General features: G+C 44.2%; 2 protein-coding genes across 2 annotated transcripts; one reads left to right on the plus strand and one right to left on the minus strand.

Moving 5' to 3' along the window:
• The first annotated feature begins 6,451 nt into the window (after positions 1 to 6,451).
• On the plus strand, positions 6,452 to 31,888 carry LOC147458920 (selT-like protein). The gene is made up of 4 exons (XM_086510337.1): positions 6,452 to 6,740; positions 30,885 to 30,964; positions 31,208 to 31,526; positions 31,612 to 31,888. The coding sequence occupies exons 1-4, from the start codon at positions 6,570 to 6,572 to the stop codon at positions 31,702 to 31,704; spliced, it is 663 nt and encodes a 220-aa protein (XP_086366463.1). The 5' UTR covers positions 6,452 to 6,569; the 3' UTR covers positions 31,705 to 31,888.
• A 13,060-nt stretch (positions 31,889 to 44,948) lies between these two features.
• LOC147458921 (uncharacterized) lies at positions 44,949 to 46,434 on the minus strand. The gene is made up of 2 exons (XM_086511519.1): positions 46,105 to 46,434; positions 44,949 to 45,992 (listed from the first exon to the last, which is right to left on the minus strand). The coding sequence occupies exons 1-2, from the start codon at positions 46,432 to 46,434 to the stop codon at positions 44,949 to 44,951; spliced, it is 1,374 nt and encodes a 457-aa protein (XP_086367645.1).
• Positions 46,435 to 72,089: the final 25,655 nt, after the last annotated feature.

Below are 72,089 nucleotides of genomic sequence, written 5' to 3' on the forward strand. Positions count from 1 at the left end.
GGAAAAATTAAAACTCCTAAAAAACAAACTCAAAACACAATCTAGACCCCTAACCTACCTATCTGTCACCCCTTTTAGAATCAAGGAAAGAGGATATTATATAAACCGGGTGGCCACCCTAAGGCTAGGCCTCTATCCTCATCATCTAGATAAATAAAATCGTTGTCCGTGAGGCCATAGTCTTCGTCGGTCTCTATTAGTTCCTCTTCATCATCCTCTTGTGCAAGCATGCTAATCAAGAACCTCGTGATGCGTGGATACTCATCTTGTGCAAAAGAATAAGCATGTGCCATTGGAGACACATTCGCTACTGGGTAGGGATCACTAGTTAGCCATAGACGTATCAGCCATTCTAACTCCTCAAAATTTCTCTCACATGCAAGGCTCTCTATCAAATCCCATTCGCAAGAAAGTATAGGGTAGCATACGTAGAACACTTGTTGAAAAGACAAGGGGTACCTTTCATCAAAAATAGAAGTGCATGCCTCTGGTGAAGTAGCCATTTCTGACAAGACAGATAGATTTGGTTAGGCCTTTAAAACATAAGAGTTGTTTTTGTGTGTTGCTTGACTTGACACGGTGAATTTGGACTTATATATAAGATCTGATAGGGTGCTCTCTCATTGCTAGGCGCTCTTGCTCTTTACTATTTTTGTTTTTTTGCGAGTATAAGGCTATATATATACATTCCCTAAGATCGGAGATTGAGAGGTCAGGGAAAAAGGTTGAGAGGGAAACAAATGAATGATGACTGTCAGCAAACACTCCCCCCTTCCTTGGGTAGATCATACCGTTTGAAATGAGCTTGTCACCCTTTGAAACCAATTGTTCCAGTTGGTAATAGGTGAGGATTTTTGCCAGTAGTTTTCTATTACCCTAGGTGCCTCGTCAAGTTGTAAGGGTGGTAAGGTACTCTCCCAGGATTTTATTTGCAACGTTGTTGTAGGTGGTGAACTTACCCCGGAAGGTGCAAACTCTTTCGTGCTTGGATGGATATGTACAGTGGTAGGTGGAGGTTGTGTCGAAGCTTCTATTTGCGTATAGGAACTACATGAAGAGCAAGAAGCTTCATTTGATTTCCCTGTTCCTGAGCTAGGTGGGACAAATCGTTCTTTCTTTGGTACTCAAACTAGCTCTAGAACGGGTGTGTAACGTTCCATGATTTTTTCCTTTCCGCGATTTTCAATTTGTTTTGGAGCCACAGGATTGGGTTTACATGGGCCAGGTGACAGGTAAGAGTACACTTTACGTTTGGGCACCCAGATTTGATCATTTCCTTCATAGTATCCTTGGGCTTCCAATAGTCGTTTAGGAATCCAACGCAGCGTTTCTTTACATTTCTTGGAGTGAGTGGTACGGTTCTTACTAGGTTTCCATTTTTTTGCATCAACCATGCTCACTACAGAGGTTTTAGGGACCCACTTGTATGTTTTCTCTGTTATATTAGGATGGTTCTTGTGTGTCTCAAGCTTTCTTTCAACTACATTAGTTGAAGCTCTAGAGAGTCGGGCTATGGGGACGTATGGTTCAACCTCCTGGACATGCAATGTCTTGGGTTTTATTTCCTTGGGCAATATCTCAGGGACTATGGCTTGAGTGGTAGGGCTAAGAGTTGGTTTTTGCGTTGTAACACCCCCAGTCCCCCAATCAATAGTGCATTTGGTGGCTATCATCCACGTGCGGCCTAGGTTTATATTACCCTCCATAGTTCCAGTAGGCATGACCAAAAAGTCTTGAGCTACAACCCCATTGTCATAACTGACAGAAGTGTGCCAGATTCCAAAAACCGTAGTTTTTTTCTTGTTGACACCCTTGACTTGGATAATACTCTCAGATAGAGGTGGCTTCCCTAACTGACACCACACCCCATAGGATAGCAGATTGTATTTAGCACCCGTGTCCAATAAGGCGTTATATAGCACTTTTCCATAGGCACTATTTAACTCAATGGGGTATCGTAGAGGTGTGTCAGAGTCCAACCCATCCTCTTCGTGTGCTTCATTTGCATCAGGTTCCGAGCGAGTAGCTCTACCTAATGTTTCCATGAAACGGCTAAACATACTAGTACTAGGCTGTGGAGCTTCGGGAGGTGCATGGCATTCTCTCTCAGTGTTTTGGGTAGGGTATGCTTCCATGATTTCTGAGTCGGAGGAGGAATCACTAGCGGCTATTTTAGGGTCTTGGGTGGTGCTACCTTGTGTCCCCGCTGAGGGTCTAGATCCTATCGTGGATGGGTAATGGGTATCCGTATGAACAGAGGCACCCTCAATATGATCGTGTTCTAGCACCCGCCCAGAGCGTAAGTGCATGTGCTTTTGATACCCTAAGGTGTCAAAAAGCTGCTCTAGGAGGCCTTGTGACTAGTTTTTAGCGTGTTTTTTGTTTGTTTTTTTGCTAGATTTTTTAGAGCGTGTCGTGGAATGGGCCGTGTGATAGCTCAAAACGAGCGTATCGGTCAGAGGGTCGTGCCGTGCTTTACAGCCCTCCGTTTGGTCACTCTATGCCCTCGGAATCCCTAAAACTGTCAATTTCCAGTAGGGAACTAAGCCCAAACTAGAAAGTCTAAGGGTGCAAGTGGGAAGAGAAAGGAGGAGAGTGGAGGACTTGTCCCACATGCTCTCATTCTCTCTTGAGGGAGTAGGGTATATATATAAGAGTGAGTCTAGTGTATATCATAAGACTGAGGATTGGGGCCTGGGCCTGGGCTTGGGCTTAGGCTTGGGCTTGGGAAAATGATTCCGATCCCGATCTATCTTTTATACAAACCAAACCGTCCGTTTTAAGAGTCACGTTTTTTATTTTTCGTAATTTCCGAATTTTTTTCCTTTAAAATTTTTTATTTTTTTTTTCAAAATTTTTTTTTCTCAAAAAACTTTTTTTTCCCAAATTTTATTATTATTATTATTTTTTTGTTGATGCAGAAAATACAGAAATTGACAAAAATGCAGAAAAACGCAGAAAATGCAGAAAATGCAGAAAAAACGCAGAAATTGCAGAAAATGCAGAAAAAACGCAGAAATTGCAGCAAATTGACAGAAATGCAGAAAATTGCAGAAATTGAAAACGCCGAACTTGAAAATGCAGAAATTGAAAAACGTAGACAATAGCAGAAATTGGAACTTGACAGCAATTGCAGAAAACGCAAAAAACAGAAATCTCCACACACTCCTTCCCTGCCTTTCCTATGATAGAAATTGCACCACAAGGAAGCGTAAAGTGCTAACCGAGCTTACTGTAGGGCATTTCCCCGGCAACGGCACCAAAAATGTGCGCTCCTTGCCGCACTGTCGAAGCAAGGGACTTGCCAATACACCGTATGCGAGCCACAAACGGCTCCAAGCACACAACAAGCCTAAACTAGCAAGCTCAAGAAAACAAAGGGTGTGTCACTCACCGCTCTACGCTCGCCTTCGTGGTGGATTCCTCGCCACGATGAAGAAGAAGCTGCAGTCGTGCCGCGCTCAACCGCTTCGCCGCCGTCGTGCCTTCGTAATGCTCGATCGCACACACACTCTCCCTCTCTCTCTCTCTCTCACACACACACACACAAGGAGGTGAAGAAGAAGAAGATGGAGATGGAGCAAGAGCACTCTTCAATTGCACAAATGAGAGAATGAGTAAAAATTAGGTTTAGTTGGCTTTTATAGGAGCTCACCCCATTCACACTTGGGCGCCCATGCTTAACCAACTAATCCCTTGAATGTCCAAGTTAAAGTGCGCCTCTCATCGACGATCACTCTACCTTTCCCTATTGGACCGACAAGCCCGGTACCTGACTCTACCAAATACATAATACGCGTCCATCGTAGGTGATGGGGTGTCCGTGAGCCGTGAGGGTTAACAGCATCTGATGTTGGTCTGTATTAGTCTTGCATTTCTCTTGACCTTCTTCTATGTGCATCCTCCAATCCTCATAAATTTTGGATAACTATAGATCAAGGTTTATAGCGGCTAGGTTCTTCACTCTATGATTCGTGTGGATATCCATTTTGGGATGCTAAGCATGGTTGGCAAAGAATGGGGTGTGGGGAGTAGAAGCATGGATAGTGTTATTGTAAGAAAACTTTGCCAATGGTAGTAGATCCACCAAGTTATCTTGATGATAATTGATTGCACAATGTTGATATTGCTTGAGGACTTGATTTACTCTCTCTGTTTGTCCATCACTTTGCAGTGATTGGCTAATGAAAAGCTTATCTGTACTCCTAATAACTTGAAAAGGATTTTCCAAAAGCTAAAGACGAATTGTGGGCCTCAATCGCAAACAAAGTCATCGGGTAAGCCATGACAACGATATATATATTATAGGAAGAGTTTGGATGTACCTTCTCCGATGATGGTTTTGGTGGTTGAAATGAAGTGTGCCATCTTTGTAAACCGGTCCACGACCACTAGAATGGAGTCGAATCCATGTGACAAGGGTAGCTCCACAATGGAATCCATGGATATGGATGACCGTGGCTTGCTTGGAATAGGCAAGGGATGAAGTAATCCATGAAGACAATGACGAGGGGCCTTGTATCTATTGCAAATGTCACAAGTGCCCACATATTCCTTGACAAGTTTCCATATTTGAGGCTACCAATAGTCACATGATACAAGCTCGATTGTCTTATTGACCCCAAAATGTCTTGTTGTTGGAAGGTCATGCCTCTTTTGTAGTATTTCCAAGTGTGTTGAGCTTGAAAAAATATAGAGGAGACCTTTATAGTAAATCAACCCATAAATTTCTTGAAAGTACTTGTTAACACTTCCTTGCCCCTGTAGCTGTCTTTATATATTCTGAGAAACCGGATCCTTGGCAGTTTGCTTCTTCACTTGGACGAGAAAAAGTAGACTCTTGTAGAGCCTTGCTTATGGTTGCGTTTAGCTTAAACAGCTCAAACTTCAAGATTATTGACTCTTGTTGATCAAATGCAGCATCTCCTTCTTTAGGTGCAAGATAGGACCTTCTGGATAAGGCATATGGATTACCTTGTTGTTGATGGCCAGGCTATAAGAAGTAATGAATTCAAATCTTGATAAGACACCACTCCACCCGGCTTGGTGACGATTCAAGACACGAGATGACATGAAGTACTCTAAATTCTTGTGATCCCTATAGACTGTGATCTTATGAGGAGCTCCTTCAAGTAGGTGATGCTAGGTTTCAAAAGAGTCAATAATTGCCAAAAGCTCTTATGGATTTTATAATGGATTTCTATATGTAAGAACTTTCGAGAATGGAAAGCCACTGGATGTACTTGACCATCATCACCTACTTGGAATAGAATGGCTCCAAGGGCAAAATCTAAAGCGTCTATCTCTAGGATGAACGGCTCTGTAGAATTTGCATGAATCAGAATGGGTGTAGTTGAAGGCTATCTTGAAAGTTTGAAAAGCTTTCTCAACCTCTAAATCCCAAGCAAACTTGCCCTTCCCTGTTAATCTTGCCAATGGAGTGACAATCTTGGATTAGTCCTTGATAAAGATACGATAGAAATTTGTAAATCCTAAGAAGCATTGACATCTCGTATCAACATGGGTGTCTTCCAATCAAGAATGGTTTGTACATTTTTTGAGTCCATGGAGATCACCTTCTCAAAAACAACATACCCCAAAAACTCCACTTCCAACTGATGAAACAAGCACTTCTCTATCTTTGCATACAAGCCCGTCTCTTATTCATGACTATTCATACATGTTGCTCATGCTTCTCTTGATTCTTAGAAAATATCAAGATATCATCAAAATGGCATGACAACATATTCAAAGTGGACATACCTCGTGCGGAAAGCTGTTTTTCATTCATCCCCTTCCTTTATATTAACAAGATTGTAGGCACCACGAAGGTCTATCTTCGTGAAAATCTTTGCTTTTCCAAGTTGCTCAAGAAGTTCTGGAATCAAAGGGAGGGGATAGAGATTCTTGATGGTGATCTTATTAAGACGCCTATAATCCACACACAAAGGATCCATCTTTCTTCTTAACAAATAGTATTGGAGCGCCTGTTGGAGATTTTGAATGACGTATGAATTCCTTGGCAAGATTATTGTCAGTAAACTTCCATAGTTCTATCAATTCATCTTGAGATAACTTGTATATTGGGCCAAAAGGGGGTATCCTAGCCTTTTAACAGAGTGGTTGGAGCCTGGAGGATAAAGAAGGAAGTCATGAGACATGTGAGGATGCGACACATGCCACCACAATGCGTGACTTGGTGTTGTTGGGGGCCTTGGGGGAACCCGCTTAGGCCCCTATCACACACGGGCCACATACAAGTCCGAAAAGGACTCATTCGGGCGTTCTGCTTGTCACACAAGGTGGACATGAAGTAACTTTTAACTTATCGCATTTGCTTGCATCAAATGGGCTTATCGCAAGCGGAAGAGTTTCCGCTCTTGAAGCTCGACATAAAGCGATCAGAGTCTGTCTTGCCGTCGCACGTTGCTTTTGCGGACGTCTGCCATTTGTCGCGACTAAGTTTTTGCCACCCACACTTTCGGGCGGACGATGTGTGGCAAGGGCGTTAGAGCCAAAATGGTATCGTGTAGAAACTCCTTCGAAAGAAGCTCACTGTGATTTCAGCTATGGCATACGAGCGGGGTTATTTACTCTTGGTCGCGTTCCCTCTGCTAGTTCTTGCCTCCGATCTCTATTCCTTCTTTTTGCAGCCCCGCTCTCCACCTCCACCCCATCACCATGGTCATCATCACCATCACAAAGAAAGCAGTGATCCTCACGTTGCCCCACGGCCCGAGGTATGTCATTTTGTTCTTGCAAACCCGACTCTTGAATCAATTGTCCCTTGAATTCTTCAAAAAAGAAAAGCTGAAACTCAAACTCGGTAGCGCAGAGCTCCATGGTCATGAGCTTACCATCATCCATGATTTTTACAAGAATAGAAAAGAAGGTGGCAAGAATGTCACAGGGTTAGCATTTCATAAAGACTTGTACCATCTCTGCTGCATGAATGATGGCAAGTTTTTTTCAAGAATGTTGAAAGTACTGGTATGCTTCTATCATGGTGAAACACAATGACCGTTTGATTTATGAATTCCAACATGCACGTTCCATAGACACAGCAAGCGAATCAAGCCCATTATAAAATTGTGAACATGGTGTGGCGTGCAGGAATTCTTTGAAAGTATAGGAGCTAAACGAGGATGAAAGTTTGACATTTCTTTTAGTGACTGCCGGCATTATTGTTACAATCTTGTAAAAGCTTGCAATATCTTCAATGCAAACTTTGTAGAGGGGGGCCCTAATAAGGAGAGTCTTCATTGTTTGAGACGCCTTGGGTCCAATCTTGCAACTGCCTAAGGGGCCGCATATGTTTACATTCTGGTTAGTGGAAGTATAATGACTTCCAATATCTAAAGGTTCATAGACGGGTTCAAGATAAGTATGAATGTGTATCATCACCAGATGTTGGTGCTTCAAATCTCTGCTTGATACGCCCCATAGATGTGTGACATCCTTGTGTAGATGCATGTCAATCTCTGCTACCACATGTGCTTGATCCTAGACACTCTGAAGGCTATGTCTTCACCTCCCTAGGGTGGAAAATGTTGTTTGATCATTGAAGTAGTAGATTTCTGTAGGCATCAAAGGGGAGCATTGCACTTGCCACTTATATCCTCAACCCTCCCCCTTATTCTCCCATAGCTCGTAGTGAGAGACTCAGGGTCTTATTTCATCCTAGAACATGAATACGATCTCTCCGACCCATAAGTAAGGGACTCTATGGATATAGGTTAGGACGGCAATGTTTGGCCCTATCTTAGGAAGGTGTATTTTTTAGGCCAAGCACAATTGTTGAGGGTCAAGGCTTAAGAGCCGGAGTATAGTAGGCTTTCACTACGTATCATTGCAGGCATCAGACAAGTACCCCAGCACCAGCGTTTCAGCTTCCCAGCCGATCGCCATCAGAACCCAACAGTGCCAGCGTTTGGGGGAGGGATTTTACCTGCTCCTGCATTTGCACCAGCACCTCAGTCCTGTGTTTTCCCTGGACAGCCTAGGGTAGCGTTTTGGACACAAGTACCATCAAGCTTCATTCAACACCAAGTACCCAACACCGCATCAGTAGAAGTATCAACAGCTAGCATCAGCGTTTTCAGCCTTTAGCCATTGTCTGTTTCGCAGAAGCAAGAAGTCGTACCAGCAGCACCCGTACCCAGTACCCGTAGTATCAAGCACTAAAGAACTCGCTGTACCCATCATCTCCAGCACCACAACAATCAGCGTTTTCAGCGATAGCAGATTTCAGCCCTTATTGCTAACTAGTTGCAGATTCCAGTCAGAGTTCCCTAGCGATTTTAGCATCTAGTCCTTAGCCTAGCAAGTACCCATCAGCATCCTAACAGTACCAAGCGTGTACTTCTAGTTTGCGTCAGCATTTCAACATTAGCATCATTGTATCAGCATTGTGTGCAAGAAATCTAAAGCAAGTACTTGCTCTGGTAACAGAGCAAGGGGGCCCTTGAGGGTGGTTGGGACCCGACATGCCATGTTGTCTCTCTTTTCTCTCTCTGTCTTTCTCATTCATTGTCTCCAATTTAGTTCCTCTTTCAAGTGAAGGAAGTAACCTTGTGTTTGTGCGGAGTACTAGATCCGAGCGAAAACCCTTAAACACTTTCGCTTCACCTGACAAGCAATGTGGCTGTATACGCTCCAAAAGTTGCTTGGACCAAAGTTGCTCCAAGCAACTAGAGTTCATGGCTTGGCCAAGAACACGCATAGCAAAGGGTTGCAACTCAGGCCCATCTGAACCATAGTCCTCCCACCGTAGTATCACCCCAATATTTGTGCGATCCAATTGCGTATCTAGACAACCATAGGTGTCAAAAAGTGATGACGTGGCATGATCAAGTGGAAGAGAAATGGCCAAGTGCTTAGTGGACAAGAGAAATTGAACCGATCAACATGAAGAACTTACAAGCACTTGCCGTGGGGCCAAGAACCCTAAAGACTGAAGCTTGAACTGTGAAAAAGATTGCCGCAAATCGCGTTGACATGTTGACGTGGCAGTTCGTACAATGACGTGGCAAGATAGTATGGATTTTTTTCGTGTTTTGCGTTGCTGGTGCCACGTGGCAGACTGTACGGATTTTCGCAAATTACGTTGGCTTCTTTTGGAGAGCCCAATGCTAGCTTTTGAGAGCAGATGCTTTTGGGTTAAATTGCTTTTGAATCTGATGCTTTTGGGGTTTTGCTTTTGGGCATCCATTGTAATGTTTACAAGGACCCTTGGGGCTTCACTTTGCGGATGCAGAGTCTGAGAGCAGAGGACCCTCGAGAGTTGTACTTTGCAGCAATCAATAATAAAGAAATACCGAAGGGGGACACCAATCTTTGGGGCCAGTGCTTTTGGGCACAGAACTCCGCTGTGCCGTGTTGACCCTCTCTCTCTCTCTCTCTAAGTAAAGTTCGGTGATTTTGACGTTTCTGTTCGTGTGTTGCTATTGATTTCTCACTTGGAGTGTCCAAGCTTGTAACAGTGGTATCAGAGCTCAGAAAGGTTCTTCTTCTACGAAGGATTCGATTTCTTTTGCACCGCACAGGTTCTTGAGGAGAATCGGACAGAGTAATCAAGATTTTGTTTGTGAAAGAATCTTTGTGTCCCTGCCTCGGAATTATTAGCCATTCATTTGATTCCCTTTCTTCTCTGAAATCCTTTAATGAACCTTGTAAGGTGCAGCGGAAGTGAATGTTGAACTTTGCTCAAGATGAGTGCTCCGAACTATGATCAAGAGTTCCTTAAATCTTTTACTTACAGAAGGGAGAGCCTTCCATTCCTTTAGTGAGAGAGTGCAAATGATCACAAAGTGATTGTGAATGAAGGTGCTGAGAGAGAGAGAGAGAGAGAGAGAGAGAGAGAGAAATACAACACGAGACTGTTGTCAAACCCTCTTCCAAGGGCCCTCCTCTCTATGGTGAGAGAGGTCTATGCTATTGATTGCACAAATGGTACAATGGTCTAGATGCAATAAGCTTGCCGATGACGTCGACGACAATGATGATGATGATGACGAGACGGGCCGAATCTGAAAACGCTGGGAGCTGAAATCTGCAAATCTGCAAATCTGCGAACTGCTAAAATTTGACAATGTCGGCGATGGGGACGACACGGTGCCGATGCACTGAAAACGTAGATGCTGAAATCTTCAAACAGCGGACGGAAACTGAAAACACTGGTTGATCTGACCGTGCGGCGAGGATCTGCTGCGGGTAGGTGAGATCTGTGAGGTTTACGGCTATACTTGTAGAGTCTTAGTGCTGAAAATAGGAATCGCTAATGCTAGCGGATGATCTGATGCCGGCAAACTGCAAAACACTGATGTTGATCTGCAAGTTGCAAAAACGCCAGGCTGATTTGGAATCCGCAAAGACGCTAGGCACTCTGCAGCGAAAACACGAAGGTTGATCTGCTGTAGAAAACGTTGGGCTGAAATTGCTGGTGAGAACGCCAGAAGGTCTGTTGACTGAAAACGCTAGGAAATTCCATCGGTCTTGCTGAGAAGTTGCACTGCAAGTGTAGGAACTTCTGGTGCCTCTTCTGCCAGAAAGTGCTAGCGCTAGGTTTCTTTTACAGAGCTTAGCAAATTTGCCCTACCCAGTTTCCCAACAAAGTCACTTATTAATAATAAGTGAAAAATGGATAAAATAGCAAATATGGGTTCTGTGCACTATTAAATGCTCATGATGGATATTGATTGTAATGCTGATGATCATGCTGTGTGCAACCAGAGGATATGCAACTACTCTAAGTGCCTGGACATGCACGGCCTGCCCACAGGCTCACAAAGGTGCCAAAACACTTCCAAAGCTGACCTGAACCCTGGACCTGAAGGAGCTTGTCCACATGCACATAGGGCTAGATGTGCACGTGACATCCCCTCCTTTTTAAAGTGAGGTACTGGTACGGATCTGCATGGCTTCCTTGTAGACTTCCAACAACTGTGGGTAATCTTTGAAAAACTCTTTATCGACCCACCCTTGCCCTGTGGGTTCCTCGATTCTTGAACTTCAAAAAGTACTGTCTGACTTGCTTCTTTGAACCATGGCGAAACCGATGCAACAACACTTACTTCGGCTCCATGACTTTTGCTTCATCGATGATCTCGGGCTCTTCTTCTTCGAAAATGTCCTTCGGAGGTGTTCCCTGAAACACTTTCAACCAAGAAACATGGAAAACGTTGTGCATTGACCATGACTGACTTTCAGCATTGACATTAGGCATTTGATTGACCGAGGGAGTCAATAGTGATTGGAATGGACGGCCAAAAGCTACCTCATACGGAGTTTGATTAATGGCAGAGGAAAAAGAGTCATTCAAAATAGCCTGAACCAATAGGAGATAGAGCTCCCAATGAGACTGCTGATCATGCACATATGACTTTAAAACATCAAAAGCCAACTGATTGTAAATCTTTGTTTGACCATCTGACTGTGGATGAAAAGCCGATGAAAAATTCAACTTAGTGCCAAAAATTTCAAAGAGTGCGCACCAAAAATTGGACGTGAACTTGACATCCCTATCTGAAACAATCGATTTTGGCAAACCATAGAGGGGGTACCAATGCTTTATGAACAACCGTGCTACATCTTGTGCGGTGACTGTGGCCTTACAAGAAATCAACATGCAAAGCTTGCTGAAACGATCTACAATTGTTAAACATTGAGTGTTCCTTGAATACAAACTATGTGGAAGGTTAGTCACAAAATCCATGGAAATATCCTGAAAAGGTCCATTGAGAATAGGCAGCGGAAGCAAGAGGCCTTGCTGCTTACCTCGAGGAGCTTTTACCTTTTGACAAATAGTGCACTGTGTGACAGAGTTACCGGGGAACGCCCCTCTGTGGGCTGGGAACGTCGGAACAGTGTTCCGGAGGGTTTTCATGGCCCGGAACGGCTCGGAACGGCTAGACGTTCCGGACAGGGATTTGGTATCGGAACAACCAGCCTCGTACGGCCCGGAACGTCTCGGAACGGCTGGGACTGACAGATTTTCAGATTTATGAGCTTTATCTTTCGAGGCTCCCTCTATTTAAGTGCCCTTCCCCCCACCCCTTACCTTCACAGTGCACACAAGCTTTCAAGGGTCAAAGCTCAAGCTCTACCCTCTCGAGTCTCGAGTCTTGACTCTCAAGCTCTAGCCTCGTTAGTTTAGACTCTAGACTCTAGAGTCGACAAGGCTCTCTCCCTCTCCCCCTCTCTCTCAAGCTCTCTCTAGTCTCCCCTCTCCCCCTCTCTTAACTTTTAAGCGCTCTCTCTCTCTCTCTCTCTCTCTCTCTCTCTCTCTCTCTCTCCGCCTCCCTCCCCCCTAAAGCTCTCAAGTCTATATGACACACGTTGGCCATAGTAAGGTTGAATGGTCTATCAAGTTTTTTGTGAGTATTGGAGTCAAAGGACTTTGACACTACTATTATTCAATCACACAGAGCTTAAAATTGTATTATTTGGGTGTTTTTATGCCTCCCGTTCCACGTCGTTCCCGTTCCGGACCCCTCACCGTTCCCCCGCTCTGTGGGGGATCCCGTCGCCGTTCTCGTTCTGCGTTCCGGGTAACTATGCTGTGTGACATAACGAAACACATCCTTTCGCATTTTAGGCCAATAAAAGAATCTTTCTATTTTTTCTGGAGTGTTGTTCATTCCCCTATGCCCACCCGTGAGAGAGTCATGCGCATCGTGCACTATGGTTGTCCTAAGAGAGGGCAACACACATAGACGGTGACTAAAATACAACAAACCATCACGAATGAGATAGTTGCTAGGCCCTTGGGAAGCAAGAGCCTACAGCCATTGCTTACCAAACTCAGAATCTGCGTATTGGTTCTTCATGATGTCGAAAGACACCCTGAAGCGAAATTGTCGATCTCGACTCGAGAGCGAGGATCTGTCCTTTGCGACTTAACGCATCTGCAAAACAGGGTTAGCTTTTCTAGGCACATACTCAATCAAACCTCCAAATTGCTCAAAAAATTGTGACCACCGTGCTTGGCGATCACTCCAATGTGCACTAGGTATAGACCGGAGCCACCTGAGGGCTTGGTGATTTGACTGCTCTCTCTCCCCCCTACGTGCATGCCCCACAAGAGGCCTCTTCATTTGACTGATGTACAGCTGTGTGGGTCCATGCTTTTGTGTTGAGGCAAGAACCTCCTTGAGCAGGAACATGGGTAGCTAGCTGCTACTCCAAAGCAGGCACCGGTGAGGTTCATAACCTCACCGTACAGGTGCGAAATGAGCGCTGTGTATGTGCTGTAAATTGATTGTTTTTCAGCCATACGGACGCCAGAACCCTTGGGGATCGTGCCCCACTGGCAAGGACAGCTAGGGGACTGTTTGGGGCTGAAAACATAGCAAAAACCAGTAAATACATCGTGCTGAATTTACTGTTTTTGGGCAGAACTCGGAGGGTATACGTCAGTGGAAGTGAGTTCTGGCAGGGGAATTGGTTTTGCGCAAGTTTTGGGGTTGTTACGTTGCCGAAATTTGGCCAAATCAAGTAGTATCTAGCGGGATACAGGTAAAGGATTCCCAAGACTCTACTTTGTAATTTACCCTCTCAAAGTATGAAGAAATACCGAAAGGGGCGCCTTTGCACGTTCTCTCTCTGTGTGTCTAAAGTAAAGAATTTCGGGTGAAAGCCAACACCTACCACCCCACGGGCCGTTTTCAGTTACTTGTCACTCTTCAAAAACACGATTAGGAATCGACACGCCCAAGTGGACTTGGGTTACGTGCGACCGCAACAAGCAAAAAAAAATTCTTGTGGTTCTTTCCTTGAGTGATACAGAACACTGCCAAAGCTCTGATACCAATGTAAGGTGCATCGGAAGTGAATGTTGAACTTTGCTCAAGATAAGTGCTGCTCTAGTGTAATAGACTTGGACACTCCCAAGTCAAGAATCAATCACAACAGCACCAAATAACCACTTCAAAACAATTCACAGATCACAATAGATTTGCACTGGCCCGACGTAGTTGCGTGCCTAGAGATATTGGCCCCAAAGACTGGTGCCCCTTTCGGTATTTCTTTATGTATTAATCAATCTCAAAGTACAAGAGAGCGGTTAGGGTTTCACTCTCAGACTGTGTGTCCAGATGCTCTGCAGAGTGAGAACCCTCTCCGCTTATTTAAAGTTTACAAGGGATGCCAAAAGCAGAGCCCCAAAAGCTTCCAAATCAAAAGCAACAAGCTTCTCTGTCTTTCTGTTGGCTTTTAATAAAATAAAGCACTCTCTCTCACACAAAGTGCGTAGAGCAAAAGCAGGCAAATTGCGTCACTGGAAGTCAAAAAATCAACGCAAAATCCGCCACAAAATCCGGAAATGCGTACTGCTGCCACATGGCATTTCTGCCGCCCGAATTAGGGTTGCAGCCACATTTAGGGTTTCAGCCAGCAGTTAGAGTTAGGGTTTTCAAAATTAGGGTTTCTGCAGATTAGGGTTTTTGGCAAAAATTAGGGTTTGCAGGTTTTTGGGTTTCTGGTCTCGGTAGCCATGTCATCACTTTGTGACTCTTAAAAGCATTGTAATCGCCCTCGATTACGCCTGCAAAACAGACAGAAGCCATAAACCGTCTTAGCAGACACTGACTGTTAGTACCTATGTACTAGGAACACACATCTAGCACATGTACCAATCGACAGTCACATCACAGGACATCACATGACATTCAACATTTATTCGGATCTTAGACCATGATTTATTGGCAATGTAGCTAGCAATCGCATCTAGATCCAATCGGGACCTCATCGATGTCCGATTGACTAACCCCTATTGCAACCATGTCTATTCGAGATCAATCAGACCAAAATGCTGTAGTCATTTCGTCTATCAGTTCCTGCACTTACAAGAAGTCAAGAACAAATCTGTATCATAATCAGGAATTCCATTTCATAAAGTCATACAGGAGAATACTGTTAGCTTTCAGTATCCCTGAAGCTCAAAGAGATGTCAGTGACTCTAGTATCTAAATCAAGGCATCTATTGACAAAGGAGCGGAGTGACTCCCCTCTTGTGCATCCCACTGCACCAGATCTGCGGCCAAGCTGAATTCTGGGTTCCATTCGGAGTAGACTATGCTAAACCAAAAGCATCGAGGTAAAGTTTCACAATCTGAGGAGTATCTGCTAGGTCCTCCTTCTCCATCCACTTGCATCCAATGCAGGATTGTTCTTGAACTTAACCAAGAACCGCCTTCGGACTTTACCTTTATTCTTCGTATCCTTATGTGCCAGAATCTGTTTAGGAACAAGGATCTCCTCGTTTTCTTCCACTTCGGGTTGCTCATCAGTTTGCGGGTGGAACGATGACGAGAATTGCAACCGCGTGCCAATGTTCTCCCAAATTGCCTTCCAAAACAAACTCGTAAATCTGGGGTCTCTGTCGGAGACAATCGTTTCAGGGATGCCATGTAATTTGAAGATCTGGGCCACAAACAGTCTCGCTAAGTGATCTGGCTTGACTATCTTCTTCATTGAAATGAAATGAGCATGTTTGCTAAATTTGTCAATAACAGTCCAGATACCATCGTGACCACTCTGTGTTCTCGGGAGATCAAAAATGAAATCCATTGCAATACTTTCCCAGGGGCAGGTGGGTATGGGTAAAGGCTGTAACAATCCCTGTGCTTTATGCCTGTCAAACTTGACCTTTTGGCATACTAAGCAGTTGCGCACAAACTCTTCCATATCCTTTTTGAGTCTCGGCCAACAGAAGTATCTCTCTATCCCTTTCATGGTGGTAGCAATGTTGCGGTGACCCGTAAAAGGTGGACAGTGGCATTCAGTCATAACCTTTTCCCTCAACGGCTGTGTAACGCACAACATGGTTTTTCTCATCAAGTAGCCTTCCCGAATGGAGTATCCTGCTACTGTCTCCCCATCCCGTATCCGTGTGAAAATATCTGCAAAATCTGTATCTGTGGCATACTGGTCGACCATATCCTCGAAGCTCCTATGATGTATCGCGGAAATAGCCAGAACCAACGGCTTCCGAGACAAAGCATCCGCCACAACATTCTTCTGTCCCTGCACATGGACATTTTGGAAGTGAAACCGTGACAAGATGTTCGCCCACCACATATGCTTTTCCGAAAGCTGCTTCTATGACAAGAAGTAGCGCGAACTCTGATGGTCTGTAAAGACAGTAAAATCCGCTCCGAGTAGGTAATGCCACCACTGAGTAAGAGCATGGATATCGCCAAAAGCTCTTTCTCATAAATCTGTGCTGTCATCTCCGGCCTCGAGAACAATCGGCTCTCGTAAGCAATGACATGGCCTTCTTGCATTAAGACCGCACCCAGAGTACGACCACAAGCATCACAATATACTTCAAATGACTTCTGCAAGTCTGGCAAAGTCAAAACTGGTCCCCTAGTCAATTTCTCTTTCAATGTCTGAAAGGCAGTCACCTCTGTGGGTCCCGACGAGGAAGGGACTCCTTTCTGTGTCAAGATATGCAAAGGGGAAGCAACCTGTGCAAACTTTCGAATGAACCGCGTGTAGTACAAACACAGTCCCAAGAAGCTTCTAACTTCATGGACATTCTTCAAAATCGGGCCAATCACGGATAGTCTCTATCTTGGCCGGATCCATTTGCACTCCTGCTGCTGCTGAGACAAAATGTGTCCCAAAAAGTGTATCTCTGGTAGGAAAAATTCACTTTTCTTTGCATTAATCACTTTCTCGCTCATATATTTTGCCAACTTCGGATCCTTTGCAAAATTGAGCATCATCTTTGTTGCATCGCTGATCAATTGACGACGCTTCATCTCTCTTTGCTCCGCCTGAGTAGGCCGAGGTGGGCCATACTCTCTGCCTAAATCTTTGTTGCGATCCCTGCCCGCATCTCCAGATGCAGAGGGAGTCGACTGATCCTTGCGTGAAGCCATAGGTGCCACAGAAAAAAAATTCGGGATCGGATTTCCCGTAGAAGAGAAATCGGCCGGGCTCTGATACCACTGTAACAGACTTGGACACTTCAAGTCAAGAATCAATCACCACAGCACCAAATAACCACTTCAAAACAATTCACAGATCACAATAGATTTGCACTGGCCCGGCGGAGTTCCGTGTCTAGAGATATTGGCCCCAAAGACTGGCGCCCCTTTCGGTATTTCTTTATGTATTAATCAATGTCAAAGTATAAGAGAGCGGTTAGGGTTTTACTCTCAGACTTTGCGTCCAGATGCTCTACAGAGTGAGAACCCTCTCCGCTTATTTAAAGTTTACAAGGGATGCCAAAAGCAGAGCCCCAAAAGCTTCCAAATCAAAAGCAACAAGCTTCTCTCTCTTTCTGTTGGCTTTTAATAAAATAAAGTAAAGTAATTCTCTCTCTCTCACATAGTGCGCAGAGCAAATGTAGCCAAATTGCGTCGCTGGAAGGCTGAAAATCAATGCAAAATCCGTCGCAAAACTCGAAAATCTGTACTGCTGCCACGTGGCATTTTTGCCGCCCGAATTAGGGTTTCAGCCACATTTAGGGTTTCAGCCAGCAGTTAGGGTTAGGGTTTCCAGAATTAGGGTTTCTGCAGATTAGGGTTTCTGACAGAAATTAGGGTTTTCAGGTTTCAGGGTTTCTGGTCTCGGTAGCCACGTCATCATTTTGTGACATCAAGGGTTCCTTTTACTAGGAGAGCCTTTCGTTCCTTTAGTGAGAGAGTGCAAATGATCACAAACAAAGTGAATTGACACTGTGAATGAATGTGCTGAGAGAGAGAGAGAGAGAGAGAGAGAGAGAGAGAGAGAGAGAGAGAGAGAGAGAGAGAGAGAGAGAGAGAGAGAGAGACGACACTAGACTGTTGTCAAACCCTCCTCCAAGGGCCCCCCTCTCTATGGCGAGAGAGGTCTATGCTATTGATTGCACAAATCTCGTACAATGGTCTAGATGCAATGGACTTGCCGACGATGTCGACGACAATGATGACGACGACGAGACGGCTGAAATTTGCAAATCTGCTAACTGTTGAATTCTGACATTGTCGGCGAGGACGGCGATGGTGACGACGCGACGAAGATGCACTGAAAACGCAGATGCTGAAATTTTCGAACAGTGGGCTGAAACTGAAAACGCTGGCTGATCTGACCGTGCGGTGAGGATCTACTGCGGGTAGGTGAGATCTGCGAGGTTTGGGGCTGTACTTGCAAAGTCTAAGTGCTGAGAACAGAAAACACTGATGCTAGGGTTGATCTGATGCCGAGAAACTGCAAAACGCTGATGTTGATCTGCGAGTTGCAAAAGCGCGAGGCTGATCTGGGATCTACAAAAACGCTAGGCACTTTGCAGCAAAAACACTGAGGTTGATCTGCTGCAGAAAATGTTGGGCTGAAACTGCTGGAGAAAACGCCAGAAGGTCTGCTGGCTGAAAACACTAGGGAATTCTGCCTGTCTTGCTGAGAAGGTGCACTACAAGTGTAGGAACTTCTGCTGCCTCTTCTGCTAGAAAGTGCTAGCGCTAGGTTTCTTTTATAGAGCTTAGCAAATTTATCCTACCCAGTTTCCCAACAAAGTCACTTATTAATAGTAAGTGAAAAATAGATAAATAGGGAAAATAGGTTTTGTGCACTGTTAAATGCTCATGATGGGTATTGACTGTAATGTTGATGATCATGTTGTGTGCAACCAAAGAATATGCAACTATTGTAAGTGCCTGGACATGCACGGCCTGCGCATAGGCTCACAAAGGTGCCAGAACACTTCCTAAGCTGACTGAACCCTGGACCTGAAGTAGCTTGTCCGCATGCACATAGGGTTAGATGTGCACGTGACAAATTTTCATCTTGGTTCTTTCGCTTCACTGGAAGACTCTTGTCCTGTTGAGGTGGACACTGCCTTGTTTGTAGGATAAGTCAATGAGCCGGCATGCACTCCAAAACCTTGCCTGGATTTCTCTTCACTAGAAGACTCTTGCCGTGTTGAGGTGGACATTGGCTTGTCCGCAGGATGTCAATGAGCCGGCATGCATTCCAACCTTGCTTGGCATGTCCCATAAATCTCTCAATAGAGTCAGACTTCTGTTGCAGACAATACTGTCGAATCTCTTTTGGCAAACCACAACAAAACCGCTCAATCTAGTCTCTCAAAGTGACCCTCCGAAACGAGGACATTGGCAAATAAGTACCCCAAAACCTTTGGCAGTAGTCATCCAATGTGTCTTTCTTAGTCATTCTCAGACAATGCCAAGCCGTAATGACATCTTTTTCATGTTCTTTTGTTATCTAGGCTGAAGTAAAAATTCTCTTGAATTCTATCCACTTCCTAGGTGCTTCTTTGTGTAACAACAGAGTAGACCAGCATGTCTGTGCATTTCCTTTCAAGTAACTTGCCACCCTTCGCACCTTGGAGCGTTTCAAGAACCGACCTCTTGAGAAGGCAACGTCAAATTGATGTATAAATTCAAGGGCTTGATGGGTGTCCTAATAGACTGAAAACGTGTCAAACCTGACTGCTTGATCCCCATCCTTGAACTCCCTGGTCGTCTTGTCCATTTGTTCACTGTTAGAAGAGGACTAGCTCTCCTCCTTTGAATTGCTAGATGGCCTCCCATGAACTGTCGGAACTCTTTGAAGACGAGGGAAAATCTGGGTCATCCTTGAAATGAACATGCTTCTTGAATCTGCTTGCCACCTCAAAAGTCGACTTCCGGCCCAAATAACCGGGGAAATCCACTGATTTCTTTCTCTTTTGAGAGTGCTTTAAGCTTTTCATCCATTGGTTGGTCTTCTTTTCCAGAGCTTTGTTAAACTTTTTCTGTGAGAACAGTTTCCGCTTTTCTGCACTTGGCTTTTCTTTCCGCCTCCTTACCGTCTACTTGCCATCTCTAGTGAATCTCATCAATTAGCTTATTCTTCAGATGTATCACATATTTCGGGAGTCTCTAGAGTACTTGATTAATCTTTTCACACACGTAACCTAGAGTTGACGTTTGTATTCTATCATGTCAAGATTCCCCGCTGGAAATTTGCCAAAATCTACGTTGGTTTCTTCAGTTCCCACGCTGGGTTTCAACTTTTCTTCATCTCCCTGCAGACCAAAGTTCAAAGGGTTCTCTCTGTCGAGTGCTGCAAATTCTTTGTAGAAGAAGAACCATTTTGAGCTGTGATACCACTGCTACATGCTTGGACAATCCAAGCGAGAAATCAATAGCAACACATGAATAGAAACTGCAAAATCATTGAACTTTAAGAGAGGAGAAGGAGAGTCGACACGGTACGATTGAGTTCTGAACAAGGCGCACTGGTCCCATAGCGCCCTTGTCCGTATATCTTTATTATTATGCTCGCAAAGTACAACTCTCGAGGGTCCAAATCTCTTAGAGATGCCGTGTCCAGATGCTTCGGAAGAGTGGCGCTCTGGGCACTTATAAACTTACAAGGGATGCCCAAAAGTAGAGCCCCGACAACACTCAAAATAAAAGCACTTCACCCAAAAGCATATGCTCTTCGGAAGAGTGGCTCTCTGGGCACTTATAAACTTACAGGGGATGCCGCACTTGAAATAAAAGCACTGCATCCAAAAGCATCTGCTCCAAACACTCCACACAAAGCTGCCAAAATCTGCCAGCGCAATTTAAATCACGTAATTCCCTACAACCATGCCACAATAGCAGTCAATGCCATTTACGGTAGCCTCAACTAGAGTTCAAGCTTTTGGCATTTGGGTTTTTAAGTTTAGGCCCCTCGGTTGGTGTTCCATAGGTGGCACATAAGAGGGGCCATATTCCCCTATTTTCGTAACCATGGTTCGAAAGTATGGAGACCTATCCACACAAAAAAGAGCATGCTGTGCTAGTATGGAGAGTCGAAACCCTATAATGAAATACAAAATGGTAGATTGCAATGTGCATATGCCATAAGTCACAATGGAAACTCACCGCGAAGCATGGAAGGCAATGTGGTCGTGGAAGAAGAATCGGGCAACCGACCTATCCACCTCTTCCTTCAATTTAGGATTCCAATTTTCGTTGAGGGTGCTTTGGCGATGCGCAATGGAAGCCCCCGATGTGGATGCATTTGTTTTGAACGCTTGAGAGGTGGAGCCAAGGTTGGCTTGCCGTTCCTCTCGCAGTGTCGCTGTGGCGGAGGGATCAACGGCAACAAAACGGCCCCTCTTGGCCGCTTTCGCGACCTCATACACCGCGAGCTTCTCAAGAAGCTCCAACCTCTTTTCGGGAGTAATGCGTGGGCAAAACTTCACCTCGTGGCCGGGTTCATGAAGAAGATGGGCTTGCATTGTGTTTGCACCACCCGTTCTCTTGTACTGGCATAGCTTGCATGTCCATGGTCTTGCCCCGCCACCTTGACCACGCGCGGTAGAGTCGACTTCATCCCACCACGACCATGTTTGCACGGCGGGCCTCCTTCGAGAAGAGCCCGCTTGAGATGTGGAGTTAGCTTGAGATGACATGATGGTGGAGAGAGAGTAGAGGAGAGCTTGAAAGTTGAGAGGGTAGAGGAGGGCTAGAGTGGGTAGAGAGGAGACTCAAGGGTAGAGGAGGGAGAGAGTGCCAAGTGGGTAGAGAGGAGATTTAAAGGTAGAGCTCTGAGCCTCGAGGAGAGGGTAGACCGTAGAGGCGAAGCCGTGAAGCATTGAAGGTCGAGAGGAGAGGCTTGAGCAATGAGAGCTTGAGCCTTGACATATATCAAAGTGACCCAAAGAGTGGCTTTTATAGCCACCCCCAAAAAAAGAGCTGTTGGGTTGCCATCTGATCGTTTGAAACGACTCAAAATTCAAAATCTTTAAAAAAAGTCCGTTGACTCGCCGGCCGTCCATGTCCGTTCCAGTCTGTCCTCAAGACGTCTGTGTGCGTTCCCGCCTCGATTGACCCCTTTCATCCGTTCCTAGTCGTCCCAGCCCGTCCCCGTTTCGGTTTCGGCCGTCCCCCGTCCTTAGGCCCCATCCCCTCCGTCCGCTGTAACTATGGGGTTTTAGGCCCCTCCGTTGGTGCTCTATAGGTTCTTCAAGTCAGAAGGGGTTAGGTTTTTAATTCCTAACCCCTACAAGCCTCTTGTCTAAATCTTGAGGGTTCAAAACTTCTTCTATTCATCTGGGTTCAAATTCTCTTGTCCTCTCGGCAATCTTTTCAATTGGGCGTGCCACGTCATCACTTTGTGACACGGGGCCTCGTTTCTTCAATCAAAGAAACTTACGATACGTTTCAAACGTTTCGATACTTCTCTTGAACGTTTCAAAGGTTTTGAACTTCAAGGTGAGCTTTTGAATCTCTTGGTCTGTTACTGTTGATTTGTGTGTACATGTGTTATGAATGTAAGCTCTAAGCATACATATTTATCGCTCGACACTCAAAGTATTGTGGCGTTTTATAAACTAGTTAAAACTGTTTCAAAATTCTTGAAACTCGTTTCATGTAGAATGTTTTGAAACTTCATGGCTCCTATGGCAAGGGGAGTCACCTCTTAGGCATTCAGATTACCCCAGGAGGGCCTTCCACATCCACTATCATAGTTTTTTTCTCACTCGTGAGGAAAGTCAACCGGGTGCGTCCGAGCGAGGATCACGTGAGAAACGGTTTTTCTCACTTGGTAGGGATGTTTACACGTGGGCATTTTTTCGCCGCAAATGTCATTATGAGTGAGGACTGTGAGAATCTGAACCTATGCACCCGATTGTAGCCCTATGCTCCCTCAAGCTTCACATTGAGTGCCTCACCTCCTCTCTTCACCCACGAGCCGCTTCGATCCTGCCTCCTGTGGCGATGCCCTAGACTCTAGTCATTTGGAGTCATTTGAGTCTTTAGTCTTCTTGGTTTTGGAGGCTCCATATTTGTCATCTCTTGCTTTGCTCTAGTATCTATTGACCTTTGTCCCAACTCCCGACTCCTTGATTCAACTAGATTCTACATTTTCTATGGTGTTTCAATGCATTATGTGGTTTTGTGCTGCTCCTAGTGTTTTAATTGCAAGTGGTTTATATATATATATATATATATATATATATATATATATATATATATATATATATAGAGAGAGAGAGAGAGAGAGAGAGAGAGAGAGAGAGAGAGAGGAGAGAGAGAGAGAGAGAGAGAGAGAGAGAGAGAGAGAGAGAGAGAGAGAGAGAGAGAGAGAGAGAGAGAGAGAGAGATGATGTTTTAGGGTGCCATATGGTATTCCATGTATGGAATCTTTGGGGGGGGGGGGGGGTGCTTATTTCAGGCTTCCATACTTGCCCGAGTGAGATGCATGGTTGACGTATGAAAAAACTATGTTTGCTAGTCCTTCGTGCACCCAATCAGCAGCAGTTGTAGATTCGATGATCCTCAGTGCATGTCTTCCTATGTTAGGAGGAGATCGAGACTTGTCCTCTTCGTGCTTGCTCAGTGGTTTCCTAGTTGTTGCGAGGGGTCTCATGTGCAAGAGCAGTTGGCAGTGTCAATAGCAGTCGCAATTGTGTGTACCTCGTGTCTATCCATTGGGGCATGTCAGATTTATGTCGGACCACCCCTGGTCACTTGTATGAGAAGCTTGTTATCAGCATGGAGAGCCTTTCCGAGATCTCTCTCTCTGATGTCTTGTCTCTTTCTACCTCAATGATCTCTCTTTTCCACAGGTGCCTTGTTCATGTATGTGGCACTGCAAGTGTTCTAGATGGGAGTTGAGGTGTCCACCGGATTGCGAGCTTCTTGTCTTTACTGCATCTTCCCTTGCCTACTTTGATATGGTATCAGAGCCCTAGGTGACACGACCACCTTGGTTGCTTGGTATTGGCTGATCCGGTGCCGTTTGGGACTTGATTGAGAGAGAAGAAGCTTGCTGTTTTTTCCCGGTTTTTCTCCATTTTGGGGCAGATTTGGGGATGTGGAGGCCTTGGATCCTAGTCTACGACTTTCCCTGTCTCACAGGCTTGGGCACCCCAAGTCGAGAATCTGACACGACACACGAGTAAATCACTTAAAATACTTCACAACTTTAAAAATTTGAGTCGACACGTCCCGACGTAGTTTCGTGCCCAGAAGTATTGGCCCCAAAACTTGGCGCCTCTTTCGGTATTTCTTTAGTATATTAATGCTTGAGCAAAGTACAACTCCCGAAGGGGTCCTTTGCTCTTAGACTCTACGTCCAGATGCTCTGAAAGTTGAGGCCCGCCCTTGGGCTCCTTTTATTCTTACAAAGGGATGCCACAAATTGTAAACTCAAAAACAAATTGTCCCAAAAGCAATTGGTCCTCAAAAACTGCCAAAGAGCACCAACGCAATTTACGTAATTCCGTACTACCTTGCCACATCAGCAGCCAACGTGAAACGTGGAAATCCGTACAATCTGCCACGTCAGCATGTGAGCGCGTTTTGTGGGATTCCGTATTGTTGTCACGTGGCACTTCTACATCACAGGGTCACTGGGTGTGTCCAGGCAGTGTTGCCACGTCATCATTTTGTGACATACCCCCCTCTTGAAAGAATTGTAATCGAGGGGCCCTTGATTACGCTTGCAGAATCAAACATAAGCCATTAACTAGTTCAATAGGCACTGACTCTAAACCAAGTTCCGACGCACTAGACGACACAAATCTAGCACTTGTACAAAGACGACAGTCACATCACATGACATTACATGACAGATCAAACCAATCACAGAAAAATTCATTCCGAATCTCAAATCATGATTGCCAGCATTGTATTTAGTAATCGTGTCTAGATCCATCCCGAACCTCACTGATGTCGAATCAACTAATCCTTATTGCGATCATGTCTATAGGGATTTTCAAGACTAAAATGCTACAGTCATTTTGTCACAAGACAAGCACCACGTGCCAATAGAAAAGAACAAACTGAACAAACTTTTAGCACTTCAATAACAACTGAACTGAAAGAAAGAGGCAACGCGACACGGAGTGGCGGAATTCCATCCCAGAGAGTATTGGCCCCAAACCTTGGCGTCCCTTTCGGAATTTCTCTATATTGCATCAACACAGTACAAGCTGGTACTCCACGCTCTGCACCTTCTCCAGGAAGCATTCTAGAGAATGAGCCCATGGTCCAAAAGCAATGCCAAAAAGCTGCCAGCGCGATTTATGAAAATCTGTATAGGTTGCCACGTCAGTAGCGCAAATCGCGCAAATCCGTACAGGCTGCCATGTCAACATGCCAACGCAATTTCCGAATTGTCCGTACAATTGCCACGTCATCAGTTTCTACGTTGTCTTTTGTGTGTGTGTGTGTGTGTGTGTGTGTGTGTGTGAGGATAAGGCTTTATTTTAATTTCCTTTATGTCACTTGGGCCCCATCAGACGGGGTCCCATAAGTTGGTAGGACTTCTTCTTCTGTTGTTGCTTATTCTTCTTAGGGTTTAGGCCCCTCGGCCGTGATCTAAAGGTTGGCTTTGCTCTTTAGTGACTTGACACATCAGCAATTTGTGACACATTTCGTCAATCATTCCACTCAAGCACTGCTGTGTGCGAGTAATCAATTCCGGGGATCCCATTTTTAAGTACTTCTTTCATAAAGTCATCCTGCAGAATACTGTCAGCACATCAGTATCCCTGAAGTCCAAAGGGAAATCAACGACTTTATTCCATCCAGGTAATCTGTGACAAAGGAGCGGAGTAACTCCCTTGTTGTGCAGTCCCACCTGCACCAGATTCAACTTGTTGACTTGCGGGAACTCTTAGAATAGCCAAATCTAGACCAAAAGCGTCAAGGTAAAGTTCCAAATCTGAAGAGTATCTGCTAGGTCCTCCTCCTCCATCCATTTCGCATTCACCGTTCACTTTACCTTTCTCTTTCCTTTCCAGTATTTGTTTCGGAACGAGTATTTCCTCGTTCTCTTTCACTTCGGGAGCTGTCACTGCTCCAAAGTCATCATTATCTCATTCTGAATCCTGTTACTTGTTCACAATAAGCAGGTCCTTCCATTAGTTTCATTCAAAATTCATGATCCTTATCGTTGTCAGGTTCATTCTGGAGCTGTCATTGCTCCAAATTCGTCATCCATTATCATCGATTTCACCTATTATCTGCACACATCTAGCAAGTTCTTCTAGAGAACATTAATCTCATACATAAATCATCTTCGGAAATTCCTATTTCAAAGTTCTTCATTCACACACTTAGTTCACATTGAACACAATGTTTCAATCATCATCTTATCCGTCCATAAGTCTTGATGCACCTAGATCCTTGTGTAGCCATCTCGTCTCGTAGGAACTCTTGATGCGCTCACCACAGTATCTAGTCATCTCATTCATATGGAATCTTGATGCACTAGAATCATTCAACATGCATCATCATCCATTCATTCAACTTGATCATTCTTATCTTGAATCGACGGATCCATTCTTGAGCTTTCGTCGGTCCCGATCTCACCATCTTGATTTCACCTGTAAAACAGACAAGGAGATGGATCACCTCGTTGCAAAAGAGTGGATGTCCAGCTCCATGCTTCCCAATCCATACAGATGCGAGTTCCTCTCTCCTATTTCCGGTTATCTGTCACAAACAACCAGATCGTCAGTGCATCAGCATCCCTTTCAGTATCCTTTTGAGTACCTGGTTCATCTTTTGGTCAACAGTTTTGTTCGAGCTCTTCCTACGAGTAAAGCTTCCGCTTTTCTGGCACTCGTGTATCCTTTCAGTTTTCCACTCCGTCCTGAGAGGAGATGCAATGGCCTCACGCCATCTCGAGTGAATCTCATCAATCGGGTAATTCTTTAGGTATTTCGTAAATCTTAGGTCTTTGGAGAACCTTTTCACACGTGTCAACTTGGAGTTAACGCTTGTACTTAGCTCTGGCAAACTTCTCCATCGAGAAATTTGCAGAAATCTTCCTTCTTTTCTTTTATATTATTCTTGTGACGTGGCAATACATTTTTTTTCTTCCAAACTCATAATTGTGAGTGGGTATATGTACTAAAATCCCCAAAAAGAAATGTACAAAATAACCTCAAGCTTGTGTCGAGCCTTGAGGTATGTTTTGACCTCTCCAGATGCTACAAAGTGCTAGTCCTAAGCTAGCCAATGTCCATGATCATTTACCCACTGTGAATGATCAAGGTGAGAGAATTTCCTGTTTTCACTCGTCCAAGTTCATCCTTTTTTCAAGGGCTAGCTAGCTCAATAGGGGGATGTCCATTTTTTGAGCTAAAACCCATAGCTAGCGAGCTATGGATTAAACTAAACACTTAATTTACTTCTCTTTTGTAACAAATTTCAATAATAGACAACCAAATTTTGATGCAAAATTATCATAAGATATGTTTTTTGCAAATTTTACGACCTTTAATATTTGCAATTCTTATGTGAAGATTAAATGCATGAAAACTAATGCTCATGAAGTATGTTGCATTTATTCATTCATAAATCTTGTCAGATTCTCCATGAGAACCCATGTGTAATCTGGGATTCTTTTTGGCTTATGCCCTGTAAGACAGAGCGATGAAGACGGGAGCGCATGATGCGCGATGAAGTAAGGATTGGAGTCGCTAATAAGTTCGGGGTCACGACACGAAGATTCTTCAATAACAATTTCCAAAGTTGTGCCCAAGTGCCCTATCTCCTCTTTGATAGGACCGTTATGCTTCGAGAAAAGCACACGCCTGTTGCTTTGATTCCACTAACATAGGCCTAGGCACCCCAAGTCGAGAATCCAACAGGACACACGAATAAATCACTTAAAATACTTCACAACATTAAAAACTTGAGTCGACACGGCCCTACGTAGTTCCGTGCCCAGAGGTATTGGCCCCAAAACTTGGCGCCCCTTTCAGTATTTCTTCATTATATTAATGCATGAGCAAAGTACAACTCCTGAAGGGGTCCTCTGCTCTTAAACTTTGCGTCCAGATGCTCTAAAAAGTGAGGCCTTGGGCTCCTTTTATTCTTACAAAGGGATGCCAAAAGCAGAGCCTCAAAAGCAGTAAACTCAAAAACAAACTGTCCCAAAAGCAACCGGTCCTCAAAAACTGCCAAAATGTACCAACGCAATTTACGGAATTCCGTACTTCCCTGCCACGTCAGCAGCCAACGTGGAACACAGAAATCAGTACAATCTGCCACGTCAGCCACGTGGCACTTTTGCCGCAGGGTCACTCTGTGTGTGTGTGTGTGTGTGTGTGTGTGTGTCCGAGTAGTGTGCCATGTCATCATTTTGTGACATCCCCGTCTTTTGCCCTTGATTACCCCGAGCTCTCTTCATCGAGGGGAACTTGATGGAGGCTACAGGACGTGTAGCATTGTTGGATTGCTTTGGTTTTCCCAGAGAGTCATGTTGCCGTGTCTTCCCGCAAGGGGAGCAAGCATGCGGTCGTTGATCCAAAGGGGGAGCTTTTTATTTCCAGCCCAGAGAAGTATTGTACAGCAATAGGATCTTCTTCAATACTTCAAGAGCAGGTTTCTATGGTTGTGTTTTTTCTTTGAGGAGATGGATTGACAGATTTGTTGTGCCTTTTGCAAATGCACGTCTTTATTGGAATTGTCAATGGAGCTACCTATCCGATGGGTAGCATGTTGATGATTTAGTTGCACTTTTGTACTAGATTGTTGATCATGGATGACAGAGGGAGATCCCTATTCTTCTAGAAGCAACGGATGTTTTTTTTTTTTTGATTTCCCTTTTCCATCCAAGGCTGGAAGTTCTAGTTTTGGCTTCAGTAGTCTCTTGCCCCCGGTATGCAGTAGATCAAGTGCACGTTCTAGTGCATGTGCTGAAGTTGGCTTTGGCAAGCAGAGGAGGATACTTCTATCTCTAAAACCACTTCTTGTTTGATCATCCGACTTCATTGGATGAGGTTTAGGGGTGGAGCATATGATGCCAGATGCTTAGCCGACAATGACGATAGTTCGAGGAGGTTTTGTTGGAGTTTGCACTACTCCTATCTTAATGTTCTCTCTTCACCGATGGTAGTGTGGCCCTACCGGGTCATTCCTTTGCCCTTTTGTGAGCTTGTTAGTATCAAATGTTGGATAGGTTTGCAACCTTCTATGGGCGGTTTTCTTGATGTTTGACAACAATGTGTCGAGATCCTTTGGATGACAGGTTTGCACGTAGTGTCGGCAGTTTGTGTGGACATCTAGTTCCTACTCCTGCAGTCAACAACATTTGGATGCTTCTTCCATACAACCCTTTGGAGAGCTCCAACTTTGGGGGCAGCCCCTCCGATGCAGATCTGGCCACAACTGGGAGGAATAGCTGTTTCTTTCCCTTGAGTATTGGTGTTAAGTTGTGTATTGGATATTGATGGCACAACTCAATGGTGGGTATATTCTCTTCAATACAAGTACAAAGGAATTTTGGTGAAGATCCTAAGGAAGCACATTACAACAGTGGGAGTAAAATGTTTGACAACAAATTTGTCGAGATCCTTTGGATGACAGGTTTGCATGTAGTGTTGGCAATTTGTGTGGACATCTAGTTTCTACTTTTGCAGTCAGCAACATTTGGATGCTTCTTCCGTACAACCCTTTGGAGAGCTCCAACCTTGGGGGCAGCCCCTCCGGTTGATCTGGCCACGGCTGGCAGGAATAGATGTTTCTTTCCCTTGAGTATTGGTGTTATATTGTGTATTGGATATTGATGGCACAACTCAATGGTGGCACTGGTGGGTATATTCTCTTCAATACAAGTACAAAGGACAATTTTGGTGAAGATCCTAAGGAAGCACGTTACAACAGTGGGAATTTATGTGCTCTTCCGAGTCTGTATGGAGTTTGGCATATTGTATTGGATTGTATATATAGGTTTGATCTTGGCAGATGCAGAGGAGTGGCAGACATTTGGTTTGATCTTAGGGAGTTTGCTTGAGTAGCTAGGTTTTTTTGGGACCCCGACTGCTTCTTTGGCAAATATGATCTTCAAGTGATGACATTTTAGGTCTTTTGATTCTCAGCAGGTCGAGTTTATGGATGGTGTGAGTGAACAGTGATTCTCTTTGGGTTTGGAGTCCCTTGAGATTTATGTTTGCTATTTAGTTACAAAGGAAGCAGTTTTACCCCAGGTTGTCTGAGATTTCTTTCTGGTGGTACTTATTCTCTTTTCCCAAGATTGAGCGAGAAGGGGGCTTACTATCTTGGGGGGAGCTCTCGGCTTTAGCTTTGGAGCTTTTAGTGAAAGTGTTTTCTCTCTGTTCTGACGTGGGGTTGAGTCAGTCGTTACCTCAGGGCGTACTTTTGAGGATACAGAGGGGGTCTTCAGTCGACTTCCGGTGTCCCATTCAACGGAGTACCATGCACGGTGTCTTCTAGTCCTTGGTTTCCTTGCCCATTTCTTGTGGCTTTGGATGGTGTGCTTTAGCCGATAGTGCAATTAGTATCTTAGCGGATGAGTGGCTCATGAAGAGCTGTACAAACATATTACTGACATGGCAGGCTTGGATTAGCACATGTACCCATAAGTTTGCAAGCCAAGTAGCAATTCAGAGATTTTGGTTTTTTATCACCTATTCCGTTAATTGATGTATGGTAAGAGACTGTAGAATATTTTATCCAGGTATAGGTTGTGTGTGAATGTTGTCCTCAAGAGATGGCACAAAGGTTGAATGAATTACTTGTGCTTTGTGTCATGGGAAAATGTCTTTTTTTGGGATTCAGTTAGAAAGCGAAAAAAGACCATTAATTAACTTGTGCAAAAGGAGTGTTGCAGACTTATCTTCGGGGCAGCTTTTCGACCCCCTCGCCGTCAGTGCACCACGCATACAGCACCTGGTATAGAATTGTATGCTTTTCTTGATGCTCAAGGCGCACGGTCCCATGGTCAACGGCAGGCTGGCTCTTCCACGAGTGAGTGGGAGGACTGCCCCGAAACACTGAGTGGGAATCCAATGTTGAGTGCATTGATATTTACAGCGATTTGATGAGTGTCTAGATAATTTTGGCATTTTTAAAGTAATTTGATCTAATTTTAAGTATACTTAGGCTAATCATTTGGTTCTTTGTTCTTTGCAGCATTTTGGAGGTGGAGTCGCTGATCCAACAAGCTTGGGGGGTAGATTTCACATATCTTTCTGTTCCTCTTGTTCTTACAAGTCAGACTCTTATTTCATCTCTCTTTACAATATCATGCTTTTTAGATCTGAGACTGACATATGCATGCATGTGCTCACTCATACACGTTCACATTCACGCATGCGCACATCTATGCGCTTTTCCGGTTCTGTTCTTGTGATGGAATTTTCTACCCATGATTGCAAGGATACTTGAGTCAATTCATTTGATCATGAAGCTAACGGTTTCACTACAAATCTCTCACTCGTGTGATCTGTTGGCAGGAAAACAGCTTTGGAAATGCGAACGGCACTCATGAACAGTTTTCCTGGAACGGCTGTGGCTTTGAGCAATTATCCGCCACCTCTTCCCAAGCGTTTGCTCATCAAGGTGATCCCCGTTGTTCAAGTGGCTGGTATTGCATTCGTGGCTGCTGGAGACCATATATTTCCACTACTGGGATATGCCTCCCCACCTTCTTGGTACAACCCTGTGCGAGGAAACCGATTCGGGGCAGCAGCAGGCCTTTGGGTCATAGGCAACGTTCTGCAGAACACACTTCAAGGCACGGGAGCATTTGAAGTTTATTTTGACGGCGATTTGGTGAGCTTCTTCTCAATTATGAAGAATGGCAAGTGTTTTAACTGTTTTTTTCTCACTGGCGATATATGTATCCGTTTGTCTGCAGATCTTTTCTAAGCTTAAACAGGGGAGGTTCCCAGAAGAGTTCGAGCTGAGGGAGCTTGCTGCAAAGACACAGGAGCTGAAGGGAAGACTGTAATAGTTCAGCAATAGAGCAGGCATCGTAATAGTTATGTAATTTTGTGCTTTTGAAAATATTCGCGTCGGAAATATTGAAAATCTGACTTTGTTCAACACGTATGCATTCTGGCAACCCTTTGAGGGCACCCTCTCTGTGCGACAGGTTTCCCTGTCTCTAATATTTTATGGCTCATAGTTCTGCTCATGTCTCTGAAGATGAAAGTTGCTGAAGGCAGGTGTATATAAATTGGAACTTTAGATGGATTACTTGGTTGCTTCTTTCTTCTGAAGAAAAAATTGTTCTGGATGCTTTTTTCGAAAACATCACCAGGACGGAAAGAGATGGAAGCATGTAATACTTGAACATCGTTTCTTGCACACCCTATACAGTCCTCATCAAAAGGTTTGAGAGAAACATTTTGTGTGGATGGGGTAGGGAAAGGACTTCCACTGTCCTTTCCCCAGAAAAAGGTGACCTTATCGTGGCGACCTGCAGAGGCCGGGAACCATGCAGGGGAACCTTTTTCAGGGGGAATGAAATGATATATTAACATCTTCGAAAAGGCCAAAATGACCTATGACACCAAACCGTTACAAACTGGTGAATCGGATACCATGTCTGGGTACACAAAAAGAAAAAAAAAAGAGGGATACTAAAATGAAAGTAGAGGTGCTACTGATTGGAAATGTGGATGGTATCTGTGATCACCGATATAGTGTGTCCTCAATCCAAGAGGGTGATGTGATGGGTGATGAGTCGTCCATCCTCATATGCACTCTGGGTGTCGAGTGTAATGTGTAGCAGAAATAAATGATGGTAATGCTCAGGATGAGTGCTTAGAACTTTACTCAAGGGGTTCTTTTTACTTACGGGAGGAGAGCCTTCCGTTATTCTTAGAGAGAAGAGTGCAATGACCAAAACAAAAGTGAATGCTACTGTGAATGAAAGTGCTGAGAGAGAGAAAAAGAGAGAGAAGATACGACACCAGACGGGTCCCCAAACCCCCCTCCAAGGGCTCCCCTCTCTATCAGGTATTTGCTTTAGATTGCACAATCTGGTACAATGGTCTATATGTTGTGGACTTGCAGACGATGTCTAGGCGAGTATGACGACGACAACGAGGACGGGCTGAAAATGCATAAACGCTAATGCTGATCTGGTTGAAATCTGAATTCTAATCTGAGGCTGAATGTGGGACTAAGTCGGTGATGACAACGATGACGACGATGCGACGAAAACGCGGAGGGCTGATGGCTGAAAACTCTGTTGAAACTGAAAACGCTGGGCTGACAACTGAAGCGTGGGCTGATCTGGAATGTGCGGAGAGGATCTGCTACGAGACGGGACGAATCCGTGAGGCTAAGGGACTGATCTGCTGCAGGCTATGGCTGAGAACCAAAATGCTGGCTTGACTGCTGTGCTTGAGGGCTGAATCCAAAATGCTGGCCTGACTACTGTGCTTGAGGGCTGAACCTAGGCTGAATTTGTTGATGTTGATCGTTGAGGATTAAAACGCTAAGGGAAGGGCTGGTGGTTTGGGTATGCTGAGAGAGAAGCCGCCTTCTTGGTGCACTGCTTGGACACCTTCTATTGCCTCTTCTGCTGCTTACTGGCGCCCCATGGCCTACTTGTATACCCATCTCAACCTGGGTCGAGCAAGTCTTCCCAACCAACCCCCACGACCTTGGGAAAATAAATTAATAATTTAATTAAAAAAAGCCTGGCCTATCTGCAATGCAAGGATTGGTTCATGCGGTGGAAAATGCCCATGCTGGGCCTTACTAGGTTGTTCAATCAGAGGGTATGCAACTACTCGAGTGCCTAGACATGCACGGCTTGCGCAGAGGCTCACAAAGGTGCCAAAACACTTCTTAGGTTGTCCTAAACTAGAAATGTTTTGTTTTATCTAGTTTTGTTTCGTAGCAAACAAAGTGATTTAGTTTGTTCGTTTTTGTTTTTCTTTTCTTTTCTTGGTCCCTTGCTTTTATAGTTTTATGAGTGCTTTATTCCCTCTTATAATTCGTGAGTTCAAACTATTCTCAACTTATGAAGGTATATATAGAAATGGGAGTAAGCTTGTCCCCATGCACATAGGGTTAGATGTGCACGTGACATCCTCTCCTTCTTAAAGTGAGGTACTAATATCGAGTTGCATGGTTTCCTTGTAGTCGACCAACAACTCTGGGTAGTCTTTGAAGAAGTCTTCGTCCACCCACACGGTTTCATGGGTTCCTTGATCTTTGAACTTTAAGAAGTCCTGTCGGACTTGTTTCTTTGAGCCATGGCGAAACCGATGCAACAAAACTTGCTCCGGCTTCATACTTCGGCTTCATCTATGATTTCTGGTTCTTCTTCTTCAGAAATGGCCTTTGGAGGTGTACCTTGAAACACTTTCAACCACGGAACATGGAAAACGTTGTGCATTGACCATGAGTTAGGTAACTGTAGTTTCAAAGAGACATCATTTATCTTTTTAATGACCGGAAATAGACCATACATTCTGAAAGAAAACTTAGGATACTTCTTCTCGACTTGCTTAAGACGTTGCTTCATGATTCTCAAATAGACCCAATCTCCTTCCTTGATAGAAACATCCGGACGATGCTTATTAGCTTGCCATGAATAAGACTCCCGAGTCTTGCTTAGCCGAAGCTTCACACTCTTAGTAATCTTATCCAATGACTGACTTTTAACATTGGCATCAGGCAACTGACTGATGGAACAAGTCATTCAAAATTGCTTGGACTACTGGGAGATAGGGCTCCCAGTGAGACTGCTGATCATGCACATAAGATTTAGAACATCAAAAGCCAATTGATTATAGATTTTTGTTTGACTATCTGACTGTGGATGAAAAGCAAAGGAAAAATTTAACTTTGTGTCAAAATTTTCACAGAGAGCTCGCCAAAAATTTGACGTGAACTTAATATCCCTATCTGATATGATTGACTTTGGCAAACCACAGAGGGGGTACCAATGCTTAATGAACAACCGTGCTACATCTTGTGCGGTAACTATGGCCTTACAAGGAATTAACATTCAAAATTTGCTGAAACGATCAACAATTGTTAAGACTAGGTGAAAGATTAATCATGAAATCCATAGAGATATCTTGAAAAGGTCCTTCGAGAATAGGCAACGACATCAAGAGACCTTGTTGCCTTTTCTTAGGGGCTTTTACCTTTTGACAAATGGTGCGCTGTGTGACATAATTAAACACATCTTTTTACATTTTAGGCCAATAAAAGGATCTTTCTATTTTTTCCAAAGTGGTGTTCATTCCCTTGTGCCCACCTGTGAGAGAGTCATGAGTATTGTACAATATGGCTGGTTGAGAGAGGGCAACATACATAGACGGTGACGAACATCGAAAATACAACAAACCTTCACGAATGATATAGTTGCTGGGTCCTTGGGAAGCAAGAGCCTACAACCATTGCTTACCAAACTCGGAATTTGCGTATTGATTCTTCATGCTGTCGAAAGAGATACCCTGAATAGCACTGTGGAGCTTGACTCAAAAGCCAAGATATGTCCTTTGCGACTCAACGCATTTGCAACTGGGTTAGCTTTTCCAAGAACATATTCAATCAAACCACCAAATTGCTCAAAAAACTGAGACCACCTTGCTTGGTGATCACTCCAATGCGCACTAGGCATAGACTGGAGCTACTTGAGGGCTTGATGATTAGTGTGTACTGTAAACTCTCTACCATAAAGAAATGTTTCCAATGCTTGAGAGAGTGAATAACAGAAAGAAGTTCCTTATCATAAACTGAATAGTTCTTTTCTGCACTATTTAACTTCCGACTGAGAAATGCAACTGGACGGCCATGTTGTTGAAGCACGGCTCCTATGGTGACATTGCTTGCATCCGTCCATACCTCAAAGGGGCCATCCCAAAAGGCAAGAATGAGACACGGTGCTTCACCGCAACCTTGAGAGTGTCAAAAGCCTCAATGGCTGCCTCGGGCAAAACAACGCACTGACGGCGAGTTTTCACCCCTTTGAAAACATCTTTCGAGGTGCGACAATGCGTGCAAAATTCTCTATGTGCGAACTATATGCCTGACATAGACCTAGAAACGTACGCACATCATATGCAATTTTGGGCAAATTCCAATTACAAACCTGTTCTACCTTTGCGAGATGTAGCTTGACACCCTCTGCAGAAATGATATAACCTAGATAAGTAACTTCAGCTAGAAAAAAATCAGACTTCTTAGCTGCAGTGTACAACTGACATTCATCCAAACGGGCTAAAACCTTTTCTACATCCTTTTCGTGCTGTTCCCATGATGTAGAGAATATAAGAATGTCATAAAAAAAGATAATCACACACGCCGATCATATCACCAAAATGACCTACCATGAGACTGTTGAATGTACCCACGGCACCTGTCAACCCAAAAAGTACCAGAGCTCAGCTCTTTGGAAGTGTTTGGTATTATCACTCAAGGGAAAAACCACAATAATTTTTTGCTTGTTTTGATCATACGTAACCCAAGACCACTTGGATGTGTTGATCCCTAATCTGTGTTTTTGGAGAGTGGCAAGTAACCCAAGAAAGAAGGGCTTGTCCAGTCTCCCCTCGTTCCTCTTTTCGACTCATTGAGAGCGGACCTTGCACTTGGCGGTAGGCCAATCAACATGAGGTGGGAAAAAGCAACCTTGGTGTGAGCACAAGACTGCCAAGTGGTGCACCCGCAGGAAAGAGTCGAGCTTGGGTAAGAGAAAAGCCTTCTTAGACGCAGATTGCAAGCCAAGAACCTCAAGAACTGAAGAACCTCAAGACCTCAAGAACCTTCAGAACCCAAGAACTCAATGCATGGTCATCACTCAAAGCGGCATGGATACTTGCGTGAAGGTGATGAGAGTGGAGTTGGAGAAAAAGAAGTTTCTACACCAGGAGGATTGTTTCCCGATCTTCCCCCATCTCCATCTATGCCACGGATTGAACCAAATCCTATGGAGGCTTTGGTCAAGTGGATGATGGACATGATGCTACAACAAGAGGCGCAACACGTCGCCATGGATCGTGACCGTGAAGAAAGAAGGGTAGCTATGGAGCTTGAGCGTGAGCAAGCACGCGAAGCTCAACGCATAGCGACCGAAGAACGAAGGACAAACTATGGAGCTCAAGCGTGAGCAAGCACGTGAGGCTCAACGCATAGCGGCCGAAGAAAAGCGAGCGGCTTTGGAGTTAGAGCGAGAGGTGCAGAGAGACCAACGCATGAAGGAGTTGGTCCTACAGGTACGCTCCTCGAAGTCCGAACCAATCAAAGAGGTCGGCGAGTCATCAAGTAGCACAGGTAGAGACGAAGATTCCAAAAATCTAGTCACTGAGAAGTTGACATTTAGTAAGTACGATGGTAAGATGGATGCTTCTTTGATTCATACTTGGTTGCATCAATTTAATGATTACTTTGCGACTATCAAGAAAACAAGTAACATTAAAGTTTTGACTGCTACCATGTACCTAGTCGGTGATGCCATTGATTGGTATCAAGCTTGGCAAGAGTCACAGATGGTTGAGCATCTTGAGCATGCCAGGGAAGGCGTATCACTCTCTTTCAGTTGGGTCGACTTCCAAGACAGCTCAAGGCTCGCTTCATGCTACCAGATCGGTTAAAGGAGGTTAAAGGAAGACTGGCGTGGTCTTAAGCAAAATGGATTCCATGTTATGTATTTTTCTAACCGTATTTCGCAGATTGGCGTTCAATTGTGTAAGTCAGATGAGGATCGCAATGAGGCTTTCCTCTTTGGGTTAGACGAGTACATCAAGTTCGATGTGCAAGTTCTCTGTCGTAAGGACTACAATGATGCCGTCAAAATTGCCTTAGCACAAGAGATGAAGCACAAGAAAGGAAAGCCAAAGGAGAACAAGTTGAGTACTTCTCAAGACCAACCAAATGGTAAGCACGGTAAGACCATTGGCATGATGGCAATTCTTCTTCTCAATCTTCTTCTACACCTAGAGCACATAAGTCTCACAATGATGATAAAGGAAAGGCTAAAACTTAGGACACCCCTAAGTTGACGCCTGATGAAAATTCTGCTCTAGGATTTTTAGGAGGTTGGTGAACTCTTGAAGAACGAGCCGAATATGGCACGAGACAAAAGATGTTTTGAGTGTCACACTAAAGGTCACATAAAACGTGATTGTCCTAATAAAGAAGACCCTAAAGAACTCACAAAAGAACGCACAGAATCCACATCTTCTGTGAATGCACTTAGTGAGCACACTAATGTGTTTGAAGTTTCTCATGATCATGTACATGAGTCCCTCATGATGTATTATGGTCATGTAAATAGTACACACATTGTGATCTTATTTGATTCAGGTAGTATGCATGATGTGATTAGTGACTCTCTCATGAAGAACGCACGTTTAGAAGCTCTCCCCATGGATCCCATTGAGATCTTTGGATTTGCTCCTGGCATGCACTCTTTGTTCACGCATGAATGTCTTGATGTGACACTGTTAGTCCAAAATGTCGATTTTCGTCGTTGTTTTGTTGTTTCTCCTCTCAATGGATGTGATTTGATTTTTGACATTAAGTGGTTTAAAGGTTATAATCCACGCATTGATTAGAAAGAAAACACTCTCTCTCTCACAGTTGAAGGAGAAACTTCCATGGTCCTTCGCTGTGACAAGAACATTCCATTTGTGCCATTAGTCTCTCACTTTCATGATTCGAAAGAGGTTAAGACTTTGTTTCTCTTGGTACACGTCCCATAGTTTAGAAAAGCATGAGTCATTACATGAAAAGAACTCTCTTGCTGTCATGTCTCCTCTGAAGCATGACACACATTTTTTGCATGATAGAGATGTGATTGTTTGCAAGGATGATGGTTTGGATGATGATGTTTCTAGTGAAGCTAACCTCATTACAAATGTGACCAGTCATGCACGACCGATCTTGGCTCTCGAGTCGAGGTCCATGAAAACTATTCAGGAAGTATTTTGTCTTCGCATGATTAGTCAACACACATTGTTCGAGTTTCTTATTCGTGACGGTCTCTTGTATTTTTGTCACCGTCTCAAAGTGTTCCCTTTTCACAGGCATGCCATATTGCACGATGGATATGATTCACTCACGGATGCGCATGGATGTATGCAGATCACTCTAGGAAACATAAAGATTTTAGATTCAAGGAATTCACACTGTCTCCCGATTGTCTGTTTTGTCAGTCGATTTTCCATGTTTATTCCTTGGCATCACGCGCACGATTGTCCATCCAGCATTGGCAATTCCGTTGTGATTTGCCACAATTGATAGGGTTAGGTCGAAAAGTCAAGATTCGATCTCGCTTTTTGCGTGTGTTTGGTGAACGGTTTGACACTCTGTCACTTTGTTCATTTGCATTGCATGCACAATCATTTAGGGTGAATAGTATTTTTCCAGTCACTCTACATGGAATGGATATGTTTATGGTTTTGTGTGTCAAGTGATTTCATTCCTCCTCGGAGATTCTTGAAGAAGATGGACCACGACCATAGACGAAGTTGAAGCTTTGGAGCTGCAACAATTCATTCTATGTCGCGTTTGGTGTGGCCCAAAGAAGCAATCATTTCAGACTTTCATGAAGTTCAAGTATCGCTTGATCCACGCAGCAGAGTGGGCTCGCGAGGAGCACTTCGCAGGATTCCAGGAGTTGTTGGCGTGCACTCTCGACCATACAGCTCGATACCAGTATCTCACCTTGAAAAGGGGGAGATGTCACATGCTCATCAGAACAAACATCTAGTAGAATGGAAACACACATCAATACTGAGATTGCAGCTAATACGACAAGATCAAAGGAAGATCCTGCTCCCAAGCTCTGCAAGAGAGAAATAGGGTGCTGTAGAAAGAAACCAAATAGACTGTCTACCCTGTCCGCTGTACAAAGAACCACAAGAACTAGTAGTCTGCGCAAACTAACTCCCAAGTTAATCTAAAAAAGCCTGGCCTATTTGCAATGCAAGGACCGGTTCATGCGTTGGAAAATGCCCATGGTGGGTTCTACTAGGTTGTGCAATCAAAGGGTATGCAACTACTCTTAAGTGCCTAGACATGCACGGCCTGTGCACAAGCTCACAAAGGTGCCAAAACACTTCTTAGGATGTCCTAAACCCTAGAACTGGGAGTAAGCTTGTCCACATGCACATAGGGTTAGATGTGCACGTGACATCCCCTCCTAAAGTGAGGTACTGGTACCGAGCTGCATGGCTTCCTTGTAGTCGACCAACAACTCTGGGTAGTGTCACGTGACACATCTAACCCTATGTGTACGTAGACAAGCTACTTCATGACATGGGTGGTTCAGTTTAGTCAGTCTAGCTTAGGAAGTGATCTGGCACTTTTGTGAGTTTGTTCGCAGATCGTGCATGTCCAGACACTTAGATTAGATGCATATCCTCTGGTTGCACACAGCATGATCATTAGCAGTACCATCAGAATCCATCAGGAGCATTTTCCAGTGCATTAAACCTATTTTCCCTATTTTTAACATTTTTCAATTAATATTTTTAAGTGACTTTTGTTGGGAATTACGTAGGGCAAATTCAGTAGCCAAGTATATAAGCAAACCTAGCGCTAGCACCTTCTGGCAGAAGAGGCAGTAGGAACTTCGCGTTCAACAGGCACCTTCTCAACAAGATCCCCCACCGGCGGTAAACCTAGCGTTTTTAGCCATCAGAAGGCCCAACGTTTTTGCATGCAATTCAGCCCCTGGCGTGTTTGCACTGCAGATCAGCAGATCTACAGCAAGGCACAACAGATCCACAGTAAGACACAATAAACTCCCTAGTGTTAGCAGATTTCCACAGTAGAGCCCAAATCAGCCCTAGCGTTTTTGCATAAGCTTGACACCTCAACATTTTTGCAAATCTTCGCGACAGAATCAGCCCATAGACCAGCGTTTTTAGTTTTCAGCAGTTAGAACCCGCAGAAGAAGTCCTAAACCTCGCAAATCTCACCTTCCCGTAGCAGATCCTCGCCGCACGGTCAGATCCATCGAAGTTTGCAGTTTCAGCCCGGAAAACGCAGATTTCAGCATTTGCGTTTTCAGCGTGGTGTCGTCGTACCATCGTCATTGACATCGTGACCGACATAGAGTCAGAATTCAACAGATAAAGATTTGCAGATTTTAGCCCTTAGCATTTTCAGACTTCAGCCCGTCTCGTCGTCGTCGTCTTCATCGTCGTGGACATCGTTGGCAAGTCCATAGCATTGTAGAGATTTGTGCAATCAATAGTAGACCGCTCTTTCCATAGAGAGTGGGGCCTTCGGAGGAGGGTTTGAAAACATTCTGGTGTCGTATTATTCTCTCTCTATCTCTCAATCTCAACACCTTCATTCACAATGTTCATCACTTTGTTTGTGTCGGTTGCACTCTCTCACTAAAGGAACGGAAGGCTCTCCCTTCCCTAAGTAAAAGGGACCCTTGAGCACAGTTCGGAGCACTCATCTTGAGCAAAGTTCAACATTCACTTCCGTTGCACCTTACAGGTAGTCTTTGAAGAAGTCTTCGTCCACCCACATGGCTTCGTGGGTTCCTCGATCTTTGAACTTCAAGAAGTCCTGCCGCACTTGTTTCATTGAGCCATGGCGAAACCGATGCAACAAAACTTGCTCCGGTTCCATAACTTCGGCTTCATCTATGATTTCTTCTTTAAAAATGTCCTTTGGAGGTGTACCCTGAAACACCTTCAACCACGAAACATGGAAAACGTTGTGCATTGACCATGAGTTAGGTAATTGTAGTTTCAAAGAGACATCATTTATCTTTTTAATGACCGGAAATGGACCATACATTCCGAAAGACAACTTAGGACACTTCGTCTCGACTTGCTTAAGGCGTTGCTTCATGATTCTCAAATAGACCCAATCTCCTTCCTTGATAGAAACATCCTGATGATGCTTATTAGCCTGCAGTGAATAAGAATCGTGAGCTTTGCTTAGCCGAAGCTTCACACTCGTCAGTAATCTCATCCAATGTCTGACTTTTAGCATTGGTATCAGGAAATTGACTGATTGAACGAATCAAAAGAGATTGGAACGGACGGCCAAATGTTGCCTCATACGGAGTTCTATCAATGGTAGAGGAATAAGAGTCATTCAAAATTGCTTGGACTAATGGGAGATAGTGCTCCCAATGAGTCTGTTGATCATGCACATGAGATTTTAGAACATCAGAAGCCAATCGATTGTAGATTTTTTTTTGACCATCTGATTGTGGATGAAAAGCAAAGGAGAAATTTAACTTTGTGCAAAATTTTCAGAGAGAGCTCGCCAAAAATTTGACGTGAATGTAACATCCCTATCCGATATGATTGACTTTGGCAAACCACAAAGGGGGTACCAATGCTTAATGAACAACCATGCTACATCTTGTGCGGTAATTGTGGCCTTACAAGGAATTAATATGCAAAATTTGATGAAACGATCAACAATTGTTAAGCATTGTGTGTTCTTTGCATGCAAACTAGGTGGAAGATTAGTCACGAAATCCATAGAGATATCTTGAAAAGGTCCTTCGAGAATAGGAAACAACATCAAGAGACCTTGCTACCTATCCCTAGGGGATTTTACCTTTTGACAAATGGTGCACTGTGTGACATGACACGATTGAGCAAAACTGCAAGAATCTCTATCAGCATATCTCTAGCATGTATAAAGTGCTCTGCCACTAGACCGTCATGATCATATGTCCTCCCGGTTTTTATTCTATCAATGACCGTGTTTACCATCTTAGTGGTAAAGAAGGTACTTGTAGATGAGCATGACTCAAGAGGATTTGGAAGGGGTGTCTGTCTAGGGACCGTTTATAAGGATATTGCATATTGACCCCACACATTAGGGGAACTAATCACAGGGGGAGGGGAGTGGTCATGGAAGAGACGCCATATCTCTCCCCAGTCTCTACTCAAGAACAACTGGTATATGTCTCGCTCCATGTGAGCTTGTTTCGTCGCACATGGCTCGAGAAGGCTATCCAAGACTATCTGTGATTGGTGATCCCTAGTAGAAGATCTCTTTGAAGCTGTACTCTCATCTCTCTACACCTCGTCATACTAACAATTCTGAGGCATGCTCCCAGAACGTCGTCTGTGGTTAGGCTGAGTGTGTGGATATGCCTCTGTTGTTGCATCATGCAATGGTGTCTCGATCAGTAGAGTGGTGATCTCCTCCATTGAGAGTCTTGGCCTGGCTGCTATATATAGACAACCATAGATCTCCTCTGTATAAAAAAAGTCAGTCTCTCGTGTAAATGTATAGCCTCCCTCCTAACACCTGGGCTGTACTGTATTTAAAGGAGACTGAAATTGTCAAGAGAGCATGGTCCACCGCTCTACCCACTGGTATGGGTCCTACTATGAGATCTTGAATGCATGGGAAGCTCGACTGTGCCATGACATAGTCCGCTATGCGTGCCCCATGCCTATGCGAAAAGCAAGTAAACCCATTTGATGCAAGAAATCGCTGTTGGCCACTAAGTATGGCCAATCCATATGAGCCCCCTATTTCCCAGTGTACTTATCTTGTGAGCGTCTATCGAGCCCCATATTACTAGTACCTAGCTCTCTCAGTATCTTGTTTAAGGTATCATAAACAATTGTCTGATGTTTTCTCGTGCGGGCATAAAAGTCTCCCAAAAGAATGATGTCACCATCTTTGGAAAACTCCCGTATGTCCTCGTCTAATATCAAGAAAGGGGACTTTCCTCTAGGTGTGGTATACATTGATGTGATAGGGACAAAGTAACATATAGCAATGTACAAGAATCTGCCTGTCTTAACCCTTAATATCACCCACATGTACGTTACAAGCAGTTGTAACTCCTCTCTAAATAGAACACCTACTCCTCTTGATCCTCTGCCTTTGTGCTCTGATCTCTTCTCTGCTCGACAAGAAGTCTCTTACCTATATCTAGTCACATGTGGCATAAGCTATCTCGGTGTCTGGTGCGTCTCTGAGTAAAAGACAATATTTCTCCCCGTAAATCTATCCTCAAATGCCCCTATATCAAGATGATGCGGCTCATTACAATTCCATGCTGCCATTTTTAGTGTGGTCCCATAGGCCTCGCACCCTCATGCAGAGCATTGCTCCGATATCACCACCCTTCCATCTTGATAAAAAGCAATCTTTCCCTTTTCCCTTGCAGCTCTAATATCCGGCATTACCTCTTGCATATGAGCAATCTGCGAGAGAGTAAGGTCATCTCCAAGAAAGATGCCCGTCTTCTTAAGAGTTGGTCTCTTCTTCAAAAAGTCTCTTCTTCGCTTCCATGGAGGGGGAACAAAGGATGTGTGCCCATTTCTTTGAGGTTTTCCCCCTTGCTTCCACTTTCTTATTGCCCACTCTCCAAGCCCTCGTATGCGTTGGCTCATTGAACCCCATCATATTCATGAGTTCTTTCACATCTTCATCAATATTATCTTGGTCTTTGAGGCCACAGATCCGCACGTGTAAGGCACACACACGTCTCCTTTCCTCTTCTTCTAGTGTCAAGTTAATGATGGTATGCATAGTTTTTTCATGCGGCAACCATGCGTCTCACTCGGGCGGGTATGGAAGCCCGATATAAGCCCGATTCAGACCCCCCAAAGATTCCATACGTGGAATACCATACGACACTAAAAAATTAGTGTATATATATATATATCATAACAAATAGCAATTAAATTTAAAACACTAGACTTTAGAGAGCAGCCCAAAGCCACATAATGCATTAAAACATCATAGAAAATGTAGAATCTAGCTAAATCAAGGATTCGGGAGCCGAGAAACAGATCAAGATCTCTAATCAATAGATACATCAATGAATCATGATCGTACTAGAGGCTACAGCAAAGCAGGAGATGGCAAAACATGGAGCCTCCAAAACCAACAAGACTGTATACCGAGTACTCCAAAATTCAAATGACAAAACATAAATAGAGCCTAGAGGGTGGAGTACTCCAAAACCAACAAGACTGTATACTGAGTACTCCAAAATTCAAATGACAAAACATAAATAGAGCCTAGAGGGTGGAGTCCAGCCGCTCGATGCTAAATAGTGAATCCAAAACATAAGTAGAGCTAAGAGGAGTAAGGACCGAGGCTAGAGCAAAATAATGAGCTCTAACTCTCATCAAAGGCCACCTCCTCATCATCACCCTCATCCTCATCCTCATCCTCATCCCAAGCCTCATCCTCAACAACGGAGCATGAAGTCCCAATATCACTGGGCGTGCTAATTGGAAGAGACTCCATAACATCATCAGTGCTCTATGCAATAGCCTCCTGAATCTCCTGCAACTCAGGCAAGCGCTCCTCATCCTTCTCTTTGTTAAGAATCTCCAATGTCACCTCCATTCTCTCATAGCGGCGCCCTTTGATCTTGCATAAGAGCCTCAAGTTGGTGTGTATGTAGACAAGCTTCTCGGTATGAGTAGGAAGTAGCCTATTTCTTCTCTTGGTGTGAATGAGAGAGAAGGTGCTCCAATTTCTCTCACATGGAGAGGCACATGTCCCTTGAGAAAGCACCTTAAGTGCAAGAGTTTGCAATGTGGGCGTGCAAGCCCCAAAAGTCTCCCACCATTTTACACCCTCTTGCATTCTCTTTGGATCCTTTGCAATAGGATGAGCAAATGACTTTCTTTCAGTGAGGAAAGTGTCCAACTCATCAATGAGGGTACCGTGCATGGTCAAATCACCCTTGGTATACCTGTCCAAAAATGTTATCCACCTGTCATGAACCTCACTATTGTTAAATTGCCCTCTTCCTCGCCATATAGGATGCAACAAGTATCCCACAACATGCAATGGTGTGTGCATCATATTCCATCTATCAACGCATAGGTCCTTGATCTCTTGCATCCTTGCCGCATCAATACCTTGCATGTTTTGAATTTGCTCAACCATGCAATCCGTAAGCTCATACACAAGCCCCATGGTGGCTCCTTCCCTATCAGCCAAACGAAGTATCTTCAAGATGGGAGCACGAATCTTCAAAATCAACTTGGCCTCTTGCCAAAAGGATGCATTAAACACAATGTTCGAGACCACTATGGCCTTTGCAGTCCTGGATGCCTTCATTTTCACAAATTTTGCATCAATCATAAGCCTATGCACACCTTGCATACATCTCTCATCCACAAGACCAGCCAACATGATGAAGTAGTAGGCAAATCGAGTGGCCGATGGCTTCAACAATTCCTTCTTGCTAAGCATTTGAAACAATGCCAAGACAGTGGACTTCCTTGTGACAAATGTGACAACCTTTGTTGCATCTTCAAGAATTTTTGCAATCCAAGGGAGCTTCCCAATATCCTCAAACAAGAGGTTCAAGCAATGGCATGCACATCTCGTGAATTTTTTTTTTTCCATTTCTCTTCCACCATTTTCCTGGTCCAACACAATTAGTTGCATTGTCCATGCATACCTGCACAACATTGGAGAGTCCTACCCCAATAATCACATCCTTAAGCTGCTTGAAAATAAATTCTGATGTCTTTGTCTTCCCAGATGTGTTCACAGATTTCAGAAACACAGAACCATGTATAGAGCATGCAAGAAAGTTAATGATAGACTTGCGTCTAGTGTCAGACCATCCATCACATACAATTGTGCATCCATGTTTTTTCCATTTCTCGCGCACACCCATGATCTCATGACCAATGCATTTGACCTCATCATTTAGCTCTATGGTGCGCAAAGCATTGTATGTGGGAGGCACATAAGATGGACCAACTTGTCCAATTGCCTCGACCATTTCCAAAAAGAAAGGACTCCGCACTTTCTATTCAGGAATGTCCTCTGCATAAAAAAACTTGCGCAAGGCTTGATCTGCTTGCTTGCGTGCTTGCAAGTTAAATGCACTTGCCAAAGGCCCTTGTGCAAACTTCCTCTTCTTGCTCGAGGACTCCACATTTGATTTGGAAGCCGAAGTCCCAGTGGCACTTACATGAGCACTCTCTGATGCATGTGTACTCATTGAGCCTGAGGCACCTCCTTGAGATAGAGAGGCATTACCTCCCAAATCATCCACCAAGGCATGTACAAATGCATTTGGGTCCTTCCCATCATTCTGCACATCTACATGCAATCTTGTGACCACCTCTTTGATGTCCTCTGGTACACTGTCACATGGGCCTACACCATAGCCAGAGAGGGACAATAAATGCGCACGAATACGGGAGGGACCGCCGTCCCAAGGATGCCCACAATACTTGCATTTACATGTAAATTTCCCTTTCTTTTGAGGCTTTGATTGTTCTACATACTGCCATTCGGGACGCTTCACTCTGCCCATCTGGATTCTGCAAACTTGCAAGGTGCACACTGCAAACCTTGACAAAGTGGAGGCCTCACGAGTCAAGACTCAAGAGAATCCCACGGCTTTTCACTTTCCAGTTTCTTTTCCAAGAATGTTGCAACCATACTTGCGATTGACTCCAATCTCTTTTGCGCTTCTTTGGAGATACCATGTCTCCACTTATGCTTCCTCCTACTACAGCCTCCCAGTGTAAGAGTAGCATACACATTTTTCGTTTTTGGTATTGGTGTTGCAGATCTGTAAATTGAAAACCACTTCGCACTAAGCTGTCACTCTTTTCCCTTGATAAGTTGGTTTCAATATCCACTCTCCAAAATGTAGAAAGGTCAAGTAAGAATTTTACTCGTCTCTGCACTTTTTGTGTGTGGCTTACGTCATGATTACAGAACCATATCCACTGCGCAATCATCTTGTCTTTAAAAGTTCTCTCAGACCAAAAACATGGTGCAACCAATCCCCCGTGACGGCTCTGTAATTTGTTACTACAAATTTTCTTCCCTTCCCTACCAAAACATTTCCTCAGGAAATTGGTTGTCATCGTTTGTAAATCCCATTCTTCACGTGCAACTCTGACCTCTTGAATACCTCTTGCTAAATTTTCTCCTTGCTTCATTGGAGTGCTATCTCTTGTCTTATTGTCAGTGACAGATATCTCAGGATTATCCTCTCTATCAAATTGTATACTCGGTGGTCTCCTATGGTTTTATGTTGCCTTGCTTCCATTACATATCCATGTTTACGTGCACTTGTATTGGCTGCACTTGCTTTCTTCTTCCGTTGCATAGTCTCTTATTCACCTTCCATGAGAGGCTCTTCATACAAAGGACTCCCAACAACCAAGCCTTTCAATGTACTTGCAATATGAGTGGGATTTGAAGATTCTTTGCGTTTGGAATTGGCCATCATTGCTTCTATGGAAGGGCCAGTTCCCATGAATCTGCCTGTGGTGTACCTCAATTTTTTTATCACATTGATCAAATACATGCATTCAAAACGTTGCTGAAACATGCATCATAAAGCAAGTTTTTTCAATTTCCACCTTCACCTGCCAGCCAACTTGCATGGATTCTCTCTGACAAGTTATGCTATGTTGTTTTACGTCATTTTTTTTAGAAATTTCCAACTTGCAGAATAATTTGTAGAGAATCCGAGAAAGATCTGATTTTTTTTGCATCACACGACTATTGGAGAGCATGAAAAGACGAACAATTTCATGTGATACAGTCCCATTTAAATTTGGAGTTGTTTGGGAGATATGGACCGTTCAAAATTCACATGTATGGAAATTTTTATTGTTGTTTTTGTGGCCGTGTGCATGATGCTTCTTTTCAATTCTAATTTTGTCGAGGGTCCCTTCTATTGGTGAAAAATTTCACAGATAAGGGGTTTTATGAATAGTGGTTTGCAACAAGTACAATGTGATTGTTGATGATACCTCCCCTAGGGCTTGAGCATTCGAATATTGTATGCATAATGCCCATGAAATTCCACACTATTGTCTTCTGCAATGCACCTTTTGCAAGTTAAACATGAACACAAAAATGTACAGTAAAAAAAGAGAAATACAATGGAACCTCCTAAATCCATAGCTAAATTTTAGTGCCAAATAGCTATGCTATAGATTCAATATGAACATTCACTTTACCTCTTCCAAGAGCAAGTATTTGAGCATTGTTAATTTAAGTCAATTGATACTTATGGCTTACATTGATGAAATTTATTGGAATCAAGTTTCCCAAGCCGTTGATTAGCAGCTTACAAATGACTCTTTTGGAGGTACTAGTATGAGTTTCCAATGTTGTTGAATACATATAATCTGCTCAAAGAATAGGTGATTAACAAATAATCTTCCTAATTTCAAAGGAAAAAATCTCCAATAAGTTGTTCATGGAAAATATACACTAACCACACACACTTTGTAGGAATTGGCACTTACCCAAGGATCCTTTACCAACATTGAAATTGTGTGACCTTTGATAAGCCTTACAAACACCCCTTACATTCCACTGCATTGGAACCATGTAAAGAAGAACTCTACTCCATTGTAATCCTTTGGTAGCTATGAGTAAGTGCAATCCTACTAGAAAGTACTTGCATAGAGCATAGTTCCGAGAGAGAGAGAGAGAGAGAGAGAGAGAGAGAGAGAGAGAGAGAGAGAGAGAGAGAGATGTTGCAACAAATGTGTAGAAACAAATCTGAAAAGGGATAGGAAATTGGAGTAGAGAACTTGATGTTGCACATCAAGAAAGAGGTTACAGAACTCAAACAAGAGATGCAAGCTTGGGAAGAGAGCAAAAGAGGGGTAGGGAACCTTGATCAAGGAAGGAGATTTTGGAGCTATGGAGAGAAAGAGGTTGCTTATCTAGAAGGAGACGTTGGAGCTATGGAAAAAGAGGTTATAGGAGATGTTGTAGCTATGGAGAAAGAGGTTGCAAATCTAGAGGGAGGTGTTGTAGATATGGAGAAAGAGGCTGCAAATTTAAAAGGAGACGTTACATATGTAAAATGATATATGATAGGCTACTTTATGAAAAGGTGTCCTAGCATGAGAATAAGAGGAGAGAGAGATTTCTAGGCATTTTAGAGAGAGAGTGTGGTGATAAAGATTGCAACTTTTCACTTTTCACAACTAAGGGAAGAGAAAGAGAGCGTGAAAAACTTTTGGTGGGAAAGCAAGAAGAAGAGAGAGAAGACAAAGAGGGAATACAAAACTTTTTATATTTGAAAATTGAAAAAGTGATTTTTGAGGGGAGAGTGACTCCAACCGCATCTAGTAAAATCTACATATACTCTTCAAGAAAAAAAAGTATTTTTTCATAGGCATGTCTAAGATATCTACCCCACCATTTTAGCCTTTGGTCAAAACTTGATTAAGTTTTAAGTATTTCCTTAAGCTGCCAAATATAGAGGCCCTCCTATACCCCATTCTCTTCCTAATGCTTATGTAGGTTAACCAAAGGGATGGTGCAATTCATTAGATCTTACATGAGAATTGGCAAGCTATTTGTGTCCTTTTTAGCTCTTTTGAGTAGGCACAAGCACTATCTTAGATTTTTCCTTATACGCTCCTAGGTATCCAAGAAGCATGGCTAGAGTAATTGCACCACTTTATCATTATCACACTCTTAAGAGTTTTTACACACTTGATTTTGTAGCACCAAAGTTACTGTATTCTTTTGAGGAATAAAGGTGCGACAAGGGTGGGGCAATTCGATTGTCTTTGAAATCCTTGTTCGCACAATGCATAGGTCATTTTTGGCATCTAACTCAATAAAATTTTGCTTCTCTGTGCGTTTCACAAGCTTTGGAGCTATAGAGGGAAAGTTTCCTTTGGGCTTGTCATAGAGGGTCGACCATTTGTTCTAGGTAGCCCTTGAGATCATTGTGCATCCTTGGGAAATGCATTTAAATTTAAGTCAAGCCTTGGATCTGTGTGCCTCCTCAAAGTCCTAGATGTCATCATTACTAAAAGTTTGGCTTAAATATTTTGACCCACTCAATTTGAATTCTTAAGAGCCTTTATTTTATTCAAATATAATATCCACATGCTTTTCTTGAATAGGTTTGGAGGATATTCCTCAACCAAGGTATGAGTTTGGTCGGTCAACTTTTTTGTTGAATGAAAAATGCATAGCTTCCTTCAAAGCACATGAATACTCCCAAAGCTTCTTAGGGAGGTCCTCTTTGAGGGATCTTCTTGCCTGCATGCACTTTTCATGGCTACAAGAGGATCATCAACTTTATTGATAGTGATTGAGCCTCCAATGCTCATGTCACTAGCCATGCTAAGCTCACTATCTATGGTATGAGGATTTCTTGTCAAAAGCAGGGAGTGCACTTGGGTGGTTTGACAATAAAATCAAGATGCACAAGGAGTGCAATTTGTTAAGCATTTCTAGATGTATGGGCTGATGGGAGCCAGACTTTGATGTGTCAGCTCCATTCCTTTTATTCTTGTCCCTAGTTTTCTTCTTTGATGTGACACCTAGAGTGCAATGTTCATGTTTGTGTGTCTTTGAGAGCCTACAACATTCTCTCCTTGGTTGAGGACACTGTAGGTGACTTTGTAGCTATAGCTTGGACTCTTGTTAGCACTATAAGACAAATTAGTTCACACCCCGGTTGGATGAGTGATGAGAGGGGATCTCTTCAAAATAGTCAATGGTATCTTACCTTTGTTTTTGGCCTCACCTTTTGGCAAGTCTCTAGGTCTTTCTAAGAAATTTCCAACTAGATGATCCCACCACAAGTTGCAAAATGTTTATGAATGGTTGCCATGGCTAACTAGCTCTTGCCTCACTACCATCTGTTAGAGTTTAAGGGGCAAACTTCAACTAGTGTGGGCTGAAACATCAATGAATTTTTAGCTTGTGGGTCCCTTACTAGCTCTCTAGCTATACACTATTTGTGCTAGAACTAGTGCCATGGTTGGACCACTCTATGGTGTACTTGGGTTGGCACTGCTTCTGATTCCAAGACTTTTTTATGTTAAAGTTTTCAAAGGTTGCAAAGTGTTTGGTACATTGATAGGAGACACTCTTTGAGTCTTATCATTTGGCATCTCATTCATTGAGTGACCTTGCTCTTGCATAGAGCCCAACCTATAATGACATTGGGAGAGCTAGTGATTTGACCAAAGTACGGAAAAAAATCTATAAAATTGGTCAATGAGCTTTCTCTTGGTATAGCCTTGCTTCATACACTAGAGGATGTTGAGAGTCTCCAAAACTTAGGCATAAGTATACCCATGGATCCTCCACATTTGGACTTTTGAGTGGAAATATTGTTTTCTCTTTGACCAGTTGGCTTGGGCTTTGAGTTGTGCACACCAAGATTACTTGGATACAATTCTCAAACCCTTGGCTAGGGTGGGAGAAAGTTGTTTTTTTCTAGCCCTATCTAAGTCATCAAATCCATCCATATTTTTCAACATCACTTTCATTTTTATGTTCAGTTGTTGGGATGCGGGCTTTGTTCTATGAACTAATATAGGTGTTAAAACCCTACTTCGAGTTATCCATTCTATCTTGGTACGTGAATCATCCCTTGTACAATCATACCATTGCATTGCATAGTAACATTAACACTAATTACACTCTCTATGAATTCTTAATTAGCCAAGCCTTGAGCATGTTCTTGGACTAGTTCCTCAAGACACTACTCTTCTTGGTCTAATTGGAGTTAGTTAGAGTATTGCATTGGATCTATTTTTTAAAATTTTTCTTTGTGCTATTCTTGCTTGTTTTCATTAAAGAAACTATGAGCTTGCTTAAATTGTTCAAATTTTTGTGCTTATAACCCCTTGGAATAGCTTTCGATTGCACCAATCCATGCTACATTTGGACCATGCATCGAGCACCAACACCTTAATTGAAATCCTTGTGGTTTTTAATGCTTGTTAATGCTTTAAATTTTTTCTTATTCTAGTTCTTAAGTATGTATAAGTGTGTGTGTGTCTTTGAAGCAGAAACTCTCTGTCTAGGTGTGGCTTTGAGGACAAAAACACCTACTCCATTTATGCTCCTTCAAAAGTGTGTGTGTGTGTCTAGTGGTGGGAACCACTTCTGAGCTTTTAGGCTGGGTTTAGATGGGGCAGAGGCAAGCAAATCCAAAGGGGCGTGGAGAGTACACGGCGCTCAACCATTGGATCTTCTTGACGTCTGCATTTCCGGACCCACCTTCAGAACAGCCCCCCCCCCAAAGAAGAAGTAGACTTCCGCCTGTAAGTCAGTAGAGCGGGAAGGCCATGTATTCGTCGTCAGCCTGGTGCGAGCCGATTAGGTGCTGCTCTACTCGCTGCTATTAACTCTTGCTGCCGACCTTTGTGAGCAAGCAATGCAGAAGTACTATCGTGACGGGAGTGCTGCCGCCGCCCTCGTCTGAACCCACCCTTATTTCAATTGCCCATTTTTGGCATTTGGAAGCTTTTGTCGATCAGTGCTCGCCAAGATCTGTTTGACCTGCAACCTCCTGCTCATTTCTCGGATTTCCACTCTCCATTTTCTTGTCTTCATTGCAACCTAGTTCCTATTAGTTCATGCCATTAATCACATAAGATGCAACTTGCTGCTCATTTGCAATTGCCGATCCACACTATCACTCATTAGCCCCTTCCAAAGACGGGTCATCTCGTCATCATCTGGCTCCACTCCTTGGTGCTCATTCGCACCAAATGCCCAGGCCCCATCTATTGAACTACTCTCAGTACTCTAGCTTGATAGCCGCAGCTCTTCAATACCTTGTCAATGGTTGGAAAATAGGTTGTTTTAGTTTTATTCAATTTCATTCAAATATGAGTTCCCATGGTAGCCTACCATGGCACTCCATAGCTTATCTAAGTAAACCTTCCCATGGCATTGCACCCTACCTATGGTGGTCACCAAGCCTTGATGTCAAAGTCTATTCGCTCATTAGTAGAGCCATCCCTTGGATTTACACCCTTAAGTCAAAATCCCTCCCGTTGGTGCTACATTCAACATTGAAACCCCGATCTACCACAAAGAGCACTCAAGACACCAAGTACGCAAGACATTCAAGCATGCGTATTCAAGCATTCAAATATTCAAGTTCTGGATATGTATGTATTTCAAGTCACCAAAGATCCTACAAAGAAGGGAGACCATGTATGCGACATATGCCATACCTAATATATGAGATTGTAAGGGGTCTTAGACACTGCCAATCTATTTTGGTAAGACCACCCCATAGTCGAAGCACTGATATCATCATGCATATACCAAAAATGTGCTTCCATGATGTATATGCACCTAGCACAAATCAAAACCATGTGCACCTTATACGTGCACCATTATCAAAACCCTCCAGATTCCCAAAGCAAGAAAATAAAGCATAGAAGATGAGGCCCTAACAAAGTTCCCTTAAGGAAATAGTGACCTATATTGTAAGTGTCTAGACACTGCCCCAAACCATAAAGTTTGGAGGTAAGACCTACACTAATTTTTGCGTTAGATTCCATATTTTGAGCCACATGGAGTACCCGATGATGTAACCCATGATAGACTCCCTGATTAGACATGCATTTTGTGTAAGCTTCACCTTATGGGGGCGTTTGTTTGGGTAAGCCTTAGCTTATAATCATAGTGAGAACACTCCCTAAAGAAGGAGTACGAGCGGAAGTGAGATGCGAGAGAGAGTGCGAGAAGAAGAGCATGACGATATGGTGAACTCGCTCTACTGTAATGTGTAGAGCATAGTGAGTTCTTATTAGGTTTTGACAAAAGAATATGTGTACATACCTGGCGGCCCGCCCACTTACCTGGGCGATCACATTGGGCTTTATACCCCAAAAACCTTCCACTTAAAGTCCAATGTGGTACTTTAAGTGTGAGAGAAGCTACTATACAAGCTAATATACAAGAGATGTAGAGAAGTGATGTACTACCCTACACCTAACTGCTTGCGAAAATGCGCAAAGCTCTCTGAGGGAAGTCCTTTTGTAAGTAGATCAACAGGATTTTCTGTGGTGTGAACTTTGACAAGCTGAATTTGCTTATCCTCGAGCATTTCCCTGATGAAATGATACTTCACATCCACATGCTTTGTCTTTGAGTGATAAATTGGATTGCGAGCCAATTGTATAGCACTCTGACTATCACAATATAACACAGGCATCTCTTCTTTGATTCCCAAATCTGTTACTAGTCGATTAAGCCAAATTGATTCTTTGCATGCCTCTGATGCTGCAACATATTCAGCCTCTGTAGTAGACTGAGTAACACAATCTTGTAATCTAGAACGCCATGATACTGCTCCACCAGCCAATGTAAAGACATACCCTGACGTAGAACTTCGGTTGTCTAAGTCATGTGCATAATCTGAGTCTGTAAAACCTTTACACTTAGCTCCTGACTCCCATAGCATATACGCATACTCTTTGTAGCTTTCAGGTATCTCAATATTCCTTTCACTGCCTCCCAATGTTTCTTGCCTGGGTTTGACATGTATCGACTTACTACTCCCACTGCAAATGCAATGTCTGGGCGAGTAGCAATCATTGCATACATCAAACTACCCACTGCAGACGCATATGGAATCTTATCCATTTCAGCATGTTCATCCTCAGACAGAGGACAATCTTGTTTGCTACGTTTCACATATGGTGGCAGTGGAACACTCAATGCCTTTCCCTTCTCCATATTGAAACATTGCAAAACCTTGTCAATATACTCTGTTTGAGATAACCAAATCAACTTCTTTGATCTGTCTCTCTCAATGCGCATACCAAGTATATGACTTGCCTCACCCATGTCTTTCATGTCAAACGATTTTGCCATCTTTGAGTTCAAAGCTGAAATTTCTTCCAAGTGCTTGCCAGTGATAGCCGACTTTCGGAAATCAAGTAGAAAAAAAAAGAAAAAAACTCATTAAACCCCCCCCACTCTCAGTACCCCCCCACCGTAACTTATTTTTTCCCCCTCCCGCTCTACGGGCATCGGATAAAACCCTCGCACTCTCTCCCCCCCATTTTCCCTCCATACCCCCTTCCCTAATATCTCTCTCCTCCCGATTCACCCTCCCCGGCCAGGCAGAAACTCAAAGAAGGAACCCCCAACCCCTCTCTCGTGCTCCCTCGGTGTGAGCCGCGTGAGAACACCCCCCCCCCCCCCCCCCCCCCCCTCTTTTTGGCCCGCCAATATTCCCTCCCCCCCGACCCCTCCTCCCTCTTCCCCACCCGCTCCCTCACCCTCCCTCGGCTCATTCGCACCCCCCCCCGCTCTCCCCCCCCCCCCCCCCGGGCCTCATTCCCCCCCCCTTTGGCCCGCAGATATATTCCCTTACACCCCCCCCCCCCCCCCCCCCCCCCATTGACTTATTTCCCCTTCGTCCTCAAGCCCCATACAAGACAACACCCCCCCCCCCCATTGACTTATTTCCCCTTCGTCCTCAAGCCCCATACAAGACAACACCCCCCCCCCCCCCCCCCCCCCCCTCTCCCTCTCACCCACACATCTCCCATACCCCGCCATTCCCCCTCTCCCCTCACTCTCACTCACACACTCTCTCTATCTCTTATCCCCTCACCCCTATCCCCTTCCCCTCTCCCTCATTCTCCCCCCTCACAGCCACGCCAAGCTCCCTCTCTCTCCCTCTCTCTCTCTCATCCGGATACCGGCATGCCACGCCAAAGCTCTCTCTCTCTCTCTCTCTCTCTCTCTCTCTCTCTCTCTCTCTCGGGCAGTGCTGCAGTCCCACACTCACACACACACTCCCTCTCACCCACACACACACCCCACAACCCCCCCCCCCCCCCCCTCTCCTCACACACACGCCATGCGGACAGCAGCAAATACGCCAACACAACACAACACACACACACACACACACACACACACACACACACACACACACACACACACACACACACACACACACACACACACACACACACAGAGTCACCCACCCACACACACTCACACCCCCTATCCTACCCCCCCTCCCTTTCCGCCCTTCCCATATATATACAAAATTATAAAATAAAAAAATTATATATATACATTATATATATATATATATATATATATATATATATATATATATATATATATATATATATATATATATATATAGCCCCCCTTCTCACGCACGCTTTCACACACACATACCTATACAAAACACACATACACCTGCCTCATGCACAAATACATACACACACGTATATACGCACCGCACCGCAATACGAAGGAAAAGGCTATGACATCAACAAACAAAAAGAAAAAGGATCCAAAGCACGCGCCGCCAACAACAAAAAACAGAAATGCGCCGAAGGCATGCCCCGGCCGACTCCGAAAAGAAGTACGCTCGACACCGACGCACCGACAGCACACCATTTGCCGTCAACACGCAACCACGGCGCCATCCCAGTAATTTTTAGGTTATTTTACCAGTATCTTCAGTTTTTCACCCGAGCCATTGTAAATTTCCATTTTGTAAATATCCTCTCTCTAGGTGATGGTGACAAAGGCCCACCTAGAGATTCCCATCTTTTAATAACCTTCCCCAAAGCAAAGAAAGGGTCAACCACACCGGGCCCACCACTTGCTTTGTCTCCCCGATTAAGATTACCCTAACCACACTGTGATTACCATAATCCAAGCAGCCAACACCTATAAATTGGCACTGAGAGGTCACTATCAAAGGGGGGCAACTTATGTGGAACCAAGCATTGGGTAGAGTGTAGTAGGAGGGATTGAAACCATCACCATCACGGGGAGGGGGTCTTGTGTGTTGGGTTTGCCTTGGAAATTGTACCATGCGAAGGGAACCACATCCACCTCTCGACTCCAATGGTCGATGCACACATGTATGCACGCTCTTGGCAATGAGTATTCACCGTCATTGAGTCGCCCTAGAGAACGCACCAAGTAGGTTGCACCATCTCCTCTCCCTACCTCTCTACCATCACGGCATGCCACCTTGTAAATATTGCAAAAATAATTCACCCTCACACCCCTGAGGTTGTTTTCATCAATTGCAAGTATTCTCTCTCTCTCTCTCTCTCTCTCTCTCTCTCTCTCTCTCTCTCTCTCTCTCTCTCTCTCTCTCTCTCTCTCTCTCTCTCTCTCTCTCTCTCTCGGTGTGTAGGCTTGTGGTGTTCATATCACCGTGGGCTTTGCGTCCTAGCCGCTCAAAGCTAGGTGGTGCCCCCTGTTCGCTTTACCGTGGCAGGCTCGAGGCGAGCCATTCAGCCCCCGGAGTTTTAGAGGCCGTCGGGGTTTGGGGTCCGCTTTGCGTCCGTCATTTGGTGCCCCCACTGAGGAGGGCTTTTCTAAGACCCTTCAGTTTACAATGTTGAAAGTGACGCCCACTATCAATCATGGACGAGTGGCTAAAGGAATTTTCTAACTGGAGGACGGAAGAAGAAGAGACGAAGGAGGCCCTAGCCGCCTTCATTGAGGTGCTACTACCAGGCTGCAGTGTCATCAACATTCAAGAGGTAAATTCTCCATCTCGTGTCGCTCGTTCTAACTATAAATCGAAAGCATCAGGTGGGAGATTGGTGAGGTGCCATCACCTTTATCAACCAAGGCACACGATCGATGAGTGCCAGCAACGAAGGCAGCGGAAGGGATGAAGTCTTCTACATTGACATTCATCGCAAGGAGGTCATTTACGTCAAGGAAGGAAAGCAGACGGTGAGGCCTCTTTTCCCTAAAGAAACTGAAGTCAAAGATAAAACCCCAAAGTGGCCTAAAGGGGCTGCTCCAGCCAAGGGCAAGGAGAAGATAGGCTAGCCTGGAAACACATGACCCCGAAGGGAGAAGCATCTGCCCAAGCAAGTGCTTCAGGCTCAGAGAGCCGGGTTGTACCCACTTTGTCAAAGAAGAAGTCATCCGAAGCTAAGCGGCGGAAGGTCGCCTACCGATTTGCACGACGCATGCGAGTGCTACCAATCCACTTCGACAATCCAGAAGAAGAAGTGGTGAGAAGATTCCCATGTCTTAGAGAAGAGTGGTTCGGCTACTGCTCTCGCTGTTTTGGGAAGCGAGTGGAGGACCTTCCTCCCCTCTCCTTGTAAAACTTATCATGAAGAAGCTCTCTACCACGGGAGAGACCCAGTGGGCTGGAGATGAGCTGCAGCTGAATGGACTAGAATTCATGCAACACGCCGATTACGGAAATTACCTACAATTGCTGTCAGCCAAGAGACTGGGAGTGGTCAGACGCGTCGCCATCACCCCGTACGTGCTAAGCAACGAAGGAAGGGTAGAGCCCATGAAAGGTGACGACCTCTTGTGGATGTGCCGACTCATCAACACTGGCACGGTAAGAGTATAAGTAAGTATTTCACCCTTTGTGCATGATGGAAAACGGGCCGACGGCATTCCCGTTCAGATTCCTGCAGCATATGCATGTGAATATCTATGTAGATAGGAAAGTCTTCTACCAACAGAAGATCATTTACTTATTCGGTGCGGCAGTACTAGGAGAAATCCTCAATTCCCCGAACCCTATCATTCTCCCCATACTAGATTACCATCATTCCTTTAATGTCTCTATTTTTATCCTGTTTTAGCCTATCCGTTTGCCCCTGTATAGCCGCTATGAGCCGTTGCTGTTGATGTAAAAAAAAAAAAAAAAGGTTTGTAATTTCCCGAGTCACCACCATGGCAAGTGTTTCTTTCCCCACGTTCAGTGGAAAGAAGGGTGAGGATCTCACCACTGATTTTTTGGACGATTTTGACATTGCGTGTGTCGTCTCCAACAAAGATGACGACGCTTCACAACTCAGAATTTTTCCTCTACTCATGAAAGTAGAGGCCAAGTACTGGTATAATGCATTGCCCCAGGCTACCAAGAATGCATGGGATGTGTTAAGGGCTGCTTTTGTAAAGAGGTTTGGTGGAGGCACAACCTCGGAGAAGCTATGGCAGCTATTGATAGAATTAAAGCAGGTAGGCCTGCTGGAGTACGCCACCTACGAGTCAAAGTTTGTGGACTTATGGGAGAGGTGGGTTGCCACACTGGAGGAAGGCGAAGGAGCGCCTAATTTCCTGAAGAAGGACCGTTTCATTGCTGGTCTATGGTCGCCGCTTAGAGAGAAGGTGAAGGGAAGGTTTCCTGCAACATATGAGTTGGCAGTCGAAGTAGCCCGCCTTAAAGACAAGAAGCTGCGCATGCAAGCAAGAGTAAACGAGTCAGAGGAAACAAGCTCGGCCCGACCAACCCCAGTGGCTGCAACAACCAATCATAGAGTCCAACCACAGGAGACAACAGAGGAAGAGCAAGACCTGCTGAGTCACATCACCACCCAACTAGAGAATTGATCTGTGCATCTGGTGCAGCAAGGACATGCATCTGGTAGAAATCCAGAACAAGGAAGAGGACAACGAAGGCAGAACCTAGAATACCACTGTTACAACTGCGGGGAAGACGGCCATGGAATGTACTACTATCCACACCCAAGAAGGCAGAATTTCAATAGAGGGGGGAGACAGAATCAGATCTCTCCGAAAGAGTAAGACCACCACCAAGGCAGCCAGGACCAATCCCAACAATCCAAATCCTGTGACCACCTATACAACAACAACCACCACCCCAACCTCTCATTCCGCCACTACCCCCACCACCTGCGGTGAACCAAGCGGTGAGTGTCATTAGCTTAGAGGCTAAAGGAAAGGCGAAGGTAGAAGAGTCAGCTCGAGAGAAGCACAAAGGAAAAGCGAAGGTAGAAGAAGTGGATGCTATGGGAGTGAAGCGTGCGAGGCACGAGGTGGCATCTCAAAAGAAGAGAAGATGAAAGGGAAAGCCGAGTTTAGCAAGCAAGCAGCTAAACCGCGGCAGAAGATAGACATCGTAGACTTCTCACTAGGTGAGGAAGCACAACCCTATGACTTAGTTCAGGATGTGTTAACACTAGGTTGGTAATGGGACACTTTTATGTCTTGGGACACTTTTATGTCTTGTTAAGTGACCATTTTCCTTGAATTATGTCGAGTTTCAAAATGGATTTTGAGGTTCTATCTGTCTAGAAAGTTGTCTCATGAGCTGAAAAAAACTCGATATTTTTTTGGAATATCAATTCCATCTTTAACCTTGTCCTTGCACAACATTTCACAACCTAAACTGCGTGAAAAAACGGGTCCTGTTTTTGGCTTTTTTCAACTTTTTGCAGCTATACCACTCTAGAATTCATGTTTGTGAGGTCTATAATGCTGGAGAACTATCTTTAGTAGTCCTCAACATGTCCTGATGCTTCTAGGGAGAAATAAATGTTAAAGTTGTAAGTTATGACCAAATTTAAAAAATTGTCAAATCCTGTTTTTTAGCCGATTTTAGCTCTTCTATGATTTTTTTGGTGGCTTTCATGATATCCAAATGCAGTTTTGCTTTTCTATGTTGCATATTGTAACATAAAGCTAACATTCCTTGAGTTTTGGGGCACCTAATACCCTATTTTGCATAGTAAACAACGATGGTTGATTTTTTCAATTATAGAAGAGAACGAAACATTCTAGTATATCAAGTATAGCTTTTTCAATATTGTTAGTTTCTTGTGACAACTACATGCATTTTGTAGGTAGTAAACATATCTAGTCATAAGGATCAAATTTGGCTAGATATTGAATAGTTTCAATGGGATTCTACAACTCATAATTTTGAACCCAATTTTTTCATGTTCGCTTTTTCATGTTCCCTGTATTTAGCACTTCATCTTTGTCCCCAAGATTCCCCTTGGTAAGAGATGTATGATTATTTTGACATGCTCCATGGCTCCTTATGAACCTAAAGGACAATAGGGAATTAAGAAAACATGCATATATTATTTGTATTGAGCGTGGCTATAGAAACTTTGATGATAGGTTTGCAGAATGGTAAAAATTCAACTTTTTTGTACCTATTTCTTTTTGCAAAACAAAAAATAGTGAGTGAGAAGCAATCATATGTTCTGATCACCAACCCATTGAAGTTAACTAGGGAATTTATCTCAAGTCCTACAAAAATCCCTAATCTTATTTTTATGCAGCAATATGTAAGAAATGACTGTTTTGATGAAAATGTACTGGTCCATCAACTTTGGAGGCTTGGGGTGACCAAAAGATGAGAAATTTTACAAGTTTCTTATTTTTTGCACGTGTAGTAGGCCTTGAACTATAACCTCATGAAAGGATTTTACAAAATGAGTGGATCTACTATGGTTTTGAAGGTTTTTTTCAAAACCTTGAAAGGACACTTTTATGTCTTGTTAGGTTACCAACCTAGTGTTAATGCAGGGCCCGAAGATAACTTGGTCCCAATTACTCCACCTGGCACCCAGAATGAGGAGGCAATGGACGAAAATGGTAAGTACCAGGAAATCAAAACCACGGATAGCTGGGGCTATCTCTGGGAGGGATCTCGATGACATCTTGCCAACCATGGACGCTCACATCAAAGGGCAGCGGATTTCAAACGTCTACATAGATGGTGGCGCGCAAATATGCGTCATGAGTGAGAAGATGATGCACCACCTAGGTCTAGAGGTAAGTAGGCCGGCACCCTGCCGAGCCAAGATGGCAAACAATGTAAGAGTGAAATGCGTAGGCATTGTAAATGCGGTCAAAGTAAAAGCATTCAATACGAAAGTGGAAGTAGAAATCTTCGTCATGCCACACAAAGGGGAGGGCTACCCCATCATTCTTGGAAGGCCTTGGCTTATGGCCATGGAAGCCAAACAAGATTGGAGCACCGGGATGATCCAGATGAAGGATGCTAAAGGGAAGTCCATATTCTACGACATGAGGACTGGAAAGCAGCGCAATATGATCTTGGAGTCTTCAGAAGATGAGTCCACCAGCGACTCCTCGTCTACCTCAGGAGAAGACACAACCACCACCGACGGGAGTGACAGTAGCATCGAAGTAATGGGAGTCATTCTTAAAGACCCAAACAGACTAACACAATCTGAAGCAACCTCAGCAAACCAAGAGGGACCATCAGGTAAGCAGTCATTGGAGGATGCAGGGAAGCTACACAAAATGCTCTCAAATGAGTTAACCAATGAAGAAAGCAAGGAGTATGTCTCCATGTTAGGCAACTTCACTACTTTGTTCATTGATGGCTATAATAAGATCACAGGAATTACAGTAGTGCAACACCACATAAAGCTCAAGGAAGGCAGTAAACCCGTAGTACAGAAGCTCAGAAGACTTGGAGTAATCCAACAAGAGGCATTGCTTAAAGAAGTAAGGAGTTTGCTACAAGCAGGTTTCATCTACCCCGTCGAAGACTCAGAATGAGTCTCCCCAGTAGTAGTCACATTAAAAAAAAAAGGTAAATGGAGAGTCTGTGTGGATTATAAACCTCTCAATGCAGCCACGAAGAGGGACCATTTTCCCCTCCCATTCCAGGATGAAATACTCAATGAAGTGGCAGGTCACGAACGCTACACAGTATGCGATGGCTACTCAGGATACTTCCAGATTAGCATTGCGGAGGAGGATCAGAAGAAGACAACCTTCATCACACCTTGGGGATGTTTTGCTTATAGAGTGATGCCATTTAGCCTCACCAACGCCCCAGCCACATTTCAACGCTATGTGACATTTGTTTTCCAACCCTACTTTGGAACATCAATACGGGTTTTCATAGATGATTTTTGCATCTATAGCTCACGAGCCCTTCATCTAAGCAAAGTCTATGACGGCTTAACCAGGCTACAAACCATGGGTGGCCAACTCAACGTGGACAAGTGTCACATTGGTGAGAGCAAGGTCACTCTCCTTGGTCATGTAATTTCAGCAAAAGGAATCGAAGCTGACCCCAACAAAATTCAGGCTCTGGTATCTTTATCATCTCCCACCACCGCCAAGCAGTTGGTTTCTTTCCTTCAGAAGGTAAGATATTTAAGCAGGTTCATTCACCTGCTATCTCAAGTGGTCCTTCCCCTACAACAACTCACCCAAAGGGATGTTTTCTCATGGAGTGAAGAGAATGAGCAACAGTTTACTGAGGTAAAGGAAGTCCTATCTAAGCTTCCCACTATTTCACCTCCTAAGTGGGACGAGCCATTCTATGTGAACCCTAGTGTGGGAAATGATACTCTGGGAGCCCTATTTACTTCTCTAGTCGAGTCATGACCCCATCATAAAAGGGATTCACCGAAGTAGAACGCATGGTTCTGGAACTAATGTTTGCTACCACGAAATTTCTCTCCTATCTCTTGCCTAGACCATTTGTAATCCTGACAATGGAAGAGGTTTTCCCATATGTAATGCGACACATGGATGTCTCATCTAGGATCTCGAAGTGGTTAATTAGACTACAAGAGTTTGATTACACCATACAAGTAGAAAACTCCACCAGGGCTAGTCTAGCAGGAATTCTCACTCATCGCCACTACGAGAAGAAGCTGAAGGTCAACACGGAAGCAAAGAAAGGAATACCAGATAAAGAGAGCCCTAAGCTAGGGAGATCTCACTCTCTTTTCTTTGACGGAGCATACAAGAGAACAATGGATCAGTCTGCAGCAGGCATGGTCATTTTCAATGAACAGCAGGAAAGAGTATTCTCCATGGGGCAGTTATTACACTCTCACTCTAACAATGAGGCAGAGTATGTAGCCCTAATCCTTGGGCTGGAACAATGTATTTCACAAAAAATTCAGCGCTTGAATGTGTTCGGCGACGCTTTGCTTTTGATTAGGCAGATAAATGGCACCTGGGAGTGCAAAAATCAAGTTTTACTTGGTCAACTTCGCCAAGTTAAGGACCTTCTGAAGAAGTTTGAAGCAGTAAAGCTCTTCCATATTCCCAGAGCAGAAAATCAGGAGGCAGATGCACTAGCTAAAGAAAGAATACAAGATGTTACCATAGGAGAAATCAAGTTAAAACTACCCCTCTTCCAAGGCAGTGACGCTATGCCTAATATCATCAGCTTTTTGAATACAGGGGAATGTCCAACAGGACACACTAAAGGCCAAAAACAATGGTTGGTAAGGAAGGCTACTAGGTACCGCCTTATAGACGACCACTTGTATTGTAAGGGCAAGGATCAAATTCTCAGGCGGGTGCCAACCTCCAGTGAAATCACAGAGGTAATTTCAAGCTGCCATGACGGCGTCTGCGGTGGTCATTTTGCTCTAGATATCACTAGTAGGAAGATTCTACAAGCAGGATACTTTTGGCCTAGTTTGAACAGAGATGTACACCATTGGTGTAAAACATGTAGGGCTTGTCAAGTGGCCAGTGATCGTACGCTAACCTACGAGCCACAAACCCCTATCATTTCATATGGTCCGTTTGAGAAATGGGGAATAGATGCAATTGGTCCCTTACCAAGGGCCCAATCAGGTAAACTATACATCATACTGGGTGTAGACTACATGACGCGATGGGCAGAAGCAACGGCCACCATCCGCATTATAGCCCAAGAGGTGGCAAAGTTCATTTTTGAGCATATCGTTTGCCGTTTTGGCACTCCTCTTGAGATAATATCAGATAGAGGACCAGGATTCAGAGGTGATGTGGTAGGAGAATTGATGAAGAAGTTAGGCATCAGCATTATAGCCCAAGAGGTGGCAAAGTTCATTTTTGAGCATATCGTTTGCCGTTTTGGCACTCCTCTTGAGATAATATCAGATAGAGGACCAGGATTCAGAGGTGATGTGGTAGGAGAATTGATGAAGAAGTTAGGCATCACACGTCGGCATTCCACACCATACTATCCACAATGCAATGGTCTGGTAGAGAAGGTAAATGGAATGATTTGCAAGATCATAACAAAACAAGTGAACAACCATACAGGAGATTGGGATAAACATCTCATGGCAGCTCTTTGGGCCTACAGAACAACGTTCCGAACATCACTAGGTTTCACCCCTTTCCATCTAGTTTATGGGAAGCAGAAAATTCTACCCATTGAGGTACAAATAGCGAGCTCACGAGTCTTGGCCAGCCAGAACCACCGTCTAATCGTAAACCTTCGAAACCACATCTTGGATCTAGAGAGACTCCAACTGGATAGGGAAGAAGCAATCAATCACTATGCAGCACAGGCAGAACGACGCCGACTCACTTTCAATCAAGGGCTTAAAGAGAAAGGACTGGAAAAAGGCATGCTAGTGCTGCAATACGACAACAGATTTGATACCAGGAAGGATAAGAAATTTCAACCCAGATGGGAAGGGCCATTCATCATCAAGAAGCGCTACGACAACGGCAGCTATAAGCTGATTGAAGCAGATCGGAGAATTCACACGACTAGAGTCAATGGATGGAGACTGAAGAGGTATTTCCTTAGGTTTGACCCAGAATTCGTGCTAGACATTCCAGAAGAGGGAGAACCCTCTAACTCTACAACTGAAGAAGGGCTAGAAGCATGAATGCCTCTAGCCAAAAGAGAGAGGGCTAATGATAGCCGACTTTCGGAAATCAAGTAGAAAAAAAAAGAAAAAAACTCATTACACCCCCCCCACTCTCAGTACCCCCCCACCGTAACTTATTTTTTCTCCCTCCCGCCCTATGGGCATCGGATAAAACCCTCGCACTCTCTCCCCCCCATTTTCCCTACATACCCCCTTCCCTTATATCTCTCTCCTCCCGATTCACCCTCCCCGGCCAGGCAGAAACTCAGAGAAGGAACCCCCAACCCCTCTCTCGTGCTCCCTCGGTGTGAGCCGCGAGAGAACCCCCCCCCCCCCCCCCCCCCCCCCCCCCCCCCCCCCCCCTTTTTGGCCCGCCAATATTCCCTCCCCCCCGACCCCTCCTCCCTCTTCCCCACCGGCTCGCCTCACCCTCCCTCGGCTCATTCACACCCCCCCCCCCTCTTTGGCCCGCAGATATATTCCCTTACACCCCCCCCCATTGACTTATTTCCCCTTCATCCTCAAGCCCCATACAAGACAACACCCCCCCCCCCCCCCCCCTCTCCCTCTCACCCACACATCTCCCATACCCCGCCATTCCCCCTCTCCCCTCACTCTCCCTCACACACTCTCTCTATCTCTTATCCCCTCACCCCTATCCCCTCCCCCTCTCCCTCATTCTCCCCCTCACGGCCACGCCAAGATCCCTCTCTCTCTCTCTCTCTCTCTCTCTCTCATCCGGATACCGGCAGGCCACGCCAAAGCTCTCTCTCTCTCTCTCTCTCTCTCTCTCTCTCTCTCTCTCTCTCTCTCTCGTGGGCAGCGCTGCAGTCCCACACTCACACACACACTCCCTCTCACTCACACACACACCCCACAACACCCCCCCCCCCCCCTCTCTCTCCCCTTGCGCTGTGCACCGCGTGCTGCATTCCATACACACACACACACACGCCATGCGGGCAGCAGCAAATACGCCAACACAACACACACACACACACACACACACACACACACTCACCCACCCACACACACTCACACCCCCTATCCTACCCCCCCCCTCCCTTTCCGCCTTGTGTAGAAGAGTAAGCTGCCGGCCATCCGCAAAAAAAAATAAAAATTAAAAAATTATATATATACATTATATATATGTATATATATATATATATATATATATATATATATATATATAGATATATAGCCCCCCTTCCCATGCACGCTTTCGCACACACATACCTATACAGAACACACACACACCCGCCTCATGCACAAATACATACACACACGTATATACGCACTGCACCGCAATACGAAGGAAAAGGCTACGACATCAACAAACAAAAAGAAGAAGGATCCAAAGCACGCGCCGCCAACAACAAAAAACAGAAATGCGCCGAAGGTATGCCCCGGCTGACTCCGAAAAGAGGTACGCTCGACACGGACGCACTGGTAGCACGCCATTCACCGGCAACACGCAACCACGATGCCATCCCAGTAATTTTTAGGTTATTTTACCATTATCTTTAGTTTTTCACCCGAGCCATTGTAAATTTCCATTTTGTAAATATCCTCTCTCTAGGTGATGGTTACAAAGTCCCACCTAGAGATTCCCATCTTTTAATAACCTTCCCCAAAACAAAACAAGGGTCAACCACACCGGGCCCACCACTTGCTTTGTCTCCCTGATTAAGATTACCCTAACCACACTGGGATTACCATAATCCAAGCAGCGAACACTTATAAATTGGCACTGAGAGGTCACTATCAAAGGGGGAAACTTATGTGGAACCAAGCATTGGGTAGAGTGTAGTAGGAGGGATTGACACCATCACCATCACGGGGAGGGGGTCTTGTGTGTTAGGTTTGCCTTGGAGATTGCACCATGCGAAGGGAACCACATCCACCTCTCGACTCCAATGGTCGATGCACACACGTATGCACGCTCTTGGCAATGAGTATTCACCGTCATTGAGTCGCCCTAGAGAACGCACCAAGTAGGTTGCACCATCTCCTCTCCCTACCTCTCTACCATCACGGCATGCCACCTTGTAAATATTGCAGAAATAACTCACCCTCACACCCCCGAGGTTGTTTTCATCAATTGCAAGTATTCTCTCTCTCTCTCTCTCTCTCTCTCTCTCTCTCTCTCTCTCTCTCTCTCTCTCTCTCTCTCTCTCTCTCTCGGTGTGTAGGCTTACGGTGTTCATATCACCGTGGGATTTGCGTCCTAGCCGCTCAAAGCTAGGTGGTGCTCCCTGCTCGCTTTATCGTGGTAGGCTCGAGGCGAGCCATTCGGCCCCCGGCGTTTTAGAGGCCGTCGGGGTTCGGGGCCTGCTTTGCGTCCATCACCAGCAATCAACATGTCATCCACATACAAAATAAGGATCAACCAACTACCATCCTTAGCCTTCTTTGTATATAGACAGTGATCGAACTCACTACGTTTGTAGGCTTGAGAAAGCATAAACTTGTGGAATTTATGGTACCATGCCCTCGGTGATTGTTTTAAGCCATAAAGACTCTCTAACAACTGGCATACCAAATCTTCCTTGCCTTTCTCAACAAACCCTTCTAGCTGCTGCATGTAAATTTCCACATCTAAATCACCATGCAAGAACACTGTCTTGGCATCCATTTGGTGCAACACCAAATCTAATATGGCAACCAATGCAAGAAAGCATCTCAATGTAGTCATCTTGACCACCGGAGAGAAGACTTCATCAAAGTCAATGCCTTGTTATTGCTTAAAGCCCTTGGCAACAAGCCTTGCTTTGTACTTTGGCTGACTATCCTGAGCGGTGATCTTATACCTGTAAACCCATTTACAAGGTAGAGCCTTTTTGCCCAGTGGTAATTTAACTAGCTTCCATGTCTTGTTTTTATGCAGAGCTGTAATCTTTGACTGCATGGCCAATTGCCAATTCCCGGAGTCCTTCATTTGCACTGCTTCCTTGTAACATGAAGGCTCATTGCAATTAGGCAACATGACATAGTTCATAGATGGAACAAACCGATCATGAGGTCGCGTGATACGTCCAGATCTACGCAAAATAGGTGGCTCAGGCTCAGCCACAACCTGTGGTTCCAATCTATCCTGTCCTTGATCCTCTTGAGCCCTGACATTTTGTCTTGCACGTGCAGGTCCATCTTCTTGGAAGACAACTCTTCTAATCTCCTCGACCCTCTCTGGTTTAGAATGATATTTGGATTCATTAAAGTGAACATCATTGCTGCGGATAACCTTTCTGGATTCGGGATCCCAAAGTCTGTGCCCCATCTCACCAGAATTACCATAGCCTAGAAAGATGCACTTTCTACTCTTTGGCTCAAGTTTGTTCCTAAATTCCTTTGGAACGTGAGTATATGTCTCACAACCAAAGACTCTGAGATGCTTGTATGAGGGAATTTTGCCTGACCATACCATCTCTGTCACTGAATCCTTCTACAAAACCTTGCTAGGAGATCTGTTTATAAGATGAACAGCTGTTGATACAGCTTCAACCCAAAACCCATTTGGTAGCTATGCATTAGACAATATACGTCTGGCCTTCTCTTGTACGGTCCTATTCATCCTCTCAGCAACACCATTTTGAGGAGGATTGTAAGGAGTAGTAAGTTCATGTTTTATACCTTTTGACTCACAAAAGTCCTGAAAGGCCTTTGAAACATACTCTCCACCATTGTCAGTGCATAAGCATTTAAGCTTCTTGCCACTCTGATTCTCCACAAGTGTCACAAACGTTCTGAAAACAATAAACGATTCGTCCTTGTGCTTGAGAAATTAAACCCATACTTTCCTCGAGTAATCATCTATAAATGTCATAAAGTAAGAAGCTCCCCCTAGAGATAGGTTAGGAATAGGTCCACACAAATCACTATGAACAAGTGCCAACTATGTATCTCTTCTACTGCTTCTATGCTTATGTGGCTGCTGTGTTTGCTTACCATATAGACAATGCTCACAAAATTCAAAATCATTAAATGAAAAGCCAGGCAAATAACCAGAACGAGACAAGATTTCCATTCCCTTCGTGGACATATGTCCTAACTGGCTATGCCACAAACAAACGTTCGGCTGCTCGGTTACATTGATTACATTTTTAGAGACATTTGATACATAAATCATGTAAAGTCCTCCAGACTTTACTCCATGTGCTACTGTCATAGAACCCTTGGATATCTTCCACATGTTCTATCCAAAAGTGGTGACGTAGCCAACATCATCAAGTAAACCTGTGCTGATCAAGCTCTTTGTAATTGCGGGAACATGAAAGAAGAGCCATTCTGAAACTTCAATTGAACATCTCCAACACCTAAGATCTCACATGTCTACCCATTGCCTAGCCGAACATGATATTTAGTGGTCACATAAGAGGTAAACCACTCCTTGTTTGGAGACACATGAATTGATGCCCCTGAGTCTATAATCCAGTCACTCAGTGCATTTCCATCAGATGCTGTAAGAGCTGAGTCCATTGTATTCTTCAAGAAGTAGATGTCTGCTGACACTAGACTGTCATCCTCTGCAACAGTGTTTGTCACATTTATTTCTTGAATCTTCACTAAGGACTTGTTCTTCTCACCATGGTCTTCAGCTTTCTCTTTGCCTTTGTCTACCTTCCATTCTCTGCAGTCTCTTTTCATGTGACCCTTCTTGCCACAATGGTAGCATTCTATGTCACTCTTGCCTTTAGCACTGCGGGACTTGCTACGAGACTGATTCCTCTTTCCACCTTTGTAATTTTCTTTGGTCCTTCCCTGACAACTAAGGCTGTTCCTTTGCCTTTGTCCATTGTCTTTCTATTGGTTTCTTCAGTTAGCAGACTGCCTTCTACACCTATTATGGTCAAACCATCTGGAGGTGCAGAATTACTCAAAGCTGTGCGAAAAGTGTGCCAACTTTTTGGCAATGTGATCAACAGGAACATAGCTCTAACAAGTTCATCAAACTTGACATCTTGAGCTGACAACTGACTGTAGATGGTGTTGAATTCATTCAGATGATTGGACATAGGTGTCCCTCCTTCATCTTCAAGTCAACAAGCTTCTTAAGCCAGTATACCTGTGAAGCTGCACTCTGCGTCTCATAAAGATCACTCAACTTTGTCCATGCTTCATAAGCCAACATCTCGTCTGCTACATTGAAGCAAACGCTTTCTACCAAAGTCAGCATAATGGTAGAAAGTGCCAATTCATCCATTTCGCTCCATTCATCTTCGTCCATATCTTCTGGTTTTATCCCGTTGAGCTTTATAGGTTTTATCTGCTTCTTTTGTACCAACACGTGCCAAATTTGCTTCTTCCACAATGGGAAATTGGTTCCATCCAGCTTCTTGATATTGTAAAGAGCAGTGTCCTGTGATCCAGCCATAGCTACGCTTCACAGTAGTTTACTTTCCTGGGAAAAATTCGGCAGAGTTTCCCCTGTAAACTGACCTTTGAACCAATATCAACCTGTCAAATGAACCAAGAAAGCTTCAGATTCTGCATAAATTTCGGCAGAGTCTCCTTTGTAAAATGGCTCTGGTGTACTAAAAAAATAGACCAAAAATAGCTCAAAAAACCACTGTCTCTCTAACACTGTAAGCTATGGGTAAACCTGTCCTCCACCTGTACTGTCTGTCACTGTCCTGTAAGCATAGATTGCGACAATGCCTCAACCGCAGTAAAGCAAAGATGCAATCCCAACTGTCTAACTCACAGTCAATACATCCTAGCCGCCTATCTAAGGGTGCTCGAGGGATCGCTCCAAGACCTGTATCACCGAAAGGATCTCAACATTCGGGAATCCCCCAGCTCAATAAAACCTCACTCGACCCTCAACAAAGGCTGCAGTAAAACTGACAATACATAGACTTCCCACAAAGTCATACATCCACAAATTTCCCACTATATGTTGTAACCGCTGCGGCGGTTGTTTGCTGCATGACTCACAACCAGCAAACCCTCAACAGACACACATCATCTCTGACAATACATCCCATGTGGAAGTACCTGCAATGTCACGATGAAATCTGGAATATCAAGCAGCAAACACAAGCTACCTGATGAACTAGTGGATGTCGCCTATAGTCTATGTGTAGATGCGCCCGTGTCGTATGTGACACGCCTCCAAGAACTGTGAGCCGTTCTTCGATGTGTAGACAACCACAAATCAGCACTCTGGGAGTGCCGATATCCTCAGCACCTGCAGTCGTAGGCCGAAACACCAAATTTGCAGAGTCGGATCTGCAGCCGCCGAGACCACGTAGTCGAAAATGGCCTGCGCAGAACTTTGTCGAAGCCGAAC

The sequence above is a fragment of the Adiantum capillus-veneris genome, chromosome 4 (genome assembly GCF_014529385.1).
Source record: "Adiantum capillus-veneris isolate H3 chromosome 4, ASM1452938v2, whole genome shotgun sequence".
Lineage (NCBI taxonomy): Eukaryota > Viridiplantae > Streptophyta > Polypodiopsida > Polypodiales > Pteridaceae > Adiantum > Adiantum capillus-veneris.

Bases quoted from the DNA above. Each gene is read 5' to 3' on its own strand.
- LOC147458920 (XM_086510337.1), top strand. From the start codon at position 6,570: ATGGCATACGAGCGGGGTTATTTACTCTTGGTCGCGTTCCCTCTGCTA. The intron at 6,741-30,884 runs GTATGTCATTTT...TGTTCTTTGCAG, and splicing joins ACGTTGCCCCACGGCCCGAG to CATTTTGGAGGTGGAGTCGC. The intron at 31,527-31,611 runs GTGAGCTTCTTC...GTTTGTCTGCAG, and splicing joins TTTATTTTGACGGCGATTTG to ATCTTTTCTAAGCTTAAACA.
- LOC147458921 (XM_086511519.1), bottom strand. From the start codon at position 46,434: ATGGTCGAGGCAATTGGACAAGTTGGTCCATCTTATGTGCCTCCCACA. The intron at 45,993-46,104 runs GTATGCATGGAC...CTCTTGTTTGAG, and splicing joins GACTCTCCAATGTTGTGCAG to GATATTGGGAAGCTCCCTTG.